Consider the following 71157-nt stretch of genomic DNA (forward strand, 5'->3'; position numbering starts at 1 on the left):
TAACACAGCAACCACCTGCAGGGTTGAGGGATGCCCTCAATAGAGGAGCACACTGAAGCAGCTTAGCATCAGACTCGCGCTGAGACTGGGGTGGGGCACAGCCAGCTGGGTTTGAAAAGCTGGACATACATGGGGAGACCCGCTGCCTATGGTAAACAAGCAGCAGGTCCCCTTCCCAGGCATCCACATACACCACGTAGAATCTCTGCATCCAGGCAAAGCCACAGATCAACCCGGCGGAGGACGTGGGATGAATGGTCCTATACTTGCTGCTTCCGGCACCTCCTGTCCTTCTGCTAACAACATGGAGGGCTGTCGGTCTGTAGGCAATTTTATACAAAGCTGATCATGCCTCCCCCACTCCCAAGGGCCCCTTCTAAGACCCAGTAACAGATTATAGGTCTAGTTTCAATAATTTTTTAAGTTTATTTGAGAGAGCACACACATAAGCAGGGGAGAGATAGAGAAGAGAGAATCCCAACTAGGCCCCACACTGATGCAGGGTTCGATCCTGTGAACTGTGAGATCATGACCTTAGCTAAAATCAAAAGTTGGGACACTTCATTGACTGAGCCACCCAGGCCAGTAGTTTCAATGATTTCCTAAAGAGACCCAGCAAATTGCATAAACTTCAGGTCCTGAAGCATCTCCACCTGCTGTGGTCTGGACAGGAGGGTGACATGACCTGAGCACAGGCATTTCAGTGGCTAAATAACCATGGCGGCGCTTCTCAAACTTTTCCATGCATCGAGCATCCCCAGGAGTGTCTATTCAAATCGAGTTCATTAAAACCCACCCTCGGTATTTGAGGCAGATCCAGATGGCACCCGAGGAGGTAGCTTTACAACAAGCTCTGTAAATGATGTTGATGCTGCTGGTCCAGGACCACAGTCTGAGACACCCACTCTAGGAGGGTTCTTCCTACGTCCACCGGCCCCAATGCCTCAGCTAGAGCTGCTCTGTCAGCCAGTAAATGCCCTTGATGTCTGCCTCCAAAGAGCTAAGGTCTAGCTTGTCCACCCGCTCCAGGAATCCCTCCCTGACCTCGAAGGCAACCATAATCTTTTCCTCATTTTCCAGCTATATCATAATGGTCGATTTCTTCAGAGCTGCCCCCACCAGATCCTGAAAAATTATCCTTTATTCAAGTTTTCCCATGCTTCTCCATGTTGGCAGACAAACAGGAAGCCCATTCTCTACCTCAGCCTAGGAGAAGATGGCTTCCTACCCAGTTTCTTTCCCGGGCCCCTGTCTTTCCCCCTACGGGGCTTCTACATGCTGGTGGAGACCCACTCCTTCCTCAGATTCCTTCCAGGCAGACGTCCCAGCAAGCCACCTTTCTGAAGACCTGCTGGAGAGGACACCCCACTTTCACAAGGTGAGCCAGAAGGGTACCTAGGTGCCACCAAAGCTGGGACACAGGTATCTGTTTCTCGAGGGTTGAGTTGTGATCTGGGAAGTGGTGGCTGCTCCTGACACAGCAGTTTCCAGACACAAGCCTCAGTCCTCTCTCTCCCAAAGCAGCCCACAGAATGTGGAGCTGGCAGTGTTGACTTCATCCAGCACCGCCGTCTCTGGGCCTTCCTTCCTCGCCTACCCATGTTGTCTATCCCTGCAGCCCTCACAGAGTCCGGGGCTCCTGCTCACTTTGCCCACTCCTCCAAACAGCCCAGCCCCCACCCAGCTTCTCTCAGCTAGCCCCCTCTGCTCCCCAAACTCCAGCAGCAAGGGAACTCCCCGGAGCTGGGGGAGCCTCAGAGACCTGGTGTGAGGCTGGGTCACCAGGGACAAGGCCACCCATGTGAGACCCACAGAAAAGAAAAGAAAAATGCCACTCACCTCTTTAGCTTCCAGAGATGTCCTCCTAGGCCTGCAGAAAATCTGGAAAGGGCCAACTGAGAAGGACCAGATAAGCTTGCCTTTCAGCTGGGTGGATTGATAGGACGCCCTTCGTGCAGACTCACAGCAAACCCCTGAGGCACCTGGTCGTATTCACCTAAGGCAGCCCCACCTGAGACCCACGAGTCACACGGGCATCTGCTTTTCACAAGCAACTTGTAGCAGGTGTTAAGTGTGTACACACAAGCATGAGCATGGAGGAAAGTTTGGGGACCACTGGTCCCAGGTCTGGGTCGCTAGGTGTGTATTTTCAAGACTGTTCATTATCACGGCCTCTGAGGGGCCTCAGTTATGAGAGGTCTGCTTCTTTCTGCAGGTTTTGTTTACTTGTGTTCATTTAATGAGCAAAGACAGTAACAGCCCTTAGCTCTCCCTGAGAGCCAGACAATTTATAGACAAGGAAGCAAAGCTTTATGATTACAAATCACCCCACTTAAAAATAGCAGTCTCAGAGCACCTGGATGGCATTGGTTAAGCTCAGGTCATGGTCTCGTGGTTTGTGAATTCAAGCCCTGCGTCAAGATCTGTGCTGACAGCTCAGAGCCTGGAGCCTGCTTCGGATTCTGTGTCTCCCTCTCTCTCTCTGCCCCTCCTTTGCTTGTGCTCTGTCTCTGTCTCTCTCTCTCTCAGAAATAAAATAAAACATTAAAAAAAAATTTTTTAATAACAGTCTTTCCCATTTATTCGAATCTTGCATGGCCGTTATAGGCCCACTATAAAGATTTTATATGTTATAAAAATAAAAGTGATAATCGCCTTGTAATCCCACCAAGTACAATACCAGCACTCAGTGATATTTTGATACATTTCCATCCAGTACTTTTTCTATACATATGTTTGACATAATTGGGAGCTTATCAAATACAGTTTTAAAAAAAAAAAGCAGCTCAATTAAGGGATAGTTAACATATAATAAGGTGCACATATTTAATGTGTATAATTTAATATGTTTTGACACATGCACACTTATGAAACATCACCACAGTCAAGAAAATGAATGTATCCATCACTCCCAAGTCAATATTTTAGGCGGAGTTTTTATTTTGGAATAGTTTTGTATTTATTGAAAAGTTGCAAAAGAGAGAGTTCTGGTATACCCCAGACCCAGTTTCTCCTAACACTAATATTTCACATTCCATGTATGTTTATTAAAACCAAGACCTTGACATTGGTAGATTACTATTAATTCAACTACAGACTTCATTTGGATCTCACACAGTGCCCTTTTATCTCTTCTAGGATCCAACTCAGGATATTGAACTGCATTTTGCCAAATGTAATTTTATAGCATATCTTCTGTTACTTAACATTATCCGTCTTCAAAAAAAAAAATACCAAACCTTCAAAAACATTGTCTTAAATGACTGCTTCATTTTCCTGATATCAATTTTTCATATTGCTTGACTTTGGTGATCTCTAAGTTTTGTTCTTATAAGTGATGTAGCCATGAAAATCTCTGCACCTAAATCTTTGTTCCATCTTGTATTGTTTCCTTGGGATTTTTTTCTTCCCCCTCTCCCCTGGGTTTATTAGATAGAATTAAAGCATAAGATTATTTTCCTTAAAATACAACTACTAAGTCAAAGTGCTTTGATATATACTTGCTTCTAGTCTTCTTAAGACGGCAGCACCATTTGGCAACCATCATAATACTTGTTTCAGGGAGAAGCCAAAATTAAAGTGTGAAGCCTTGGGGTGCCTAGGTGACTCAGTCAGTTAAACGTCCCAAGTCAGGTCATGATCTTGTGGTTCCTGGGTTCGAGCCCCGCGTCGGGCTCTGTGCACACAGCTGAGAGCCTGGAGCCTGCTTCAGATTCTGTGTCTCCCTCTCTCTCTGCCCTTCCCCTGCTTGTGCTTGGTCTCTCTCAAAAATAAATAAACATTTTTTAAAAAGTTAAAGGAAACATCAAATCTGTATATATGTGTGTGTTTGTGTGTATAGTCACTAATGGTGAAGAAATAATGAAAATAAAAATCCATGGAAGGAAGAGAAGTTAGTAAAATCTTTCCTAGAAAGATGTTAGAAGTCATTATTATTCCAAGAAAGGAATCCTCATCTATTTCTCTATCTCTCTATCAGTCTATTGACAGCCTTCCCTTGGCTGGGAGAGCAAGGCAGGAGAGCACACCTGTGGGGCTCAACATGTACAGAGTCTCCGGCATGGTGGCTCCGAGGAGCCTCTCGGCACCCTAGAGCAGTTAGTGAACTACGGCATGTGGGCCAAAATCTGGTGGCCACTTATTTTTTTTAAATAAAATTTTACCAAAACACAACCATGCCCCTTGATTTACATACCATCTGTGGCTGCTTTTGTGCTACACCCGCAGAGCTGAATCATTGTGACAGAGACTTTATGGCCTGCAGAGCCTAAAACCAGGGGCAACTTCAAGGCCATGCGACCCACAGGGCCCTGGGGCTTAGAAGACACCTTAGTGTACTGTTCTGCATCTACCATCTTATGATTCTTAATTAGTTTTAGCAAGGGGCCGCACATTTTTATTTTCCGCAGGGTCCTCCAAATTTTGTAGGTTGTCCTGCCTAGAACACTTGTTTTCTGGCCCCAAAGTTGGCCTACTTTTCCCTGTCCTTTTCTAGTCCTTCACTTTCACCCTCTGACTGAACAATTCCAGCCTTGGGAAGCTCACTCCTTTCTGAAGCAGTCTATCAGACTTCTGGTCAACTGAGGGTCAGCTCTTCCAAGTACCCTTACCAGTAATCTCATCAGTTATGATTATCAAAAGGCCTACAGGGAGCCAGGTACTGAGTTGAATGAAGCCAAGTCTGCCACTTACTCACCAGTCCTTGGGACCATTCAGAATAAATCTCATTCCTTAAACGTTCATGGATTTGAGTAAGGCTCTTCTGTTCTTCCCCTAAGTCTTCTCTCCTCCAAACTGACATGGTTCTCTTTCTCATTCAGATATGCTTCTACTTCTATGCCATCTTACTTACCCTATCTAGAGAGGATCTAGCTTCTCCAAAACGCACTTAGGGCATGGAGCCCAAGTGTACAATGCTTCAAGTGTAGTCTGATCAGTGCAGAGCTGAGTAGATCAGTCACCTCCATCATTCTGGGTGTATATCTTTATTAATGCATTCTGACATCACACTGCCCTTTTTGGAAAGCATTCCAAAAATCTCCAATATCTCTGGAAGAAAACAGAAACCAAAATCTGGGAAGAGGAGATGGAGTCCTTATCCTCATTATATAGATGAGTAAATTGAAGCTTGGAGGGGAGGGCCTGCTGATTGGCAGGGGACTTATTACTCCCAGTTCTGTTTCCAAATCCTCAGTTCTCCCCTCTGTCAGTCACCACCCTTTGGGCCCTCAGTTTCTTCATCTGTAGACTGCACAAACTGGGTCTCTTTCAGCTCACAAATGCTGTGATGTGTCTTCTAATTACAGATGCCAAAAGCCAAATAGTAAACAGAAAATAGATGCCCTCTGCCTAGATCTAAAACTCCTACAAAAACCAAAAATATTTCCCATTCCACTCATCCTAGGCTTACCTCTCTTGGAGACAGCTGCGCACATAATCAATCTTGCTGGCTAATGTGACCTTAAATCCAATAGTTAATTGAGTCTTCAGTCTAGAGTGCTAGGACTCTCCTGGTGAGTTGGTCTGTATCATCTTTCCTATTACTTCCCCTTTTCACATTTCACAGATTTATGTCCTCCTGCACATCCCGTTTTCAAAGATTTTTCTCCCCCTCTCTCCATTTGCAAGCCAAACAACAACAAAATCCCTTTAAAATAAGAACACAGAGTCCTCCATAAAACCCCGGGCACAAAAGGGGCTTCAGAAAGCCACTCTCTCTGCTTTACTGGGCTCTCCTGTCAGGAGCATCACCCCAGGGTTGGCTTGAAAGCGTCACCTTTCAGTATGTTCCCTGTAACATCTCCGTGGGTACACGGGCCCACTGCTGACCTGGGAGGTTTGTCGCTGTGAGTCTCGGTGTGAGGAACACAGCAGGCTTCACCGTCCGTGTTGGACAGGTGAGGACACTAGGCACAGAGAAGGTAAACAGCCCACCAGGGGTCACAAAACTGGTTAGTGATGGGCCAAGAAAAGACCTCACGACTGACAGTTCCTGAGTTAAACACTCCTTCCACTACATTGGCTTTGGAAACAGGATTGTCATAAATGAAACAAGAGACAGCTCTCTTTCTGCCTCTGGCATCTGGCTCTTCCCTTTCTGCTTCTTGAAATCCAATCATCTTTCTGGTCCCGCTGAAATGCCGCCGCCTTCAAAAATGCTCCCTGGTCACCTCAGACCACAGCATTTCCTTCCTCGGGCATCCAAAATGTGCATCAGCTGCCCCACTGCCTTGGTTCCTGAGCATCGATGGCCATCTCCAGGCAGGGCCCTTTCAATAGGACAAACAGGACACCTCTGTGACACAGAGGGTCCCTTTGCGTGGCACCAGCACATGGTGAGCCTCAACAAACAGCAGTTGCTGGTACTACTAGTATCTTCTCTGTTCTAGTTCCTGTGACTATGAAACATGCTACCCTTAAATTTAGTTCGTGGACTCCATGGTCTTGATATTGGGATAGGACAAGGGACAGGTTGTCTGTTCACGACATCTGGGCTTCAGCTGGAAGGCACCGAGGGAGGTCTAGGGCTGATGTGCACCCAGAACCTGGAGTCATCGGAGCCCCGTTCACTCTCCCGTCTGACAGGCTGATGCTGGCTGACAGCGGGGGGCCTTGGACCTTCGCATGTGGTCTCTCCTCGTGGGCGAGTCTGGGCCTCCTCACAGCGTGCAGCTGAGTTCCCAGGGCAGGAGTTCTGAGAGGAGAGAGCCAGGAAGCTGTATCGAGCTATGGGCCGGCCCCAAAGCCACACCGCATCAGTTCTGCTGTGCTCTAGGAGTCAGAACCATCTAACCCCCTGCCCGGATTAAAGAGGAAGGACACAGATCCACCAGAGTGGAAGGAGAGTGTTCCTACCGGAAGAGCACAGATGTGGCCATCTCTGAAAAGCACCGCTGTCCATGATCATTACCACCATCAGTTACCACTGCTTCTACTTTAGGATGAGCCTCTTTCTGACGGCTCCTCCATCCCAGACATCTGGTCCCACAGTGGACAAAACGCAAGCCCTGGCTCAGCTCCCCGCCACATGGCAACACTTTCTTTGTCCCAACTCTTCATAGAAGGTACATATTCCCACAAACTGGGGGCCCAGGCAGGGGGATGAAGGGGGGAAAAAACCCAAATAGGTAATTCCTAAGGGAGTTAGTAATGGAGTTTTCTAGTTGCCTGCCAGTTATCCCTAGTGACCCCTGTGGAGGCTAGCAATGTGCTGGGCCACAAATCTGCATTTCCCAGCCTCCTCTGCTGAGAGGGGTGACCGGTTGGAAACAAACAAAAGTTGTCAAGTGGGACTTCCGGGAAAGCTTTCTAGTGGAGCTGACTTAGCCGGCCGATGCCTTTTCCTGACGCACCTCCCCGAGTTTTCTTCTTCCATAGGCTGGCTGGACGAGTGGCAGCCACTTGTGCCCAGGAGGTGGCTGGAAGAACAGCAGAACAGAACGATGGAGGTCTGGGAGCCTGACGACATCTGGGGGCTACACAGTCGTTCTGTATTATGTGAGAGAGGCGGAGAAAAGCCCCTACCTTGCACCAGCCACTAATATTTCGCATTTTACTAGTAAGAGCTGAGCACAATTGCTTACAGAGCCTAGCTTTTATGCCGTGAACACCTTGACTGTCTTCCTGCCCCAGACTCACTCAGCTCTACTCACCGGCGATCTCCCTCACACATCATTCCGATAAAGACCCTCTCTGTGCTGGTCTTCAGTGGCTTCCCACTACCCCTATAAAAGCCATACTCTTTTTTTATGTTTATTTATTTATTTTGAGAGATAAAGAGAGTGCTTGCGAGCAGGGAGGGGGCAGAGAGAGAGAAAAAGAGAGAAAGAGAGAATCCCAAGCAGGCTCCATGCTATCAGCACCAAGCCTGATGAGGGGCTCCATCCCACAAACCATGAGATCATGACCTGTGCTGAAGTCAAGAGTTGGACGCTTAACCAAGTGAGCCACGCAGGTGCCCCAAATCCATACTCTTTAGTATGATATTTGGGTCCTTCCCACATAGGCCCAAGCTGAGCCTTATTGCCTGCCCTGCCCCCACCAGACAATCCAGCCCCGGCCACTGCACACTCTCAGAATCCTGTTCACACCTGTCCTCTGACACTTACAGGCTTTCCACCCAAGATGGTCTAGGTGGTGAACTCCTGCTTCAACACCTAACTCTAAAGGCACCTTCTCCAGGAAGCCTTCCCTGATTCCCTCAAAGTAAGCTATTGTCTCCTGTGGACCTCAAAGGCAAGTCTTTTGTAAAATATCTCTGATCCATAGCACTTGTCATGCTCTATTATAGTTACTTATTTTTTAATCAGTCTGTCCCCTTTGTCTGTAAGCTCCTCAAGGCAGGAATAGAGCCTGATTGCTCTGTTTATCCCCAGCTGTTGGCAAATCCTGAACGCCTGGGCAGTGGATGGATGAACAGATGCAGAGACCCTGGCACCTGAGAACTCAGACTCTTCACCCTGCATGCTGTGGGGCCTTGACTGAAGGTCAAGTTGGAGAAGGACTCAGGAAAACCAAGTAGGCACCTAAGAGAGGTAAATCCCACTGATGCCCGTGCAATGTCTGGGGCCCGTGGACATCCTGGAAGCTGTCACCAGAAGCAAGACAAAGGGCAGCATAAATGTGGACCTCACATCCCCTCCATGTGACATCCAGGGGATATGGGAGGGTGAGCTGCCCCATCAATGGTCTGCTTCCCTGGAGAATCCAGGAAGTGGGAGAAAAAGTTAGCCCTGCTCCAGGCCATGCAAACAGCATGCAGGGTCAAGAGTCTGCAAGGTCAGGTACTAACTACCCCAGTGAGAATCCCTACCAGACAGTATTTGGGTTCCCGAAGCCCCTTCCCACACAGGAGCTCATCTCCCCCTCTCTGCAAGGATAGGCAGACTGTTCTCACCACAACCCCATTCCACGGGTCAAAGCACGGTGGACCAGAGAGGAGAGGCATGCCCAAGCTCACAGCCGGCAAGAGGCAGGTCTGAGGACACCCCACCGCCCCTTCCAGAGGAGCCCGAATGCTCATGGCAGCGGGGCGAATTCCAGGAGCCGCTCCACTCGCCCTGCTGCCCCATGGCCCACAGATGCCAGCGCGCCTGCTCTCTCGGCGAGGCCCTGCGCCCGGGGCGGCCCCCGAAGGGAGTGCTGGGCCTTCCAGCAGAGCTCCAGTCTTAATTTTAGCTTGGAGGCCTGCCACAGAGGCTTTAGCAGAGGCGGGCTGAAGTTATGTGGGACAGCTGTCGGCTGGCATGCTGGGTGGGGCCTGTGGGGCCGGCTGGGGCTCAAGTCTGGGGACACCGAACTGTGTCCCTGCCCCAAGTCTTTTCAGCCCCGCCGGCCACACGGCTCAGATCTCCTTCTGCGGTCCCCCGGCTCCGCGATGATGGCCGAGGAGCACACGGATCTGGAGGCCCAGATCGTCAAGGACATCCACTTCAAGGAGATAGACCTGGTGAACCGAGACCCCAAGAACATTAACGAGGACATAGTGAAGGTAGGCTCGGCCGCCGGCCGGGGCGCCACCGCCAGGAGGGTGTTGGGTCTGCAGAATGCTTGGACGCAGGAGGTGGGGCGGGGAGGGCTCTGCTCTGCACACAGCCTGCCTCCCCAACAAGAGGCCCTGTTCCTCTGTCTTCTCCAAATCCTCCATCAAAAGTCAGCGTGTACACCCCACAAGAAACACTTAGCACAAACAGGAGCAAGAGGTCAGCCGCACAAACGTGACGCAGGTGTTGACCAGGTCGGGGAGGCAAGGCACAGAGGAGAGAGCCTCCTACTCCTCTGAGGTTCTTCCCATGAGCTCCTGGCCCTTGTCCCAGGAGGAAGACCAGCGGGTGGCCGACTTGGGCTCTTTCTCACGCCAGGGGTCACGTCTGCGGTCTCCATGGTGGGTGTGGGGTTAATTCCCAAAAGGTGGCTGCCAGCCCTGCTGGTAGGAGCACTCATCCCCCCAGGGCACTGCTGCGTGTCCACTGCCCAGGGTGTGGGGGCCGTGCCCAGTGCTCATGCCAGGCCCTATGCCCAGGCCAGGGCAGAGGCCTCTCAGAGGGACCCAGGCTCCTGAAAGGAGCACTCAGAGGGCGGTTACCCAGCCTCGGGGGAGTCTCCCCAACAGCCACTGCCTGGGTCAGCCTCCTTCCTCATCTGGATGCGGCCAAACCCTCACCTTCACTCCAACCTCCACTCGGGAGCCACGGCCTCTTTCTACAGCAGAATTCCTGGAAGCAGGGTGACCAACCACTAGCATGGGGATCACGGGAAGGGCTTTTAAAAGAGCAGGTGCCTGGGGCCTCCTGGGTCCTATTAAATGCATCAGAATCGCAGATCAGCCCCATCCAATAAAAATATTGGATCCCATCATATAATCTCCAGATGTCATTTTACATTTTCCTAGCGGCTGTGATTTTATTTTCAAAAAATAATTTTTTAAACATTTATTTGAGAGAGACAGACAGACTGATGGCAAATAGCTGTCAGCACAGAGCTGGATGGGGCTTGAACCCACAAACTGTGAGATCATGACTTGCGCTGAAGCCGGATGCTTAACTGACTGAGCCACCCAGGCGTCCCTAGTAGCTATGATTTTAAAGAGGAAAAACAAGCATGTGAAATTAATTTTCATGATATTTTTAAGTTAACCTTACATTTCCAAAATAGTCTCATTTTAACACGTAATTGATATAAAAACAGTTATCTAGGTACTATTACAGTCTCTGTTCACCTTGGAAATCCAGTGTGTATCTTACCCTTATGCTGCTTATCAGTTCAGATTCCAAATTTATCAGAAATTCTTGTCCTGTATTTAGAGCTCATAAACTGTGCAGCTGAAACCAATTCAACACACTCAAATTGTTTCAAACATTTTAAAGAAGTCTTCCAATTTCAGAATTAAAGATCACTTCTTACATTTGAACTAAAATTTAAAAAAGACTTAGAATTCTTCTGTTGCCTTGGTCACAGGTCAAGTGCTCAAAGCTTGTGACCGCTGCCTGAGACAGTGCAGCTCTGGGCTTGCTCTGAGGCACAGCCCCCACGCCGTCTTCCTGCCGTGAGACACCGCCCATGCTGGACAGTCTGATTTCTCCCCACAGCTTTCAAGCCCCAACTCAATCTGGCCACAATGATCTTTTTCCACCTTCCAGCCCTCACGCCAGGAGCTGGCCACACCAACCAGAACATGCTTCTGTGTCTGTACCAGGAGCACCCTCCCGCCCTCCTCCCTGTGGGAAAGCCCTGCTCAGCTTTGAAGCCTCAGCTCAAAAGTCACCTCCTCCAGGAAGACTTCCTCAGCTCCTCCAGGCAGTCAGTAGCTCCCTACTCCACGCCCCCACCTTCCCTCAGGGCACTACTCCCTAATAATTCATCTTATGCTATTATTGTATTCTACATCATTAGTGGCGGAAATCGGTAATGATAGGAAGAGCTACAAGGGGGAAATTACTATACAAATGTAAAATAGTATTTGTCACAGTGTGTGCATTGCGGTCTGGGGAACATGGTCCTGAAACTCGGCTTTAACAGACCTGGTTTCAAATTTACTCAATTTCTACCTCAAAGCAACGACGCTGGACAAGTCATCTAGGTTTTCAGAACCTGAATTTTCCTCTGTAAAATGAGTGTGATATCATTTACTCCATCAGGTTAAGGACTCTCAAAGGAGCACAGTGCAATAAAAGTATAATGTGCAGAGTAAAGAAAATGAAGGATTTGAAAGTGCCCAACAGTCACTGGCATGCAGCAAGGGTGTGACAAGTGCCAGCAGAGTTGGAGCCTGGGAGGGAGAGCTTATAGGACAGGACAACAAAGCCATGGGCCAGCTTTTACAACCAGGTTTCCTGCCTGGTGGTCCCTAGCCGGCTGCTGGGGGTGGAGAAGAGAACCCCAAGGGAGAACGTGGCTTCTAAAAGAGACCCACCACAGGTGACAGGCGTAGAGAGGCTCCAGGCCCTACAGAGCCCGGCGTGAGCAGGCTCCAGGCTCCAGGCCCCAGGCCCAGGTTAGAATCCGAGGGAGGGATGGGGGCAGCCCTCCAACTGCAGCTGTTTACACAACCCTCCCCTGGGGCTGAGACCTGTCTCTCCCGAACCCAGAAAACAGCCCTCAAATGCTAAGTTTTTAAAAGGCCCTGCAAATAATCTTGTTGAGAGGAGATATTTATTTGGTATATTTATTGGACGTTCCCTGACTTGCAGAGTTATTTGACTTTCTTTTGTTTTTAATAATTGAGAAATGAAAAAGTTTTGAAATTCAGGATGAGGATCATAAAACGGAGTCAGATAAAGAGCACAAACAGGTTGAAGTAGACTTCAGGTTTGTGTATGGTCTGCGAAAGAAGAAAGAAAAGGAAGAAGGGAAACAGGGGAGCTGGCCAGGAAGGGGGGGCTTGGGCAGTCGGTCTGAACAGGAGCCTGGGGCACCTCATGATCTTTGATCAACTAAAAGACAAGACGGAGGGAGGGGGGAGGAAAAGGAAGTGAGGAGATGAGAGAGACAGAGAGAAAGAGAAACAAGACAGAGGCCGAGATGAGGGCTCAGGAGGGGCCTGCCAGGATGGTCACCAGGGCTAACAGGCTCCTCATGACCTAGGATAGGAGACACAATAAGATCCTGGAATAAGACTGAGCTACCAAGATTCTGGTCCCAGGCCTGACACTAGCTCGTTGTGTGACTCCAGGGAAATCCTTTTCCCTCCCTGGCCTGAATAGGCGTGGACAGACGCTGGGTGGAGAAGAGGGAGACCCATCCTCTCTGCAAACAGCTTCTGAGGTTTCATACTAGATGCAGAGCAGGAAATAGACCCCTGGTGATGTGGATTTGACCCCCCAGCAGATGGGAGATGCTCCATTTTGACTTTATCCAGAGTCAAAACTTCCCCAAGTAAGGACTGGCATTGCCCTTGAACCCAGGCTGGAAAATGAGTGCCAAATGCAGACGAGAGCCTTGTCCAGCCTAACAGACTTGAACTGTGGTCCCTGGGTTCGGGGCTGGGTCTCAGACAAAGGGGTGGCTCATTGGGATTAGAGCCAAGGACCTGGGAAGAGCACACCAAGTTCCCTCTGCACCCCACCCCCACCCCAGAGTCACCTCCATTCACAGAGTACTGCTTCCACAAGCCGTTACAGAGTGCCTGCTGGGCACCAGGTGCTGTGCTCAGAGGAGATGGTGATGAGGTGCATAGACCCACAGCGCCTAAGCCCTCCATGCCAGGCCGTGGTGGGTGTGAACATACAGCAACAGCCACCAGGGTTCTCTACCACTCCCTTACACTCCCACTGTAAACCTCCAGCCATCTTTCAGTGCATTCCTGCAGGCCCACAGCCCCAGCGCAAAGGCCTCTGAATTATTTCTGAGAGGGCTCAGGGCCGTCTCCCTAACCCTCACTGAGGCACACAGATCCTAAGGCAGGAATGCTTGAGTCCAAAGTATCACACAGCCTCTTCAGCCTCAGCCTTCAACCGCTCTCCCCTCGGCCACTCAAGGTCAAACAGGGGGACAGACATGACCCCAGCCCATCCTATTTGTTCCCACCCCACCTCCAACCCACATCTGCTACTAAACACCCTCCTCCCTTAGAAAAACACACAAACCATGCCCTGTGCGAAACTGACCTGGTACTTCACGCCATAAATTAGTGCCCAATGAAGTGTCATGGGGTTTAGGGACAAAGACTTTCTCGTCTGGGAAAATCAGGAGCCACCTTTAGGGGAAGGCGGTAGCCCAGGTGAATATAAAAATGGGAAAAAAATTAAGATATGAAAAGGAAAGTAAGTCTTTTGAAGAAGAGGGAACAAAATAAGCGAAAGCCCCAACATCAACAAGGATGTTGGGTGGAATTGGCAAACGTAAGAGATAAGAATTGTCATTACACCTACCTATGTCCATGGCAGACATTACTAATGGATCACAGCACTTTTCTAGGAAGCCATGGACCATGGGTGAGGCATTGTTGGCACACAGATGAAACTTCTTGGCTACTCTGCCTGCAGAAGAAAGACAGGGGTTGAGCATATGTGAAAGGGAATCTGTGGGAGAGAAAGCAGAAGGGGCAGGTTGAGACCCAGTTATAGAAGGTCATCCAACCTGCCAGTCACTCTGTGTTGGCAATTTCTTCCTTTTGGAAATGTCTTTCCCTCTGTCAAGTACCTCTAAGAAGGGCTTCACTGGACTAACTCACTCTGAAGTATTTACAACTTAGTGTTATGGGGACTCCTGGTATTAGCTTATCTAGTTTTTCAAAATGTCATCTATTTTCTTGGGGAGCTGGTTAAAATGCAGATTTCTTGGCTCTGCCACCCAGAAATTTTTATTCAGTGGAGCTGGTGAATGTTTTGCACTTCCAAGTACGAATGGGTCTCCCTTGTCCTGTAGAAAATAAACCTGGAATCCCACTTTCCTAAAGACACACTGTAGAAGTTACCTATCGCTGCATAACAAATCATCCGAAAACTCACTGATTTAAAGCAACAACCATGTGATGGCCTCCCACAGTCCTGTGGGTTGACTAGACTCAGCGGGGCAGGTCCGCTGCCCTCACTGGTGGCATCTCATGCAGTGGCAGCCACTGAGGGCCTCTGCTGAGCTGGAACACCCAAGATGGCTCATTCCTGTGCTTGGTGCCTTGGTGGGGATGGAGGGAAGGCAGGACTCAGCTGTGCTGCCGGATGGCTGGGTCTCTCCCTCATGTGGCATCTCCTCAAGATTCTAGAGCAGGGTAAAGTGATGGACTTCTAACTCTGCCAGTCTCTGCATCAGGGCATAAAAGTGGACTTTTAATTTGGTGGCTCGAGGCTCCCCAAGGGAGAGACTTCTAGGCCTTTGTAAGGTTTAGTTCTGGACCTGGCACCTTGACCCTTCTACCGCATTCTGGTGATTAAAGCAAGTCACGGGGCAGGCCCAGACTCAGTGTGGGATGAGAAAAGACAAGGGCACAAACCCTCAGGGCCAAGACTAACTGCGGGCCATCTTTGGAGACTGGTTAAACATCCACCAAAGGTTGACAAAACACTGAACGCAAGATACATGGCCAGAAACCAACACCAAAAGGGCCAAACTGTGAGCAATGCATTGGTTACCCCAGACTGTACACAATTCTACTATTGTTATTACCACTTAGAACCCACGGAGCAAAGCTTTGCCATTTTTCAGCTGTTTGACAGACATCACCTCCTTTTAGCTTCCTACTATATACGCCGATGCTTCTCAATTTATCTGGGTGAACGGCCAGTTTTATTCTGATAATCTCAATCTGTCGCACACTAATACTTTTGTAAAATTCAACACAAATTAATGACCAGGGAAGCAAGATGAAAAATGGGCATCTACAGTGTAAGCCCCAATTTTTCTTCTTTTTAGACTTAATCAACCTAAAGTTACTGGCTCACAGTTCTGTGACTGTTTTTAAATGCTTACTCTCAACTTCTGTACATACCTTGTCGAGAAGAGGGCCCCTGGCCACGGGCTGCCCTTTAAACAGCAAGGTCATGGGCAGGAGAAGGAAGACCCAACAAAATCAAGCTTCCCCTGGGTGTTCTGAGTCACTACGAATCTTGGCCTAATCCTCTTGGTGTAGAGTTTTAAAAAACAACTCAAAAAGCTAAACACTGGAGGGCTGGAGAGCGGAAGTACCATGTCCAAAACCATTCAGTAACACAGCAGTCAAGTGGAGACTGGAACCAGATGTCTACCCCCCTGCCTAAAGCGATTCCCCCACCCACGGATACTCTATCTGAATTGTCCAGGGCCCCGGATGCCCAAGGACTGAGTCATACGGGAATCTGGGGAGGTATTTTTGACAGGGGTTGGCTGCTGGCCTTCCCCGAATCCTCAGGCAATGCCTGGACCTGCTGTCTTGCACCTTCCCCGCCCTCCTGGGAGACTGCGGGGGGCCTGGCTGGCTGGTTCCGATTAATCAACTGGTTCTCTCGCTGTTCCAAAAATAAATATGCCAGAGAAGGGGACATCAATTGAATGAGCAGCCGCACTCACCCTTCCCACCCTCTGCCCTTCCTCCAACTGCACACTCAGCCTTGAGACTCTTTTGATGGATCCAGCCCCCCACTAACCACCTTCCCAGAAAAAGCCATCTCCCCTCTGCTTTACGAAGGAATTAAGAAATGAAGTCACTGTGTGCTTCTGATAACACTGGCATGACTACCGAGCCCTGCCCGAGCCCGGTCTTATAAATATCTCCCCAAAGAAGGCGCTGTGGACCAAGCTGTCCCAGTGCTCAATCTGAGTCAGAGAAACAGCTGGGCCTGACAGCACAAGCCCATCCCTCTGAGAGCACATTTTCTGATTCCCAGAAAATGGAGCAGTCGCCCCACGCTCAATGCCCGAAGGCAGTCATGGGCAATAATTCAAATGTCAGCATCAATGTCTTCTGCAAAGTAATAATAATTAAAAGACACAACAGAGCAGTCCCTGGGAGGAAGATTATTACCATAAACAGCAAATGAGGGAAAAGAGAATTCCATCCATCTTATCAGTGCAGGCAGAGGTAGGTAGGCGTGCGCGCACGCACAAACACACACACACACACACACACACACACACAAAAACACACGCGCACATATTTATGACTAGGTAGGCTGGAGAGTTACTGTACTTAGGATCTGAGCTGAAACAGATTTTCTGAGATATATTTGCATAGGAACTTCAGAACAATTGAACAAATAATTACCTTCACTGAGCACCTACTACGTGCTAGGTATTGTGCTGAGCATTGTCCAAGAGGTGCTATGTCTAGCACATAGTGGGGGCTTGAATAAGGATGTGTTTGAATGGATGGACATGCATGCATGTCTGTGGATGGTTGGAGAGATCCAGGGGTCATGGATGGTTAGAGAAATCCATGGATTGATGGGTAGGAGATGGGTAGGTAAATAGATGGTGGGGAGCAAATGGATAGACAGATGATAAATTATTTCTATTCCTCATAACAAGGTTGTAAGAAATAGCAAATGCATTTTTGCACATGAAGGAGTGAAGTTCAAAGAGTTAAGGCATCTGCCTAAGTCCCTCATCAGCAGCACCTGCCGTGGGGTGCAAGGCCACCTTCGAGGCTTGAATGTCCTCCTGAAGCAAGTGCTCTGTAATAACCAACAACAGCCAACAGTTATTAACCAGGTATTCTGTGTCAGGCAGAGTACTGCGTATTTAGATGTCTTAACTTATTTAAACCTCCAACAAACTTATGAAATGAACACAGGAAACTGAGGCACAGAAAAGCTCAGTCACTTGCTGAAGGTGACAGAGCCAATAAGTAGCAGAGCTGGACTCCAGCCCCAGCAGTGACTTCAGACAGCCTTCTTTTCCACTCTGCTGCCTCTTAGAGGCCAGACACCAATAATCAAAGGTGTTGAAAGGTGGAAGATGCCGACTAGACCAACAAGGCAGGCTGGGCTGCAGAGGAGCAGGGTGGGTGGCAGGCTTTAAAGAAGGGGCCGGGAGCCCTGCTTTGGGCAGGTCTGTCTGGTCGACAAGGACCAGTCCTCAGACGCCACATAGTAAGAACCCACCTCGGGGTCTGACCCTGGCTGAGGCAGCGTGGAGAACTTAGATTAGAATCTGGATGCCTAGATTCAGCCTGGGTCCTGCTCCCATGTCTGGGCTGTGGGCCCTCCTGTGAGGTAAGGAGGCAGGCCTGGGAAATCTGTGAGTCAGGGATGCACCATCCCAAGGCACAGCCACAAGAAGGGGAAGGGAGGCCACGGGTGCTGAGTGGGAGAGGGAAATGAATGTCTCCGCCCTAATGTCTCCTTTTGCTGGCAAAGGTCCTGGGGCTGCACCGTGTTCCAGAAGCCAGTTGGGGTGCTAAGAGGCATCAGGCTGAGGCACGGCCATGATGGAGGAGGGGCAGTCTGCAGAGGTCAGAGCTTCTTACTCCAGGACCCAGGCCCCAGGGATGTAACTGCACCTCAGTAATTATTATGGGTGTACACAGGTCAGGGCTGGAATGACTCCCCCGGCCTATCCTCCCCAGCTTCTTAGATTTGACAGCTCCCCCCAAAACCAGCAACTCTGAATTTTTGCCCTGTATAAGCCAGATGTAGGGGATGGCAGCCCTTTTCATCCACTGTCTAAAGCCATGAGATGTTCCCCAACCAACTTGGGCCTTCTTTACCAAGTACCCAGCGCACTGGTTTTCCATCTCTCCCTCCAAACCCCACAGTCCACCAAAGGACAGTCACCACCTCCTGGAAGCCCTCCAGGAATAAATGCGATCTTTCTGAGGACATGAGGACCATATTTGTATTCCTCCCTCCAGTTCTGCCCTTTCAACCAGGGGGCCATAAAAGACATCCGCCGAACCCCCTAGTGCAGAAAGCTGGAGGCTGAGATTTACAGGAGTGGGGTCTGAAAGGCCCTACTGACTCCCTGAGTCAGCTTTCCGCATCACCTAGGGCCTCATCCTCTGATGTCTCCAGGGGGATCTGGGGTCTGAGGCGAGGCACAGGAGCTCAGAGTCTAGTCACGTGAGAAAAAAAGGACCCACCATTGTACATACACCATGGGTTATGTCCACCGCTCCCCCAAGAGTTACCCTGGAAAGGAAAGCACCAGAGCAATGGCATTGTTAGCACTAGGGAAATACAAGTTGAAGGTGCTTTTGTTTTCTTTCTGCTGCTGCCTGAATTTTCTGCGATGTGGCTGTGTAATTTTATCATGAAAAGTAATTTGACCCCCATGCCTAGATGAGAGGATCCGCTTCCCCCAGTAAAAGTGGGGAAGGGGCTGGCCCTGGAAGACTGACGGTTGAGCTCTGGCCCCACCAGCCTCCACAAGTGTCCCCTCCACCATTAGTCTGATTAGTCTGAGCATTCACTCCACCAACTTTTATTAAAATAGCCCAGGAACATGGAAGATGGCCATGCCCCCATTAAAGGACATCACATAAGAGAAAGCAGATATCATGGTCTTCAGTGCATCTCAGGGACACAAGAAAGGTTAAATGACTTGGCTTAAAATACAATCTTTTTTCCCCCAGGTTTGCTGATGATCCTTTCCCACTTCCCAAATGGGGCCTCAGTCACCATCTCAGTGGACTGTGTGAACCAGATTCTCTGAGGGCCCATGCTCCTCCCACTGCCAGGAGGGCTGGGTGGGCAGCAGGGGAGGAAAGTCTGAGGTTGCCATAGGACTAGAGTGGGGGAAACACCTGTCTCCTGCCCAAGGTGTTTCAGGCCGGCGTGGGCATGCCCGGGCTGCAGACACCTTTACTAGCGAGGATGACATGGCCCTCACTTTGCCACATGCCACATCCTAAAATGGCTCTCAGACGCGTGTGCCTCTTTCTAACCCCCCACTATCACCCCAAACCAGCCTGTCGTCAGGTCCCACCTGGAATATTGTGACTACCCCCTGCTGGACCCCACCTGCCTCCTCTCTCCCAAACACCACTGGCCCAACAAGCTGCTCAAAATTCAGGTCAGAGAATGGAGAGCAGACTGGGGGTTGCCAAAGGCGGAGGTAGGGGGTGAGTGAAGGGGTCCAGAGCAACAAATCTCCACTTATGAAATAAACAAGGCACGGGGAAGTATGGTGACCATACCCCACAATACGGTAGTGCATATACGAGAGATGCTAACAACAGTAGATCTTAAAAGTTCTCATCACACACACAGATTTGTACCCATGTGTGGTGACGGATGTTAAGTGGTGATCATTTCCCAATAGACATAAGTACTGAATCATTATGTTGAAACTAATACAATATTATGTATCAACTATACCTCAATTTAAAAAAAAATCAACTCTGATCTGGCCAAGCCAGCCCCTGTGCAAAAAAGCTCATCACAGAGTGACTGTCCTCCCAGCCACTCTGGGCTTGCCCTCGGCCTTCCGGAATCATCCGCATCACCCTGAGGCTCACACTGTCAATCCCATTAGGTCCTAGCAGCACTCACTACACTGTTCCAGCCCACGCCCCCTACCTCCACCTGGCTCCCTTCAGGTATTAACCTGACTGGATGTGTCTTCCGTACCCCCAGAATGCCTGGGACTGTCCAACTCTCTGGGATCAGAAAACAACAGAATTTGAGAACCACCCTTCTAGGTCTATGTCTACCTTACTGTTGGCTTTAAGCAAGTCACTCAACTCCCCAGGGCCTGCGTATCCACCTATGAGATGAGGGGGCTGGACCAGCCCCTGTGTCTCCTGCTCTAGGGAAGCATCAGAAGCACTGGAGACTTGCTAGAAATGCAGTCTCAGGCTCCGCCCTGGCTGTGCCGGTCCGAACCCCCAGTGGTGGGGCCGAGCCATCAGGTGTGACAAGCCCTCCAGAGGGTCCGACACTGGCACACAAAAGCTTGAGAAGTGGGTGGACGCTGTGACCTGAGGATTGCCCTCCCGTCCCTGCAGGTGGATTTTGAAGACGTGATCGCAGAGCCCGTGGGCACCTACAGCTTCGACGGAGTGTGGAAGGTGAGCTACACCACCTTCACCGTCTCCAAGTACTGGTGCTACCGCCTGCTGTCCACGCTGCTGGGAGTCCCGCTGGCCCTGCTCTGGGGCTTCCTGTTTGCCTGCATCTCCTTCTGCCACATCTGGGCGGTGGTGCCGTGCATCAAGAGCTACCTGATCGAGATCCAGTGCATCAGCCACATCTATTCCCTGTGCATCCGTACCTTCTGCAACCCGCTCTTTGCCGCCCTGGGCCAGATCTGCAGCAACATCAAGGTGATGTTGCGGAAGGAAGTGTAAAGCCAGGTGGGGCGGCAGGGGTGCTCGGGCAGGGGGGAGTCAGGGGAGGCTGGCCCCACCGTACTGCTCCAGGGGCCTGTGGCCAGCTCTTTCTCTTTAGGGACTGCTATTCCCTGCCCCCTTCCACCCTGAGATGGGAGCACGCAGGTTAGGGAAGCCAGAAAGAAAAGACAGTCCTGCCACAGAAACACAGTGGCCCTTCACTCTGCCCCCCATCCCGCCCCACCTTGATGCCCCTGTGACCGGGCACGAGGAAAGGTAATTTGCTAAGAGGCAGCTACTGCAAGTCTTTGCATTCACTTGTACTGTAACAGCATAAACCGGCACTCCGTTCCCATCCGGAGTCAACCCGTTGATGCATGCCGCCCAGGGAAGCTACCGGTGACTCTTGGCATTAGGAGGGTGGCTCCAATAAAGGGTTTCGGCTGCATCTCGGGAATGCTGTGTTTTTGTGTGTTCATAAGGTAGGTGTGTGTCCTGATGAGCTCCAAAAATACAGTTTGCTGCCCTCAGGAACAAGTGGGGCAAGGTGGCTGGCCCTTCTTGCTAAATTGAAGAGCCAGCACAGAATTTGGTTTCTCTTGGGTCCTTCGTGTTGGCTGGGCATCTGCTCCTCCATGCTCTTTAGAAGGTTATATTCCCACAGAGACCCTGGGCCAGTCAGCGGTCACCAACAGAAGAAAATGGCCCTTCGGCTGGAGGGGCAGGAGACCCTCCGGGGGCACCACTGAGGGCAGGGCTTGGGTTCACAATGCTCTGAACCTCTCCTTTGGCTCCCCAGACACCGGGCCCCTGGCACTGTGGCTTGGCACATGTATACCTTCAGCCCTCAGAGAAGTGATGTGGGCATGAGGTCCAGTTTGCGCATGTGCAGACCCCGATGGACATAAAAAACAACAGCAGAGGCATGTCACAGCTCCTTCTCACCTAACCCTGCTGGGGGGAAAAATAGCAATCTCATTCTTTAGAGATGCCTTTCCCAAGAGTGCTTTTCAGATCTTAGTCCTAAAAAAAAAAAAGTGGGTCTTTTCGTGATTAAATTTGTCTAGAAAATGCTCTATATTTCTCTCAGAGCTTTTCAAAAGACATTAATACATTAAAGGCTCTGACAAGTCCTGCAGTAAAGAAACTTGTTTAGGCCAGTGTGTCCCAATCCCACTTTTTATTTCCCTACAACACCCATTTAAGGCTCATAAAATTATGGTTCCACAACAGGGTTTCAGCGGTATCACCTCTGGTGCCTGGCCATGAACCCAAGCAGGGTGGTAGAGCAGATTGAAAGACAGGGAACAGGCAGCCTCAGCTCCAGTCCTTTCTCTCCTCCTAGTTGCCTTTTCTGGCCTCCATTTTATCATCCATAAAATGATCTCTAATGTCCATATTCGCCCTAAAAGTTTGCCTGGTTTTGTTTTTTCTAGTATCTTATCATGAGATTTTCAAACACAGGAAAGTTGAAAGGGTTTGCCATGAACACCTATGTGCACACGATCAGGCTCAGCAATGAACATTTTACTGCTGCTGCTTTGTCATAGCTCTAACACCCACCCACCTCAGTTTTCTTTATACATTTTTATAATTTTTTAATGTTTATTTGAGAGAGACGGTGAGACCAAGTGCGCACAAGCGGAGAAGGGGCAGAAAGAGGAGGAGAGAGAGAATCCCAAGCAGGCTCTGGGCTGTCAGTGCAGAGCCCGACATGGAGTTCTAACTCACAAACCGTGAAACCATGACCTGAGCCGAAACTAAGAATTAGACATATAACCAACTGACGCATCCAAGCGCCCCTCTTCGTGCATTTTTAAATAAGCTGCGGATATCAGTATTTTTACTTCTGAGCAATTTAGTAGCCATCCCTTGGTTGTTTCCAAGTGGGGAAGTTATAGCCCAGAGAAGTCAGACTTGCCAAACATTGAGACAAGCATTTGAGGGGCGCCTGGGTGGCTCAGTCGGTTAAGCATCCGGCTTCCGACTTCGGCTCAGGTCATGATCTCACAGTTCGCAGGTTTGAAGCCCCGCGTCGGGCTCTGTGCTGACAGCGAGCTCAGAGCCTGGAGCCTGTCTTCAGATCCTGTGACTCCTTCTCTCTCTGACCCTCCCCTGCTCATGCTGTCTCTCTCTCTCAAAAATAAATAAAAACATTAAAAAAAAATAGACAAGCATTTGAGCACACCAGCTCCATCCCACTGCTCTTTGCTCTGTCCTGGCCTCTTCCCATCCTCAGGTGGACTCAACCAGCCCAGGCTTCTCCTGCTGAAAAGGTTTAAAGTCAGTATTACTTACATCCTCCTCAAAGGAGCTGCCCTTTTAGACATCAGCCCATCAGTGTCAGACTTGGAATCTTGGGTTATGCAGGGATTTTCCACCATCCTGGCATTTTCTATAACCTGATTTGACTACAAATCCAACTTTTCGAGTTTGCTCCCTTTCTCCAGGGAAGACGATAGCATGAGCCCAATTACCTGTGAAGTTCCCAGAGCTGGCGGGAGGACGCCCGTCTAAGAAGCATGTATGTCCGAGGAGTTCTGCTCCTTCCAGAATCTCCTGGAGGAGCAGCGGGAAGAGCAGCACACGGGGGGGGGGGGGGGGGGGGGGGGGGGGGGGGGGGGGGGGGGGGGGGGGGGGGGGGGGGGGGGGCAGGGGGGGGACAGGCCAGAGGAGGGACGGGGAGTCCCTCTCTCTCTCATACGCCAACATTCAGCTCATCAGGGGGTCCTGCTAAAACGCAGGTTTAGGGTCCCAGCTCCAGAGTGTGAGTCAGGGGGCCCCGGAATGCGCACCAACCCATCTGTGGTTCTGCAAGTGGCCCCCCTACCACCCTGGAAGAAATATGTGTTAGGGGCCCTTTGAGGTGACAATCCAGAGTCTTCTTACTCCAGAGTTAGCCCCAAGAAGTGTGGCTAAGTCGTACTGGAGGTCCATGCCTGGGTTTTAGAGCGTCTTCTGATAGAACTCTGACAAATCATGACTGGACTGAAGACAATGGGACCAGGTCCCGTACCCCTGTCCCAGCCTCAACCCAGGTGCACCGCCGTCATCATCAGGCAGGAACTCTGCACTCCTCCCCCCACCCGGTGCCCCGCAAGGGATTCCAAATCTGCAAGCCACCAGACGTGGTCACTGTTTTGAGGAGGGAGAAAAAGGGCAAAGCAATGCATGGGGGGTGGAAATGTTTATTCATTGCACCTTTTGTAAAGCAGTTAAGGAAGCAGACATCATGTTGGCAGCCATGTCCTCGAGTGACCGGCACAGTCCACAGAAACGTCACCAGAGAACAAAGTCAAGGAATTCACATTTTGTATTCAGTGGTGTTTCTTCGCAACTAAACACAACAGATGAAGCTCAGTGAAGCCAGGATTTTGTAAAAGGCAGCCTCCTGCAGGTGTAACCCACAGATCCATCCTGAAAGGAGAGCAAACTGTGTGGCACTTCTTTCCCCCAGGGCCTAAAGAAATAAGGCTTGGAGTCTTCAAGTGTTCACATGTCACTTCTGGCCATCAGAACGAATCATTCCGGGAGAAAATGCATATGGTCCTGTTTGTTGGCACCTGCAGCCACGCATTAGGTTTGTAAAAGGGAAAAGATGAGTCACAGATCTCAGGCACAGGGTCTGGGGAAGGAGGACAGAAACAACGGAGCTTCAGACAGCATCCTGGACCCCGGACTTATGCTTCTGGGCTTTGATTGGGGAAAAACGGAGACAGTGGAAATTTCCTCCAGCATGAGATTGGGAGGGGTGGGGTGTAGACCCACGGGTGCTGCTGAAATCAAACCCCACTGATTTGCTATAAAACAGACTCTGGCACCATTAAAAGACCCAAGGAACCATCAGAGCTGTCAAGGGAAGAGAATAAGGGAAGCATCCCAGTGGCTCTGGTGCCCAAGAATCTTCAACTCCAGGGATCCCAGGGAGGTTGTGCCCTGAGTCAGGAAAATCTGTGAGTTGCTGCCCCCTCGAACCCCAGTGACCTCTGTTGGCTGCTAGGGTGACAACTTTCTTGGAAGAGCAGAGACTGGAGCATCTCTGGCTCATGAGCAGAAAGGCTCAAATGCCAACAGACCCCACCATGGATGCTTTTCTCCCAGAGTGCTCCGTGGTCCTCTATGTGGCCAAAAGACCCCCAAATCGGCATCCTGTCCACTTTCCAAAAAGCAAGGACTGGTTGGTGTTGATGCTATCAGACCCAAACCAAGAATCATACTCCTAGACTAATGCTGTGTTGATGCTATCAGGACATATCACAGCAACACTGTCTCTGGGTCCAAAGATGATGTAGTCTTCAGTCCCCAGTCAGTACTGAAGATCCTGTACTAAATGGTGAGAGTCTGAATACTGGCATTTCAGTGCATGCCTGTCTTCTCCCCGGACATTAAGTCCATGCTAGCGTCTTCGACCGTGTGCATACAGGCGTGCGTGCATCTGTGTGTGTATAACACAGGGTGGAGGGGGACAAGGACAGTGCGTGTTAGAGGGCGGAGCTGTGACTTTTGGGAAGTCCTCTTGCTTGTATCACAGTGAGTCCAAAAAATATGTGTAGAAATTAAAAAAAAAAAAGTGTTCCAGAGTGTCAGTGAGCTGGCCAGTCCCAGTCAGAAAACCTCTGATCCAGAACATCCTGTATTTAATAGCCAAAGGTATTTCTCGGGCATGGTCATGTCCTCCCTCAAGGCTGAGAGGGCCCTTGAGGACACATTTCCCAGGAAACCAAAACCTTTGAGACCGCTGGTGGATTGCTCTTCTAAATAAAACACAACAGTTTGCAGCCACAAGATACCGCCTGTGGCTTTACAAGAGCGGGAGCAGGAGGAGGGGGTGGGGTAATCACTGCTGGTACCTCTGGCCAAGTGGGAAACACCATCTCTTGCAGAAAAACTGAGTAAGAAAACCATTCCTCCTAAATGGTGAGTCACAGAGAGAAACAATCAAAAAGCTCAGGGGGATTTTAAGAGATTCATCCTTCCAGTTGGCCACCTCTGAATTCAGCTGATAAACATTTTGTTGTTGTTGTTGTTAACTTTTTTGAAAGCGCTCAACTGGGTGGCTTTAGCCCTATTCTAAAAATCACATGCCATCATCACTAATTCCTGAAAACCGTCATTCCCCACTCCCACCCCTGAAAACTCTGTATCTATTAGCATTCACGGGTTCTAGCCCCTGGCAATCACAATTCTTTAGACTTCTTTACATCTGCTCACTCTAGACATTTCACAAAAATGGAACCATACTGCAGGTGGCTTTCTGCAATGGCTTCTTTCATTCCCCATACTGTTTTCAAGCTTCACCCCTGTTGTGGCATGGATCACTATCTCATTTATTTTTATAGCCCCATAATATGCCGTTGTAGGGACAGACCGTGTTCATCCATTCATCTGTTGATACACATCTGGGCTATTTCCATTTTGAGCTATTACAAGTTATGATGCCATGAGCACTTATGTACAAGTCTTTGCATATGAGTATGCTCTCATTTCTCTTGAGTAAATACTTAGGAGTAGCATGTCTGGCTCATATGGTAATTCTATGTTTAACTTTTTGAGAAACAGCCAAAGTATGTTCTAAGTGGCTGGACCATTTTCCATGCCCACCAGCAATGTATCAGAGTTCCAATCGCTCTACATCCTTGCCAGCACCTGTTATTGCCCATCTTTTTGATCACAGCCATCTTAGCAGGTGTGAAGGGCCTTTCACTGTGGTTTGCATTTGCATTTTCCTAATGAATAATAATATTGAGCATCTTTTTGTGGGCTCATTGGACATTTTTATGTCTTCCTTGGAGAGGATAGGAAAATATGTCTATTTTTTTGTTTATTCAAATATTTTGTGCCCCCCTTTTATTTATTTATTTTAAATAGTTTATTGTCAAATTGATTTCCATACAACACCCAGTGCTCTTCCCCACAAGTGCCCTCCTCCATCACCACCACCTCTTTTCCCCCTCCCCCTAACCCTTCAACCCTCAGTTCATTTCCAGCATTTAATAGTCTCTCAAGTTTTGTATCCCTCTGTCTCCCCAACTCTCTTTCCCTCTTCCCCTCCCCCTGGTCCTCCATTAGGTTTCTCCTGTTTTCCTGTTAGACCTATGAGTGCAAACATATGGTATCTGTCCTTCTCTGCCTGATTTATTTCGCTTAGCATGACACCCTCGAGGTCCATCCACTTTGCTACAAATGGCCAGATTTCATTCTTTCTCATTGCCATGTAGTACTCCATTGTGTATATATACCACATCTTCTTGATCCACTCATCAGGTGATGGACATTTAGGCTCCTTCCATGTTTTGGCTATTGTTGACATTGCTGCTATGAACATTGGGGTACATGTGCTCCTATGCATCAGCATTTCTGTATCCCTTGGGTAAATTCCTAGCAGTTGTGCCCCCTTTTCTTAAAGATTTTATTTTCAAGTAATCAGATTCACCACTCTGATATCAATAGTCACACAGTCCACTGACTGAGACAGCCAGGCACCCCAATTTTTCCCCTTTTAAAACTTGGCTTGTCTTTTCATTGTTTAGTTTTAAGAGTGCTCGATGTATTCTAGAAAGGAGTATCTGATTTGCAAACATTTTCTTCAATTCCGTGAGATATCTTTTCAGTTTCTTGACTGTGTCCTTCAAAGCACAAAAGTTCTATACCCCATTTTGATGAGGTTCAAGTTACCTACTTTTCCTTTGCATTTGCTTTTCGGGTATCATGGCTAAGAAGTCACTGCTTAGTCCAAGGTCACAAAGATTTATGTCTATGTTTTCCTCTAAGAATTTTACAGTTTTAACTCTTACATTTAGGGCTTGAAGCATTTTGAATTAATTTTTACATATAGTGTGAGGTAGGAGTCCAGCTTCATTCTTGTGTTTATTGAAGTATAGCTAACATGCAAGGTGATACTGGTTTCAGGTGTACAACATCAAAGTCCAACAATCCCACCCATTACTCAAGGCTCACACCACAAGTGTGGTCACTGCACAGACAGATTACGACATCCCTGGCCATACTCCCTGTGCTGTACTTTTCATCCCTGTGACTTATTTATTTCCGATTGGAAGTTTGTACCGCTGAGTCCCATTCACCAGCTTCATTCTTTTGCATGTGAATATCCAGTTTTCCTAGAGCCATTTGTTGAACAGAGTGTCTTCCCTATCGAATTCTCTTGATACACTTGTCGAAAATCAACTGGCCATAAATGTGAGGGTTTATATCTGCACTCTCCATTCTACTGCATTGGTCTAGATGTCTACCGTTATGCCTGTACCACACTCTTTTAAGTTTTGAAACCAGGAAGTGTGAATCCCACTTTGTTCTTTTTCAAGGATTATTTGGCTATTCTGGGTCCCTTGCATTTCTGTAGGAATTTTGGAATCAGTTTATCAATTTGTGCAAAGAAGCCAACTAAGATTCTGATAGGGATTGCACTGAATCTGAAGTTTGGACAGTATTATCATCTTAACAATATTTAAGTCTCTGATCCATGATCATGGGATATCTTTCTATGTATTTAAGTCTTCTTCAATTTCTTTCAATGATATTTTGTAGTTGTCAGGGTATCAGTCTTGTACTTCTTTTGTTAAATTTATTCCTACTTTATTCTTTAAGTTATTATACATGGAATTATTTCTTAATTTCATTTTCATATGGTTAGTTAATAGTGTCAAGAAATACCACTGGTGGGGAGCCAGGGTGGCTCAGTCAGTTGAGCGTTTGACTTTGCCTCAGGTCATGATCTCACGGTTTGTGAGTTCAAGCCCCACATCGGGCTCACTGCTATCAGCGTGCAGAGCCTGCTTCAGATCCTCTGTCCCTGTCTCCCTTTGCCCCTCCCCCCCTCACACTCTCTCTCTCAAAAATAAATATTAAAAAAAAGAAATACCACTGGTTTGTGTATATTGATCTTATACCCTACAACCCTGATGAACTCATGTATTCATTCTAATCAGTTTGTACAGGTGCACGAATTCCTTAGAATTGCCTACATACAAAATCATGTCATTTTCCAAAGAGTTTTACTTTTTCTTTTCTAATTTGGATGCCTTTTATTTCTTTTTCTTTCTTAATTGCTTCATATAAATATTAGTTTCTTAAACATTTGTAAAGCAGATTTTAATCAGCTGCCTTTTCCAAATGGTTTCATAAGGGCCTGTTCCGAGGGCTACCTTCTGACATGCTCGTGCCCCAGGATGCTGGGGTGGGTCCATGCAAAGGCAGAAACACTCTCTGAAGTCAGGAGGATATTAGCACCACCCTCCACAGCTGAGCTCACTCCTTATTCTGAACTCAGAACACTAGGCTTCCACACCCAGGGAGTTGCCAATCCTATACTTACTGTCTCAAGATCCCAGCATAAAGGAGTTAAAAGATACTGGAGTGAAATGACAGGTCCAGGATGAGAAAACCAACCCATCCACCAGCCAGCAGCAGCAGTGGGGTCAGGGCACATAAACACCTGTGGGAACCCAGGGGCGATCCAGGGATTGTCTGAAGGCTGAGTCACCCCGTCATCTTCCACCATGAAAACTACTTCCCCAACCTCATGTCAGAATTCCCCACTCAAGCCACCCCAAGGTGTGGAAGGGTGCAAACTGAAAAGTACCTCACATACATGCACACACATGCCACAGAGGGGCGGACTGTCCATGTCGGCACAAGCTGAGCCGCGGGAGGCAGTCCTGGCCCAGGCCGGTCACACCGCGGATGGCTGCGAGGAGCTCCTCTGGCTGGAGCTGTGGCGGCTCAGGACAAAGGTGGATGAGTTGCTCTTTTTGCTGACGCTGGTCTCTCCGGGCCGGCTGCCCTTCAGGTATCTGGAGGAGCAGCAGAGGAAGCGCTGTACAAGTTCGTGGAAGAGGTGGCCGGTGAAGAGCATGTAGATCCAAGGGTTGCAGCAGCTGTTGAGGCTGGCCAGGAGCATGGCTATGATGAAAGCCGAGGCTGATGGAGGGCAGGGGGTGGGGGGAGAGAACAGCCCATCACTACGGGAGGTGTCCCCAGTCCTTTACAGAGAACAGCCTTTCCCAGGTCCCAGGTGCTAGGTCACAAAGTCTGTTTTCCTTCATCCTCCCGGCCCCTAATACCTCCCAGGCTCCACCCAGCCCTAGAACGCTCTCTGTTCTTTCTCTCATCAAAAGCATACCTGCTGCATGCTTCCGTCAGCAGGAGCTGCACTCGTCACGGCCACCTGTTCATTCATAACTCACCCAGCGAGTATCTGGTGCCTTCGACTCGGTGTGCCCGAGAGCACAGGGTCTGGAAGCTGCCAGACCTAGTTTGTGTTCTAACTCCGCCAGCAACACATTACTTTAATTCTGTAAGAGACTGCTGTTTGCTAAGCTTTCAGGGGCGCTCACAAGAGTATCCAAACCTCACGGGAATCCTGCAAGGATTCAAAAACGTCTGGTATACAGCAAGCGCCTAATTCGTGGTGGCTGCTATCATGACCGTGTGCCACACACTAGGCTACACAATGCGGACACAAAAATACCATGAGTAGCACCAAAGGGTGGCACCATGCAGGTCAGGTTGGGCACACCGCGGAGGGTGCAACTCAGCGAATCATGGCCACAGAAACCGGCATTCTAGCTGATATCCAAAGGATGCTTACAAGTCTTCCAGGCAGAGAAGGGAGAAAGGGTGCTCCAGGCAGAAGGAATGGCACAGGCAAAGGCATGATGGCAGGAAAGCGTATGCTATTTTCACAGGTGAGAGCATGGAAGGTTCTGTGAAAATACCCCCAGGAGCACTGCTTCAGCATGGCAAACAGGACTTACACAGAAAAAATGCTACACCGAAATTATTTGAGGCACTGTGCAGAAGTTGTCATGCTGCGGATTTATGGAGTTCCAGCAAAATCAACGAGCAGCTTCAAGACTGCTTGTCATGAATTCAAGCTTGATGGGGAAAGACAAACTCCTAATCCTGGCTGGCTCAGTCAGTAGAGTATGGGGTTCACTGATCTCGGCATCATGAGTTCAAGCCCCACATGTAGAGCTTACTTTACAAAAAAAAAAAAAAAAAAAGAAAGGAAGAAAAAGATGGGGCACTTGGGTGGCTCAGTTGGTTAAGCATCTGACTTCGGCTCAGGCCATGATCTCCCAGTTCATGCGTTTGAGCCCTGTGTTGGGCTCTGTGCTGACAGCTCAGAACCTGGAGCCTGCTTCAAATTCTTTGTCTCCCCCCTCTCTCTACCCCTTCCCTACTTGTATTCAGTCTCTCTCTCTCTCTCTCTCTCTCTTTCTCTCTCTCTCTCAAAAGTAGAAACACATTTTAAAAAATGAAAGAAAAGAAAAAAAAAGAAAAATTCCTAATCCTATATACTTCCAAGCAGAATGGGGTGGGGGGAAATCTAGAGTTTCTTGCACTGGACTTCAATCTGAGAAATTGTAGACCTCTCTCCCAATTGAGCAGAGATCTGCAAGAAAAACAATGTATCTGAGAACGCTGCGTCCAGCCACATATTTATGAATGAAGGCAAGTGCAGGAAGGGGAAATCTGCTGGTCATTGGTCTTTTCTGAAAAAAGTTTTCAAAAAATAACTCCACAATTCAAGAGCTAAATCCAGAAAAAATTTCTCGCAGAAACAGAGGAGCCACAAGGTCTCGATGTCACCACAGATGCAGAGCATGGAGACATTTGTCAGCAAAGTGGCCAAGCACCAAAATGAGAAGGGTGTTTGTCTGCAAAATGAATGCAGTGGTTCTCAAAGTGGGATCTCCGGATCACCTGGGAACTTGTTAGAAATGCAAATTCTCAGACTCCACAGGACATCTACTGGGTTAGACTCCTAGGGGTGAGGTTCACCAGAGTGTTGTAGACAGCCCTCCAGGGGGTTCTCTCTCGTGTCTCTCTCTGTCTCTCTCTGTCTCTCTCTCTCTCTCTCACACACACACACACACACACACATTTGAGAACCGCTGGTTTAATTACTTGATGCACTTGTTGGCACAAAAGCAAACTACAACAGATAAAAGCAAAAAATTTTGCAACAGAGAATGTTTGGAAAACAAAGGAGGAGCAGCTAGCTAACCCTTAAACTAAAATAGGAACAAACAGAAAAGTGGAAAAGTGAAGGGGGGGAAAGAGCCAGGACTACTGAATCCCTCATTTTCTATAAAAGAGAATGAAAAAAAAAAAAAAATATCTGATTTGGATGGCAAAGTAGATCATTTAAGTTTAGAAATTCTGGTGAAAAATCACCAAGACTCAAAATCATAATTAAACATATAAAATAAAGGAGGTAAGATTGACACATAAAAAGTTGAAATAAAAAAAGGGCGCTGAGAAGTAAACTGTCATGCACAGAGGCAAGAAGGTAGGTGTGTAAGGACATAAACAAGGTAGAAGTTTGTAGCAGGAGTAAAGCTCACACTTGGACAGGAAGGCACCACATTTGCCTAACTGTATATAGTTACAATATAAGTGTATCTTTTTTTTCTTAAGTGACTAGCCTGACTCTTTACATTGGAATCATTTAACTTATTTCTCCTATTAAAAAAAGAGCATATAGAAACATCAACAGCAAAAAAGTGAGCCGTTAATGAATTCCCAAGCAACCATAGGAAGACTTTCTACCTCTACTTGGCCAGCCTGGGTGGGAGGAGTTGAGACCAGAGCCAGGACCTGCTGCCCCCACCTGGTGGCCACAGACATAAATGACAGGCCTGGCCCGGCTCCTTGGGGGATGGATGACCCTCTATAAACTGAACCTGCCTTGTGTCGGGTTGCCAAATGCTAAGGGCACATGTGGACTTTTAAAATTTGCCGCTATCCTAACTATCCAGAGACATGAGTCCCCAGTGGTGGAAATGCAAGCCATTAGCAGGGAGGAGAGCTATTTGGGAATAAAAATAGTCTGTGGAAGACATTTCAAAGGAAGGAAGCAATAGGAAAGAAGGCACATAAGCAAGAATGTTCAAGAACATTCAGGGACTGTCAGAGTTGGAGTAGGGGAGTTTCAGAGAAAAAGAAACTGGAAAGAGCAAGGCTGAGGAGGATTTTGAAACCAGGCTGTCTGAGCTTTAATCAATAGACAATGGGGAACCATTGATGATTTCAGAGCAGGTCAGTGACTGACTGATTGCACCTCACCGGCTCTCTGCTCTTATTGTACCTTGTTTGGGCCACACTGCTGCAACCTTCATAGGGTTGCAGAAGAACAGGAACAGAACAAAGCATGAAAAATAGTGTCCTCATAATTCACAATGTTGTTTCCAAGGGAGCACATGGCATTAGCAATGCTGACCACTGGAATCGCGGCTCAAGTTTGCGCAGGACCGTATGGTTTTCAAAGCAGACTCACCCCCATTTTATATGTGAGGAAAGTGAAGCCCAGAGAAAGGACATGACTTCCCCAAGGACACACAACAAGTCGCCCTGTGTTCCAACCTGAAATCAACAACTAGGTCAGCATTCACACATGTCAGGTTGGTACTAGTTGGTGAATCCTCTCAGTCCCTAAGCAAAGACACACGCTGGCCAGGCAATCACCCTCCTGGTATGATCTGAGGGACAGAGAGACAGCAACTACCTTTTTCCCACAGAGATATAATTGCCCCTGGAGGCTAGGTACTGCCTGTTCCCAGTGATAGTCTTTTAATATCTAAGTATAACCGGGACAGGAAACACATCGCCTCCTATCAGATCACCATTGCTCCTGGGAGATATGTCTCTTGGTTGAGACTAGGGACCAGCAAACTATATAGCCTGTGAGCCAAATCCTGCCTGATGCCGATTCTTCTAAATAAAGTTTTATCAGAACAGAGCCACGCCCACTCATTCATTTACCGTCTATGGCAGCTTTTGCATTACCAGGACAAAGTTGAGTACCTGTTACAGAGACCTTACACCCACAAGCCTAAAATAGTTACTACCTGGCCCTTTACAAAAAAGGTTAGCCAATCCTTGATGCCTGCAGGAAGGGCAGATGTTAAAAAGCAGTGGGAAGGGCTCAAAAGGGCAGAGGAAGCCCCACTTGGCAGGCTCAGCGCACCTCTTCCCATACTACCAGGAGAGCCAAGTGATGGCTTTGCTTTCAAGTCACCTAGACATGGCCACGTCCTGGCTCTGCCACTTTGCACCTGTGCGTAACCTCTCTTCACCTCAGTTTCTCCATCTGTGACATGGGAGTAACAAAAAGAACTTCTTTACAGAATCATTGCCAAGGTTTGCTAGACAAGAGATGCCAAGTACCCACCAGGGTTCCTGGCGCTCAATAAGAATAAATAAATAAAAAGTAAAATCTTAGTAAACTTCACTCGTGTCATCATCACTACCACGATGCCCGATAATTGCTACTTTTTGTAACAGTAAGAGTTAACACCAGCATGGGTGAAACAATGGGGAGAGGCCGCTCCCGGGGCTGGGCTCTGTCTGGGAATCTGAGACAGCTCAGGGTGGGGCACAGGACACAGGACGCAGGAGCTTCTGGAAGCTATACTGTCATGTGGCAAAGTATGTTCAGTGTGCCTCTCGGGCCAGACTGCATGGCCAAGAATGTCAGCTTATGCGTAGATTTGTCCCCTGGCCCTAAATGCCTGTGCCACCAGTGGAATCAGGGGACCTTATCTACCCTTCTTAGCTAGCTGGCAATTTCCTGATGGGTTTAAACAGACTGCAACAGTGGGCCACCTTCAGGGAGTGCTTTGGGGGTGCATGGGCTCTACAAAGTCAGAGGTGTGCTGAAACAAAGATCTAGCATTCGAGGAGAATGTTCTCTCCTTATTCCCTATTACTTGGGGTCCTGGGAATGTCTGATCTTGTCCAGCAAATGTCAGGGCGAAGATCTGTTTTAATCCACACACCTGGCACAGCTGGGAGGAGCAGCGGTCTCTCCTTTCTGCTGGGTGCATTGAAGCTCAAGGTTCTAGGACATGCCACCCTCCGGGTATCCTATACTGAAATATTGTTTGATGGTCTTCTTTCAAAATATAGTTATCCTCTGGGTAGCTGCTGCTGCTGGTGGCGCACTGATTGAAAAGGGGACTCAGAGAGAGGCTGCCTCAGGCTGAGCCTAGCAGGTGTGCAGTGGATGCCATGGTGCCCCAGGGCCTGGGTCCGCCCTAGGGGGCTCATTCCACCTCCTCACCCCCCAGGGCCAGGGAGTGGGGCCAGTTGGCTCACAGCTGAGTTCCTTTCGGGGCACTGCCTTTGGCCAGAGTGGAACACCCTGTCCCAGGGGCAGCCCACAAGAAATGACCAGCCTATGCAAATGTTTAAAGGCCCACCCTTTTGCCTTAATTCAGGCTTCTCTGAAGGGCGGTCCCTGCTCCCAAGCTCCAAGCCTAGTCCTCACCACACTTTCCACAAAGCAGAGAAATGACAAGTGAAAGCAGAGAAAAGGAGGAGCTGGAAGTCAGACTTGTTAGAGTGGTCAGTAGCTGGAACCTCCTATGGGGCCAGGAGGGTGGGGGCACAGTCACAGAAGGGCCCAGGGGACCATTGGGCCATAGGCCTGAGGGAGGATCCAGGGACACAGGATTCAGATGCAAACCCCTGGGGTCTGAACTCTCCTCAAGCCTAATCCTTCTCTGAGCCACATCTACTGTATGAGCCTTAACATCCTGATCTGTAAATTGGAGATGACACTCACAAGGACTTTAAGAAAACTGGAGGGGGAGTGTAAAAGGGTTTTTGTGAATGGCAGTGGTAAATTAAGTGATTAGTATTATTATTAACAGATAGGAGATATGACCAACTCAATCATTTTTTAAAGCCCAAAGTTTGGGGGCTCCTGATCCCAGGTCGATTAAAGAAATTGTCCTTTGTCCTTTTTTCCATGACTTCAAAAATTAAAAAAAAAAAAAAAATCAAAACCCAGAGCCCTAGGATTGGATTATCTGACACTAAAGGAACACCAGACAGTTCATCAGGAAAAACCTACTCGGCCAGTGACTTGAGACCCCAAAAGGGAAGGTGGCTTCAAGCCCACGGCCAGATTTCAGAGTCTCTGCTAGAATTCTGTCCCTTCCACATGCCCCCCGTAAAAATAACATCTTTCCGCAGGACGGAGCCCTGAGTGGTGCAAACTGCTCTCTCTGGTCCTTGCCAGAATGGGAGGGCCTGTGGGAGGTACCGGGCCAGCGGCTCTCACACCTGCCTGGCCACGAGCTGAGGGCATTTCCCTGAGGAACACGGTGTTCTTGCATCCTTTCATGCCCTGTGCCCTCTGCTGCAGCACCAGCCCTGGGGACCTGCACAAAAGGGAAAGAAAGACGTATACGACACACGGGCTGTTAAACAAGGAGGTACAGCACTGGGGCGGGTGGGCAGGTGGGTCCAAACCTGGGAACTAAGGATGATCTTCCAGTGGGAGCTCCTATGTGCCAAGCAGGAGAGGTGAGCAGAAATGGCCACCCGCCGAAAGCCAACCTACCCTGCTGGGCCACTGTATTCCCAGGAGGCAGAAACAGCTCTGTATTTCCATTCAGCTCTGTGACTCATGGAGGGGTGGGCGGCAGAGGGCCACTTGAGGACGTGGACGGTATGCCCCGGAGCGTTCCACCCGCCTACCAGCCTGGCTTTACTCAAGCCCCAAGAACTCCCATGTTCGGATTTCCCGGTACCCCCTCCGCCCTGCCACTGAAGGCCCAAATTAGCCCAGAACAGCTGACGGGCAGCTGGCCATGGCCTCTCCGGGCTGTGTGCGCCTGAGGTGACCAATGCATTTCGCGTAGACTTCAAAGACTTATGGCCTATCTAATGTCTCTTATCTGGATCAAATGGAGCTTATCAACTTTGACAAGAGGCCCTCACTCCAGAAACCAATCTCTCAAGGCCTCCTGGCCAGCGGATTGGAAATTTGGGTGTGAGTTCCTTATTCCTAAAGAGGAATTTGAGAGTTGTGGTCCAATGAAGGCTTTTTTCTTTTTTTTAATGCGTTTTGAATGTACACTTACATAAAGACTGAATACTAATATGTATTACAGAGTGCCTTCTTTGAAAAGACCATGATTTTACAACATTGGAATTGCTTTAAAAGTCACCTCCGCGTGATCTCCCCATGTATCATAAAGTCAGGAGTGAGAGCCAAAGTCCTGGGCTACGGAGCTTTAAATGGGCTTCTGTTGTGCCACGGCTCAAATCTGGGAAACAGGTTGAGGTCATGGGCTGAACTCCTAGAAGCACAGGAGCTGGGGCCTTCCTGTAGACGACCAGCCCTTCTCTACCCTGCAGGGAATGACAGGCCCTGCGGCCAGTTTCAGCCCTCTGTGCAAAGGCAAACTGCACATTTTGCTAACAGAGGTAAGATATGAAAGACTTACTGCTCACTACGCAGCCAGTGGGCCAGCTGCATAGGCACTGCGCAGATGTCACCTGGATGTTTGGTTAAAAGGCAGACTCCTGGGCTCCCTCCTGGACCTCCTTCTTTGGGATCTGCATTTTCACAAGATCCCCCACGTGATTTGTGTGCTGGCAGAAGTTTGAGAAGTACCCCTCCAGTAGGGAGACAGATAGTATTAAAGTTAACTGCTCAGTCATCATAATGCATCATGTGCTGCTTTGCATTGCCAGCTCCTACGGGCTCCCACAGGTCCCTTTTCAAATGTTGCTCCCTCTCGGAAGCCCTCCAGGTTTTTTCCTCCAGGAAGTCAGAATCAACTGATGCCTCCTGGGGCACTCACCCGGGGGTGATAAATAAATATTTATCGATGACTAGAGATCTGTCTTACTGCCACATCCCTTCATGTGGTCATTACTTCTGTTTACCGACTGGTGACTGGGGACGGGGTGCCATTTGTGGCTCTGTCCCTGACTGCTAGCAGAGACTGGAAAATAGGAAGCGTTCTGCAAGGGGCGAGAATGAACTGAAGCATGAAATTAGCAGACGGGAAATCCTGATAGATATCCAACGCCACCGCCCCTGGCACACTGGGAAGGAAAAAGGCAATTTCCCTGCTTGACAACACGAGGTGGCTCTAATACGATGAGTGGATTCTAATGCTGTTCCTTCTGGAAAAATTAGGCTCACACTCAGATCCAGCTCGGGTGGAGAGAAAGAAATGGAAGCTAGAAGGGTCACCACGGTGTGAGGTGGGGGGCCATGGAGGGCAGAGGTGACAGGTACTGGAGGACCTGACAAGAGGCAGGAGGTACCAGCTCCCTGCGGAGCATCATGGAGACTCTGACAGAGGCTGCCCCTTGGTGGCCAGGAATCAGGATCACAGGGATGGCGGGGCTGAGACAGGACCGCCTGGCTTCACCCCCTCCCTGGCCACCCTTTATGCAAGTGTCCTCTGGGGCTTCTAAAATCCAGAGCAAGAGCCTCCCCACCTGGCTTCCTGCTGCCTCCTCCAGGTGAGGCTTTGTTTCTCTTCATCTCCTCACCTCCGAGCAGCCATGGGCTTGCCTCCTCACCGGAAACTGCAGCCCCTCTACTAAAATACACCTGAGCTCACAACGATTCCCACCCTCAACTGCGGTGACTCAGCTCTGGACCTGACATGTCTTAGAATTGCTCTCCTTTCTTTGTATAGGAAACTAAGCACTTACTATATGCCAGGCACTGTGCCACCAGCACAGCCCACCGTCCCCACAACCTAAATTCTATTCTTAACTCCACAAAGCCAGGCTCCAGGCAGGTTTAGTTAACAGCCCAGGGTTACTGCTGCCGCCTCATTGTGCTACACCTCAGGACCTAAGAGCCTGACACAAGCCCCGTGGAAAATGGGAGTGTTGCCCCCAGAGTTCTGTATCTCACCTAGGCCTGACTGTCCCATGTTCATGCAATGCCAGCCGTTGGCTATAGGAGGGCCTAGGGACTGGCTCTGCAAACTCTCCTCACCGGAGGACTGAGGTACCAAAGCACAGGTAGGACCCTCCGGAGGCACTAATGATTGCAGAATGAATGCACTGGCCTTCAGACAAGGAAGGAGACCTCTGGCTGGGGGAAGCAGGGAAGGTTTCATGGGAGCACTGGATGAGGCTGGCATGTCCAGCTGTTCCTGTTGTGCCCTGCACAGCTCCTGGGAGCATCATTCTCACAGGCCATGAGGCTAATGGTACCTGCTGGAATTGTGCCACAGAGCAGCCCACACTTGGCCTTTGAAGGATGATGGGTCTCCACAGAAGAGACCTGCGGTGGGCATTCCTGTGGTGGGCACAGAATCAGTGTGGGTGCAAAGCCAAAGGATCTCCTGGGGACTGGTGAGTCATCTGGCCTGGCTGGGGGTACACGGGCAGACTGGCCAGAGCTCGAGGCAGAGGTGATGACGGTGCCCTCATTCATTAGATATTAGTTCAGTCCACCTACCTAGAGGACCTACACCAATGCTTCCCAACCAGGGGTCATTCTGCTCCGTAGGGGACATTCAGCAATGTCTGGAAACACTTTTGGTGGTCACAACCGAGGGAACAGTGCCAGTGACATCTCGTGGGTAGAGGCCGGGGAGGCTGTGAACCACCCACTGTGTCCTGGGATGGCCACCCTCCCAACAGAGATGATCTGGCCCAGAATGCAGTAGTGCCAGAGTCAAGACACTCTGCTCTCAACCAAAAAGCCAGAGATGGAAAGGAAAGAGTCGTGATGAGAGGTGCAGTACGTCTAAGATAGAGGGGTCAGTGGGGAGCAGGGGGAGCTGAGAAGCACAGACTTTGAACCCAGAATACCAAGGGGCTGGTGCTATGCGTGGACGTGCAGCCGGGTGGGTGCCTATAGGAATATTGGGGGCACACACAGGGTGCAGGGCGCTGGGGCAGGGTTGGGAATCAGCTTTGTAATGAGTGCGGTGGACCACCTTGAAAACACTGGCCTGGGGAGGAGGGGCAGTGCAGCCTGGCAGTCTCTGGTGTGAGAGGACTTGAGTTCAAACCCCAGCTCCACCCCTTACTCAACAGCGTCCTCAAGCAGGTCATGCCTCTTTAAGCCTTGGTTTCCCCTGCTGTAAAATGGGGATACAGCCCCCTCACCTTGCCGTGTTTAGGTGAGGATGAGAGGTGGGGCTGGGTATTCACCCAGTGGTGGCTACTGTCACCAACTCCTCATGTCACTGAAACAAATGCCCAGAGAGGGTGTCCTGTTCTATCCCCACTGTTCGGATGGGAGTGACAGAGGCCCAGCGATCACAAAGAGATGTGCCTCCAAATCATAGAGACAACAAGACCAGGTCTCTGAAGGGGGCTCTCACCACTGCTCAGTGCTGTCTCCCAGGACTGATGCAAGGGGGTCAGGCGGAGCACAGGTCAGCTCCACCCAGCCTCTGCCCGTGGCCTGAGCCCTGGGGCACAAAGCGGTAGGGTCATCAGGTGGACCAACCCCTCGGGCAGCTGACCGGCCAGCCCAGCCTTTCCAGAGACGCCCTGCAGCCAGGTACAGGCCTCTCCAGCTGACTTCCTGACCCACAGCCCCCCACAGTCTCCCCAACACCACCCCAAACATCCATCCAATGGGAAAAAGTAGACGGCAAAGCCTCACCCAACAGATCTTTCTTTTTCTTTCTCTCTGTCTTTCTTTCTCTCCTTCCTTCTTTCTTTCTCCCTCTCTTTCTCTTTCTTTTTCCTTTTTTTTTTTTTTTTGCTATTATTAATCAAACCTTTGGGAGGGGAATGGGTGAAGTCACCTGGGGCAGAAACTCAAAAGGAAAGCATTAGCATTAGCCAAGAACATAACTCACAATTGCTTAATGCCAAGAGTGTGATCATTAACTGTCCATCTAATTGCAATTTATACCCAGAAGGGCCAAGCTCTAGAGCTCTTCAGGGCAAAGAATGATCTGTCCTCCCCTCCCTCCCCCACTGCTCTCCATACCAGTGGGTCACCTGAAGGGCAGACCCCCCTCCCCAAGGTGCCTGGTCCCCTCCAAATCTGGGTACAATATCCTCGGACAGCTGAGGTGGGCAGGGCCACACCGGAGGGACCCCAGTTCCATAGAGAAGGGGAGGAGCTGGGCAGCTCATTTTCAGACAGGTCCCTGGGCATTTCCACCTTCCTCCTATGACACCACTCCTGACAGGTGTTTGGTTGCCTCCAAGTGACCACTCACTTCTTCCCCAGGTAGCCAGTTCTATTGCTAGAGAGCTACTTAGAAAACCCTTATTTCTGGGGAGCCTGGGTGACCCAGTCAGTAGAGCGTCTGATTCTTGGTTTCAGCTCAGGTCATGATCTCACCATTTGTGAATTCAATCCCCGAATCGTGCAGGGCCCTGACAGCACAGAATCCCTACTTGGGATTCTCTCTCTCTCTCTCTCTCTCTCTCTCTCTCTCCCCCTCCGCCCCTCCCCTCCCCTGCTCATGCTTGCTCGCCCACGTTCTCCCTCTCTCAAAATAAACAAATAAACTTAAAAAGAATTTAAAAACAAAATCAAATAAGGAAACCGTATGTCTCCCAAGTCCAAGTCCACACCCCATCCCGGCTGGTCTCCAGCACCTTCCTCATCTCATATCCTTCATGTTTGTTCAACAAGGACTGGCTCAACTCTTGATGGACGCCCAGCTCCATGCTCCACGGGGACACACAAGGTGTCCCTGTTGTGACAAGGCTCCTAGTCCAGCCCTAACAAGTTTCCCCTCCACATATCAACCTCCCTATTGCCCAGCAAGCTCAGCTCCACGCCCACCCCCTGCCGCCTGGGCTCTCAAGAGAAAATTACCCATTGCCTCCCTCAGAAATACAGTCTCAAGAATGGAAACAAAACTTTCAGCAAGGAGGATGGGGGTAGAGGAGAAGAGTGACAGTGATCACATGACCTCCAGGTCATGGGTCATATCAGGTCATTCTCCCAGCAACCCCATAAGTAGGCTCTGCTTCCTTGATTATACACAGGACGAAGTTGAGGCTCAGAGAGGGACAACCACTTGCTCAAAGGACACACAGGAGAAAAACAGCAGAACCAACTCTAAGCACAGGCCACTGTGTGGTTCTTTTTCTGTGCGTGCAATGTGGGATTCCACAATGCCTGTCCACTGTCCTGGCTCACCAGATGGATCTCGTGGTCCTTCTGCAATCCCCATGTACTGGAGGTCCCCACCCTGTTCTCCAGCCATTTTCCTGCTCCCACAGAAACCGGCCATTTTGAGAGAAAAGGGGGACTGTTCTGAACGACAACAGTGGCTCATCTATGAACCGCGAGTGAGATTTTTTTTTTTAATTCAAAAGCTTCTCTTCTCGCTTCCAGGCATCTTCTGCTGAACAGATAGGAGCGACTAATAGTGTCTGATATGTACAGAGAGCACAGCTGTTCTCAGAACCACCCCAGGGGCTGAGCCCTTGGGGCCAGCAGCAAAGCAAACCCCACTGAGTTCAGAGGGGAAAGACTGGCCAAATCTCTGACAGTGGGATTTGTGAAGGATGCATCTGGGGCTCATCCAAACCTGCCCTGGGTGTCTGATCTCACTCCTCCCCGCTCTGCGGTCTCACTGGCCTCACCAAATCAGGGCTCCAAGAGCAGGTGGCTGTTTTGTAGGGAGAAGCTCAACCATTACCATGATTCTCCTTTTCCTTTCTTCTTGTCTGCTTCTTCTTCTCAACAATGGAAATTGAGAGTTTCCTTCTTTGCTTTGACTCTTACGAAAAGAAAGCCCTGTGTACGGCTCACCTCCACCCACAGAGCCTTTATTATTATCATTATTATTACTATCATGTTATAATCTTCCTATGCCTTTTCCCCTTTCATCCAAACTTCCTTGTATCCACTTTATCTTGTCGTGGTGCCTGAATCTTTGTGTCCAACCCTGTGGAACAAGAAGAGCCCTAAATACATAAAGGCAGTGCTTGGTGTGAATATGGGGTACGAGGGAAAGAAGCCCCTCAAGGGAGAGCAATGGGTTTGGAGAGAAGGCCAGAGCACACAAACCCTACAGGAGGCAGGGACTCTGAGGCCCCTGAAGAACCGCAAGGCCGGCTGCCAAGCCTAGCATGGTTTGTCCAGCCACCCAGCCCATGATCTGTAGCCAGTGGGTAAGGAGTCTCTCATTCTCTCAGAGGTGCTCATCATGAAGCTATTGGCAGGAACAGACCCCACACTTGCCCCATGCCCTCCACCTCCATCTGTAGCTGTCTGCCTCTGGGCTTCCCTGAAGAAATGTCACGCTGCTCCCCATGGGCTTCCTGAACTTGCAGCCTCTGCTCCCCAGAAGATGAGCAGAGCAAGGGATCCTGATCTAGATATTGTGCATCTCTTGAATTCCCTTCCTCTTGGAAACTGGGGGCTATGCATTCATGCCATGGTGCTGATCAAAATCTCTTGGGTAGCTCAAGTGTATCTTTCTTTGATCCCTTAACACTTGCTGAGAGCCTCTGGACAGAGTCATGACTCCAAAGTGACTGTGAACACCATCCTTTCTGATGGCCCAACCTGCTACTTGCAGGATCTCAATGAATGCCAAGTTGGCACAGAGCTTGTGGTCTAGCTGAGCCCATGTCCACTCAGGCCCCCGCTGCAGTCCTGAGGCCAAGGCACGAGTTGGCTAGGCTGGTGACCAGAGCCCAAGTCCGCGGTGCTTGATGGGCCTGGCACGTGGGGACTAGGTGCTGGCTCCCAGCAGCGGCGGCATCAGAAATCCCCTGTTGTCTGTATTTGTTCTCTTCTGAGAGTACCCACGACAGAGTGCCGAGGAAGACCAGGGGGACCTGGGCTCTCTGTGCAACACTCACCCTTTCCTCTGAACTGGGAAAGAAGCACAGGAACGAAGGGAAGGTGGGAGGTTCCTAGAGTATGTTTCTTCCTTGCTCCTGGAGCCTGGGGACAGGGGTCTGGCTCTACGGAAGGTCTTGCCCGGGGAATTGTCAGAAAGCCACATGTACCCAAAAGGCCTCTGGCCCCCACTTTAGCTGAGGGTTCCCTCTCACTCTCTCTGTGTTTTAAGACAGAGAAATGGACTGTCTGATGTACTTTTAAAGTGTAGAATTAGAGCACTTGGGTGGTTCAGTGGGTTAAGGATCTGACTTCGGTTCAGGTCATGATTTCACAGTTTGTGAGTTCGAGCACCCCATCGGGCTCTGTGCTGACAGCTGAAAGCCCAGAGCCTGCTTCAGATTCTGTGACTCCCTCCCTGTCTGCTTTTCCCCACCTCATGCTCTCTCTCTCTCTCAAAAATAAATACACACTTAAAATAAAATAAAATAAAATAAAATAAAATAAAGGGGAGAAGGGGACCCTTCACCGGAAACCCCACACTAGTAAGGACTGGAAGGAGGACTCCCCAACATATCTCCCCACGGTGTGCTCAGTATTGGTCTCACTTCCTCAAAGGCTAGTGTCTGAGCCCACAAGACTCAGGTCTGTGTCTTCAGCATCTGCCCAGGAAACAGGTGTACCCTGATGCCCTGATTAGAAACACCCACTGCTGGCTCTTGCCCAGCCTAGCTCCCTAGTCATGTGTCCTTCATAAGAAGCCTGGCACAGGATGAAATAGCTCTACTCTGCCTCTGATTTGCTGTATGACCTGGAGTAAGTACCTTCCCCTCTCTGGACCCCTGAACCCTTTCTTTAAGGCATGACTATGGGCTGCACCTTGGAGCCGGGCTGTCTCTGCTGTCTTCACAGCAATCCTCACCCCACACTGCCCCAGCTTGCCATCCCACAGGTGCTCAGTAAATGTAGGATAATAAGGCAAACACTGGGTTAATGGGGAGGGCTGGATAAAGCCAGGAGTCTGTGGCTTCTGGAAGAGAGCAAAGCAAAGTTATCCAGCTGAATGAGGGGAGACTTCTGCATCCATGAGAAGGTTGTATTTTAGACTGTTGGGAACAGGAGTGATTATATTTAAAAATGGGGCATTTTTGCAGAATGGGTGAAAGCAAACCCCTCCATGTGTCCTTATAAGCATGTGATGCACCTGCATCCCAGTGCAGTGTTAGGTGCTTACCCTCAAACAAAAAGGTGTAAGTCATTTACCACCACGGATCATCCCTCCTGCTAGAAATGGGTGCCTGGAGCCTACAGTAGCCCAGCGCTGGCCACAAGCCTCAGGGCCCAAGGCGCTCTCTGCTCTCCCAAGCTCCCTCCCCACAGACCACCCCAGTCTATGCTCCCCTCCTGGCCTTCCTAAGGATTTCCAGCTCAGACAATAGCCTCTGGCCAGCCTCAGCCCCTGCTGCCTCAGTCCTCCAATCTGGAGAGGGCATTCCCTCCTACAGAAACCAGCCAGCCCCCCAGGTCAAATCAGAAAGTTTGCATCTGGGCTCCCTTCCTTTTCCCACCCTACCCCGCCCCCTAGCACAAGGACAAACAGTCTCCAGTCCTGGTCATCCCGGAGCCCCAGTGCACCGCCTCCTGTGACACTCACCACTCTACCTTGAGGCTCACAACCTTCACCAGGCCAAGGTGGTATGTGTGTGTGGGCGGGGGGGTGTTCAGGGACTTTATTTCACATCCCCACAACGCCACCCCAATACATATTGTGTGTTTAGGCTGACTTGAATTTAAAGTCAAGTTCAACGTCAATTTAAAGCGGTGGGAGCTTTGGACCTGAGTTCTTTTCTTTTTCTTTTCTTTTATAAAGTGTTTATTTTTTAGAGAGAGTGCGTGACGGGCAAGGGGCAGAAAAAGAATGAGAAGATCTGAAGCAGGCTCTGGGCTGACAGGAGCAAGCCGGATTCGGGGCTCACAAACTCACAAACTGAGATCATAATCAAAGCCAAGTCTGGTGCTCAACCGGCTGAGCCATCCAGCAGCTCCAGACCTGAGTTTTTAAGTTAATGCTGCCATTTGCTAACCATGTGGGAAAGTCACCTGAACCTCAGTTTGCTCATCCATAATAATGAACTATATGCCCCATATGTATTTCAAGGACTGTGCTAAGGACTTGGCGTGCATTTTCTCATTTCATTTCCTTACTGCCTGATGAGAGCCTGCAGTTTCATCATGGCCATTTTACAGAAGAGTAAATCAAGGCTTAGGGAAGTTCAGCCCCAAATCCCTTGATAATGAAACCCGGACCCAGCTCTGTAGGATTCCAAAGCCCACTTCTCCCGCCTGAGACCCCTAGAACCCTGGGAGTGCAGAGGCAGCAAGGCAAGGAAGCCACCCTGCTGCGCTCCCTCCTTCAATTGCCCACCAACGCTACCTTCCTTGGGCGCATCGGCGTCCCAGACGCTCCACATCTGCACAAAGAAGAATGGTGTCCAGCACACGATGAAGGCCAGCACGATAATGAAGGTCATTTTGACGGTGCGGATCTTGGCCTTGGAAATGAGCTTGACGCTGCTGACACGTGCCAGAGCCGCGCGCCCAGCGCCACCCGGGGCCACCGCACCCTCCTGCCCCTCCGCAGCCGCCGCCGCCGTCTTGAGCCGCAAGTTCTGCCAGATCTTGAAGCTGATGAGGCCATAGCAGACAGCGAGCACGATGACCGGCACGATATAGACCGCGAGCGTGATCCACGTGATGTAGGCCTTGGGCCCCCAGGGCTGGATGAAGACAGCCCAGCAGTCGAAGACGCCGTCGGCCACCTCGCGCAGCGAGAAGATGTGCACTTGCGGCGCGCTGGCCACCAGGCACCCTAGCCACGTGGCGAGCACCGCCAGGCGGTCCGCACGGCGACGCAGCGCCCTCAGAGGCTGGCAGATGGCCAGGCAGCGGTCGAGAGACATGAGCAGCAGCAAGTAGGTGGAGGCGAACATGCCCACCACCTGCAGGTACTTGACCAGGCGGCACAGCAGGTCGGGCCCGTAGAAGCGGAAGGTGATGTCCCACAGCAGTTGCGGCAGCACCTGGAACACCGCCACCACCAGGTCGGCTATACTCAGGTGCTTCATGAAAAAGAAAAGGCGCGAGTGCTTGTGGCGCGTGGTGCGCAGCGCCAGTAGCACGCACGCGTTGCCGCTCAGCGCTAGGAAGAGGATGAGGCACAGCACCGCCACCTCCACGCGCGCCAGGGCCTCGTTGCGCTGCGGGGGCCCGGCGGTGCGGTTGCCCTCGGCCCCTGGCTGCGCCTGGCTGCCGTTGACCGCCTCCGCGCTCCAGTTGGCCACAAGCGCGCCCTCCATGCCCGTGGCTGCCGGGCGCCCCTGGCCTTAGAGCCCTTTGAGGAGTGGCGCGGCGGGGTGGGGCCCGACACGCAGTCCGGCGTGCCTGGGGGCGCTCCTCGGGTTCCACTGAGACCCCTCGGACCGATCTGCTGGGTCGGAGCCTGAAACAAACCCAGAGGGCGGTGAGAAGACCGCGCACTCCTCTCCCGACGCACGTGCGGTTCACTTGTCCCCTTCCCGGGAAACCCAAAAATACTTGGGACTAGGAGCACGACCGCCGGCCCGGGGGTTGTTCAGCCGCCACCCCAGAAATCCCCTCTTGAGGTACCTCCTCTGAGCCACTGGAAATGAGCGGGAATCTACCAGACTGCCAGTTCCTTGAAAAGGGAGGGTCGGAATCAGCTACTTTCCTCCGGGACTGGGCCTCCCAAACAGGCTACCTCTCCCAGAGATTCCCAAACTAGCTACCCGCCACGCCCCTCCCCAGCACATCCATCTTCGGCGAGACGCCCCAACGAGCCATCTCTCCTAGTAAACCTTACTGCAGTTATTTCCTCCGGAGATCCCCCTAACAACTACTTGCTTGGGAAACCCTAGCTCAGGACCATCCCCTTCCAATCTCCTATTTCTAAGATCCCTCCTCACTATGAACTTCCATAATAAGTGCTTCCGTGGAACCCCAATCCAGCGCCCCCTCCCGTAAAAACTCCTGTCTCAATCCTACCCCCAGGAGTCCCAACTGCTATTCCCACTACCCCACCCATGAGGATTCTTCCGCGCCCAGCAGCGTCAGGAAGCCAAGCGCTTCTCAGCCCTCGACAGTTAAGGGATGTGCATCTTGATCCTGAGCAGTCTCTTTCCAGGCTCTCGGAGCACTGGGCGTGCCTCCAGGTGCCAGGGGCACGGGGCACCCTACCACCTCCACTTGGGTTCCAATGGCTCCACCAGCCCCAGCCAACCCGTCCACCCGTGCGCAAGACCCAACTACCTGCACCCAGTCCTCGAGCTGGCCTAAAGTTGGCTCCCCGGGGAAGCTGCACTGCCGCGGACAGGTCCAAAGACGCGTGCGCTCCCAGCCCAGACTGGGGTGGCTGCTGGCGGCACCCAGTCCGATACTTTGGTGAGATCTGAGATTCTGAAGCCCCAGCTGGAATCCCCTCGCTCGCACCTAACTCGTTGCTGGGTAGGGACAGAAGGCGAGCGAGGAGCGCGGCGGAGGCTGTGCGCGCTGACAGCGTCAGGATGCTGCGCTGTCTGCTGGTGGCCGGCTTTTCTGCAGCCTGGGACTCGGGCTGCACCACCACAGGAGTCCGCTGGGAGGCGCGGAGGGCCGCCCCGGAGACCCCCGCAGAGCCGAGTTAACCTCGCCCAGCGATTGCCCCAGAGCGGTAACAGGCTTATTTCACAGTAGCTTAAAACAGCAAGAGGGAAGGAGCTCATAAATAACCCGCTTGGTTTCTTCCTTTCTTGGTTTACAAGCTCTTGACTCTCAGGCAAATGGGAGGTTTGCATAGTGGTGTTTTCCCTTGGGTGGATGGTGATGAAGTTACAAAAGCATTTAACTGATATTTCCCAAACATCGGGTTAATTTCAGCGCTATTATTTTTCCCCTCCCAGGAGCCTGATATACTGTATTTAGCAGTGAATTCAAGTAAATCCTTGCTTTGCAATACTTTTGTTCCTATTCCCATTCCTGAGGAATGAGAAATGCCTTCTATTCTAACCCACGCTGGGAAAGGACTTCATTCTTTAGGTAGCTTTAAGGAAAGAGCTCAAGAAAAGAGTCTATCTTCATTGTAAAGTGATTCTCTCAGTCTGGGTCCAGAAGCCATTTCTGCCTCTTTGCCACACTTCAGAATTAAAACCCAACATGATGCCAAAAGGGCGAAATGTTAAGGACAGCTTCTTCTCACTCCAAACTCTTTTTTAATTCTAAAACCAGGTTGGTTTTCTTTTTTTCTTTTAACTGATTTTACAGACGCCAAGTAGTAAGGGAATAACAGGTGAGGATTCAAAAATGAACAAGGCTCTTTAAAATTTAAACGCATACTTTCTCCTGACATTTCATTTCTCTCTCTTTTAATTACGTGGAGAGAATTGAGTTAGCCAAGGACTGGGTTTGCTGAATCCACAATTACAGCCCTGTGCCAAGACATCCTAGGGACAGACCATTCCTCTGTGCTGGTCCCAAGGTCCTTAGAGTTGTGGGAGCATTCCAGGATGGGCCTGGGAAGTCCAGCAGCGTTGGAAAAGGGTGAAAGCTGTCTTTCTTGCCCTTTGGGAGAGGCATCGTAATGTCATTACAAAACAAAATTCAACGGAATAAATTTTAAAGATCTGACTGGCTTTATCCAAAAACTCGTAAATCAGACAGCCTCCCATCTAGCAGATGAAAAGGAGCTCCAAGGAGCTTTACAAAACGAAAGACGTTTATATGCAGAAGGGAGCCTCGGAACAGAGAATACGGAAGCTATACAGGCTACAGAGTGACTGGTTATTACAAGGTTACTTTCCCTATGGGGCACGGCAGGGGTCTATCAGACAGATTGTTCATTAGTGCCTGTCAGGTAGTTTGAAACTCCATCTCTGGTAGAGCTGAAACTGAATCTCAGTTTGGTGATGTGGGGTGTAGCATACGCAACTCCATTTTGGATCCTTGTCTTGTTTTTTTTTTTAATGTTTATTTATTTTGAGAGAGGGAGAGAGAGAACATGGGGGAGGGCTGAGAGAGGGAAAGAGAGAATCCCAAGCAAGCACTGCAGTTTCAGTGCAAAGCCTGACATGGGGCTGGATCTCATGAACTGTGAGATCATAACCTGAGCAGAAATCCAGAGTTGGTCGTTTACTGACTGAGCCATCCAGGTGCTCCATGGGTCTGTCTTCTTTTTTTTTTTTTGTAATGTTTTATTTATTTTTGATAGAGAGAGAGAGAGACAGAGCATGAGAGGGGGAGGGGCAGAGAGAGATGGAGACACAGAACTGGAAGCAGGCTCCAGGCTCTGAGCTAGCTGTCAACACAGAGCCTGATGTGGGGCTTGAACTCACGAATGTGAGATCTGACCTGAGCCAAAGTCGTAGGCTTAACCGACTGAGCCACCCAGGTGCCCCTGTCTTCTTGTTTTTAACAACATTAATGACTAGTCTTTGTCATACAAATTACAGATTAAAGTTACAAACTTGTCTGGCGAGTATTAAGTGATCTTGAGTTTCTCCCTAGGCCTCAGTTGCCCTATATGTAAAATGAGAGGGCTGGTCAAAATAGCCCATCTCTGAGATTGCACCCTTCTGGTTTTCTGGAATTTGATGATGTATGCCATCTGAGAACCTAATTCTAGAAGGTAAAACACATCTGCCCTGCCCCATGGTGGGATGAGGAAGGGTTTTCCCTAAGCACCCCTGAAGGGTTGTATTATATTTACCTGTCACCTTTCCTATTGTACATACCTATCTATAAAATGTGTTGAGAAAATGATTAATGGATTCCCCAAGAACATCCCTCAGCAAATTAATCACTAGAGTCAGACCCTTGCTTCTCAATAATATTTGTGTAAATCTGGCTGAAAGAGGGCTCTTTGTGTGAGAAAGTGTGTCATTCATACACGTGGCCCATTATTCCTGAGAGAAAGCAATGACAGAGATAAAGCATGATACTTCCAATTCCACAAACATGACAATTGACAATGGATGTGACAACACACCACCTATTAAGGAGCTGGCATAAATAAATGTATCCTCTGTTCGTAGCTGTTGTTGCCCTAAGTGACAATACAACAGACATAACTAGAGAGAAAAAGCATTTTGGGGAATAACTGAGCTTGAAATAAAAGCAGGCTGTTCTTTTGCAAAAGGTTTACTGAGAATCAGGATCTCTGGAATCTGTGACTTCTTCTGGAGAAGTAGGGCCCTGAGGAGTGGAGAGTCATTTCAAAGTGGTTGCTAGGCTCCAAACAGGCCAATCCCAAATAACTGGGACTCTCATGTTGTCTTACAGATGAGGAAACTGAGGTTCAGAGAGGGTGAGGGGCTTGCTGCAGGCACACTGCTGGTTCAAGGCCAGCATGGCTGCCGTGAAGCATGAGGCAAACCCAGAGAGGTCTGCCAGCGCCAGACCATCCAGCCTGGCAGCCTTGTTAAGGGACTTTGAGCTCTCTCTCTGAGTGCTGGGACACTGGGGCTGGGGAGAGGCAGGCAGTTTCCTGGTTACCGGATGGAGAGACTTGATAAGAGATAATGCGTTTGCATCAGCTGGAGGAAGGACTGGAAGGGGGCAAGTGGCAGGAGGCAAATGGGGTGTGAGCCCACTGAGAAAGGGGCTTGCCTGAGCAGCAAACTGTCTGGGTTGACATGGCAAGGACAAGTGACGTGCCCAAGGTCGCACTATCATCAGAAATGAAGTCAGACTGTGGCGCCTGGGTAGCTCAGACAGCTGATCATCCGACTTCGACTCAGGTCATGATCTCATGGTTTGTGAGTTCAAGCCCCACAGTGAGCTGTCTGCTGTCAGCACAGAACCTGCTTCAGGCCCTCTGTCCCCCTCTCTCTGCCCCTCCACTTCTTGTGCTCTCTCAAAAATAAATAAAGCATTTAAAAAATAAGAAAAGAAAAAGAAATGAAGCCAGACCAAAACTCTAGTCTTTGAGCAGCACTGAAAGGTTCTGGAGGTAAAAGCTGGAAGGACCTTTGGGGGAAGTAGAGGGCAAAGGGGCACTGTCTGAGGAAAGGGGACAAGAGAGGGGACTTGAAACAGTCCCTCGGGACACCCTAAGACAGCCAAGCTTTCTTTTCCCGTCTGCCACCCCTGCCTGGGTCTATCAGTCCATCTCTGGTCGGAAGAAGGAACCTAAGAGAAATTCCAGTGACTGGACAGCTCCAAACACAAACACCATCCCAGCCCCGGCAGCCCCATGTCTCCCCCTCCTCCACCAATTCCAACAGCCCACTCAATTCCTCTTTTATTATTAAAAAAAAAAAAAAAAAAGGCATTTCTTTCCAGAGGGGCACCCAACAAAACATCCTTTCTTCTTGGAATCTTGAGCACATTTCAACAAAATGTACTATTTCCTGAACTATGTTATGCACATTCATTCAGTAAATATTTTCTAAGCATCTACTGGGTACCCAGTGGGGTGACCCTGAATCACAGCACCCAGAGGCAGTGATGAGTTTGGAATTGAACTTGACCCCCCAGGGCTCCTGAGGAGAGTGAGAAAATCAGCACATGCAGAAGGATGGGAATCCCTGAGTTCAGGGTTCCGATTCCACCAGAAACATGCTGCCTTGTATGACCAGGGGCAAGCATCACCTCCCTGGCCGGTTTCCTCTCCTTAGAATGAGGGTACTGGACAATCTCTAAGGTCTCTTACCATCCTGTCGTTTTCTCTCTCTCTCTCTCTTTTTTTTTTTTTTTTGAAATCGAGATAGAGAATGAGACAGAGAGAGAAAGAGAGTCCTAAGCAGGCTCCAAGCTGTCAGCACAGAGCTAGACATGGGGCTCGAACACACAAACCACAAGATCATGAACTGAGCCCAAACCAAGAGTCAGACGCTTAACCAACTGAGCCCTCGAGATGTGCCCTGTCTGTCATTTTCTACATCCAGGCAGAAACCACACACAGCCTAGCCGTGGGCACAGACAGTGTGGTGAGGCATGCTCAGGGCCCAGGGCTGACTACGTGCACACGGTCTGGTACTCAAGGAAGAGAGAGTATGGTCTGTGCTGGAAAGGTTAGAGCGCTGTGCCAGGACATTGAGTCTTCAACAACTGAAATACCATTTTTCACCTATCAGACTGGTGAGAATGAACAAGCAAAATATCCCGGGGAGGGGGCGGTGCTGATGCTCTCACACACTGCTGACGGGAATGCATTTCAGAAAAGCCTCCTTAGAAGGCAATAGGGCAATCTGTAGAAGAGCCTTGAAACTTGGATACTCTTTGACACAGCAATTAATCCTTCTAGTGACAGAACTTAAAGGACACAATTGGGTAAGAAGGCAAAGAAATGTGTATACAGATGTTAATCAAGCATTACTGATAACAGCAAAATAGGAGGAATAGAACAAGATTTGTTATATGCCTCCAGTGAAAAGTGATAGAAAAGTTAAAAATGATGGGGGTGGGGGGAATCTGTGTTAACTGACATGGAATGGGAGGGGGCGCATGTGAGTCTGAGAAAGGAAGAAGATGGTAGAGGAGGAGGATGACAGGGAGGGGGAGAAGGAGGAGGGAGAGAGGGGAGGGGGAGGAAGGAGGAGGAGAATTCTCTCTAAAGGATGTTACAAACACATCAACAGCGGTTAGCTCTGGCTGAGAGGGTTATGGATGGCTGCAGTACTTTGATGATCTGTACCTTCTGGTAGTCATGGCACAAATGTATTAGTTTTGCAATATGAAAAGAAAGAATTCTATTTCCAAAAAGCCTTATCCCAGACTGAGGCGAGTAACCCTAGCCTCCCCTTTCTGCTTTACCTTTGCTGTGCACGGCGTTCTTCCTACCGTCCTGGAGAAGTCAGGGCATTCCACGCAAGCCTCCAGAGGGCTGGGCAGCCAGCTGGTGTCCTGGTCCTGCAGCGGGAACCCCATGGAAGGGCGCAGAGGGAACAGAACAGCTGCTTTCTTCCCGCCCCATCCCTAGCTCTTCCCATAGCTGTCAGGCATGCAGCACTTTCTCTCCACCTGTAAGGTGCCTGTGACACTTTGACAGTGGCCTGAAGGGCCAGGCTCCAGCAACACGTCCTCACAAGAAAGATGCGCCATCCAGCACGGGACAGCCAGGGTCCCTCAGCCTGTGCTCTTGGAGGCAGCCCAGGTACAGGAGCTTTTCCCTAAGAGCAGAATCCCAGAGCTGAGCCAGGGGACCCAACCTGAGCAGGACCCCAGGATTCCAGGACACTAGGACAAGGAGGAACAGATACACATCTACGATCATTTCCCACAGGACAGGTCTGAGGTGTGGAAAGGAGGAAGGGCTTATCTGATGTCACCCAGTGAAATAGAGGCTGAGCTGTGACGCAGGCTCAGGGTGCTGAGTAAGCTCCCCACTGACCAGACTGTCTCTCCAACATGGCACAGACACCACACGATTCCAGTCCCCAGCACACTTTTAATTCCACCCCACAGCCCCTTGTAAGCCCCTGGCCCACCCATCTGCCTCCTCTGCCTCCTGCAGTAGGCAGGCTCCATGCACAGGACCCCCAACACTCCCTGCCCTCCAGCAGCCTGTCCCCTCCCAGGAGTGCCGTTCCTGCTAACCCCCTTGTCAAATCGCACACCTTGCCCACTTTACAGATGGAGAAGCCGAGACTCGTGACAAGAAGTGCCTGCCCAAGACTGCCCTGTTAACTGGTGTCACAACAAATCTCTGCCCCTTCCTCCTCTGTTGCTCCTTTTCTGAGAACTGAGTTCTGGAACTCTGGACACGGGTGCCAGCGAGTGGATGGCCACTTCCTTTGCTCCCTCTAGAAGGGATGATGCTAAAGCCCGAGCAATCCTGACGTCTCCTTATCTCTGCCTTCAGGTTCCCTTAGAGTTTCAGGCTGGCAGAGAGCTCAATGATCTGGCTCACGCAGGCTCACTTTGGGTGGCCGGACGGCCCCTAGAACCAGCGGTACATGGAGGGATGAGGCAGGCCTGCATTCAAGTCTTCATGCTGCCACGTACCCACAGTGTTACCCTCGGCAACATCCCCAGCCTCTCTGGGCCTCACTTAACTCCACTAACAAGCGATGATGGAGAGAACAGCCATGTGCTCCAGTTACTAAGGCTACATAACAAGTTGTCCCAAAAGGTAGTGCTTCAAAACAACACTTATTTTGCTCATGAAACGATGGTTTGGGCAGCGCTTGGCCAGGATAGCCCATCTCTGCTTCCTTCAGCATCAGCTGGAACAGCTCAAAGGCCGGGGCTGGAATCATGTCTGGCTCATAAAGGCTAGGTCCATGGCGACAGTAGTTGGTCCTGGCAGGCCGTGGTGGGGGCTGCAGTCAGAGCGCCTGCGGGTGGGCTCCTCGGCTCCTAGGCTGCGGGTGGGTTCCAAAGGCAAGCATCACGCAAGAGAGAGATGGGCAAAGGGAGCAGGAAGGATCCGGAAAGCCGCATCACCAGAAGTCACACTGCACACCTCCACCGCATTCTTTTCCCATCCAAGTACTAACCAGGCCCTACCCTGCTTAGCTTCCGAGATCAGACAAGATCGGGCGCGTTCAGGGTGGTATGGCCGTAGACACTGCATTCTTTTCAATGAGGCAGAAATGAAGTCCCACCGAGGTTCAGGAGGAGGAGAACTGGGCTCTGCCTCTTTCAGGGAGAGGCGCTGGGGGCAAATAAGACCAAGAGTAATGCTGCGCCATTTTTGCAAAAACACACGATCACACCAGGTCACTGAGTTGTTCAAGAAGATCCAATGAAACAAGAGCTGGAACGGGGCCTGGTCTGGGGTGGGCACCCGCAGGGTCAGAGGGTGCAGCCCACACGGATGCCCAGAAGTCCGGAGACTGCAGCTGAGGAACCAGTGGCCATGCCCAGAAGATCAAGCTGAAATCTGTCCTCTGTACCCCAAGCCCAAAATCCCAAGGCTCACTTCACAGTCACCTTCGTGTGAGTGGGCCAGGGCCTGCTTAGGACAGGAGCACCAGGAAACCCGGTTACTGAGAGTTTCTTCCATGTGCTCCTACCCCACATACCCATCACACCCCAAAATTTTTGCTGAAGGCCCCAGATTAGTAGCCAAGGGTGTTGGTCCTAAAGAAATCACACAGTCCCAAACAAGACACAGCAGTGAGGCGAGCCGGTTAGAAGAAATGAGAACAGAAACTTCTGCAAGCTGCAGGCCTCTGGAAACACAAGGCCACCTCCGCAGAGAGAGGCACACATGCGTTTTAGGCCAGCAAAAACAGTCCCTAGCACTGGCACTCCTGGCCCACCAAACTGTGATTGTGGGGGCGCGGGGGCGGGGGGGAAGGGGAGTCTGTCCTCTCTTAATGAGTCTTCCCATGGAGAGATCACAGGACTCAAATTCTGGCTGAAAAGAGCCGTGACTATCACTGATCCCAGAGCACTTTTATTTTGACTTCACAGTGCCTTTCTAATGGGGAGAAGTCAGGCAAGTGACAGAGCAGACAAGCAAGGGTGCCGCCACCTTACCCCTCTCAGCTGCATGTACACGGCCCAGAAGTCCCGAGCCCCTCACTCAGCACACTCAGCATGGAGAGGTCACCAGGAACCAGAACAAAGAGCATGCTGGGGCCAGAAAGGACTCTAGAAAGCGCATCCTGCATCCCCTTTGATTCTCAGAGAATAAAAGTGAGATCCAGAATGGGATAAAAAAATGGCCCTGGCTTCTGCTGACTCCTTGCAGGGCCAGGGAGCTGAGGACTGAAGCTGTGATTCATGAGCCCTGTGGAGCCTGGGCCTGGGCACCTACTCCAGATGAGCTGGTTCAGAGACTGCCTAGAACTGGCAGGGGATGGGAGGTGGGGGGAAGGTCCTGAGATCCCTGGGTCCTGCCCCAGGAGGCAGGCCCAGCTACCTAAGTTGCAGGACCCAGCACCAAGGGAAAATGCAGAGCCCCTTGGTCAAACGCTGTTAAGTATTTCAAGACAGTGACAGAAGGGCGTTAAAGCAGGCGCAGGGCCCTCTGAGGACGGGCTCTGGGCTGATGCACAGAACGCAGCCGTGAAACCAGCCTTCCCGGAGGCAGACACACTCCCTGGAGGCAGCTGCCCCTCCTACCTGCTCTCCATACAGCAGCCAGAGTTGTTTTTTATTGCTAATTTTTATTATGTTTTTTTAAATTTACTTTTGAGAGAGAGCACACCATCAGGGGAAGGGCAGAGAGAGAGAGGGACAGAGGATCCCAAGCAGGCTCTGTGCTGACAGCAATGAGCCAATGCGGGGCTCAAACTCATGAACCGTGAGATCATGACCAGAGCCAAAGGTGAGCGCTCAACTGACTGAGCCACTCAGGTGCCCCCAGAGTTGCTTTTTAAAATGTCACATGTGATTGATGGGGTTTGGGGGTGATAGCAGAGAGTTCAGAGTTGATGACCAAGAAGAAATTCTTGACGATGTCTTTGGTGCAAAAAGGTGATTTTTATTAAAGCACAGGGACAGGACCCCTGGCGGAAAGAGCTGCACTCGGGTTGTGATGGGTAACTGATTATATAACCTCAGGTTGGGAGGCCGTTAGGGACAGTGGAAGTCTGTAAGGAATTTTGGAAGCAAGGCCTCCAGGACCTTGAGGGACTAGGTCTTGTTAGGAAAACACCATTTATTACATTTAGTAAAACCTCAGTCATGAGACCCTTCAGATGTACATCAGGGGGCCATAAGCTTGGACTATGATTGCCAGCCTATATATTGGAGGAACTGAGATAAAGTTTCCAAAGGAATTTTTATATGTTAAAGTGGACTTACAGGGTCCTGGGGAGTCAATATAATGTTGAGCCAAGACTCCCTTTGGTCCCCAGCAAAGTGTCATCCTCATGGAGGCAGCTGAGCTCCTGGAGGGAGGCCGTTCTGCCTGTTTCGAGGACTTGTCAGTGGGCTGTAGGCAGTAAGGGAATTTAATTTTTCATTTGCTTTTGTTTCCCACATCATGATGGCAAACTCTTAAACCTTCTTACATCTTGACGAGGGTGATATTAGGGCTCTAGGAAACAGAATATAGGTTTCTGGAGATTAGGCTATGGATAAAGTTGTGTTTTTCTTGCAGTTTACTAACTTATCTGTAAACTGAAGGAGACTCCTGTCCTGCATGACCGTGACCTCTGTCAGTCAGCCATCTGGTTTCTTTCCTTCCCCTGTTCTTGGGCAGCCGGGAGTGTCTGAAGAATGTCACATACAGCCCAGCTGGGCAGGGGGCGTCCTAGCTTGTGCTTTGCCCCCAGCTTGGCACAGGCCCCTCCTCACGGTGACAGCATCCTCGGCTGGTACCAGCCCGGTGTCTTCCTCCTGCCCTGGGGTAAAGATCCAGTGCTTTGCCACAGCCCATGGCACCTGAGTGGCCCAGCCCCTGCCACCAGGCCGCCTGGGGCAGGGGCACATCTCTCTCACATCCTTTCTCCCGGATGTCTGGGATTTGAGGAAGAAGCTCTTGGAATCCCGTATCTTTATTGCCAAGTCAAAGAGTCAATGCCATTTTCCTTCTTGAAGAATATACGCATTTAAAGAGGGACTTCTGGTAAATGAACTTGAGTTGCAAAAGTCCCCTTGGTCAGGCATAGTATGTGGGTGGGGGAAAGGAAGTTCAAATCCAGGGGGAGCTAGTTCCAAACCCAGGTTACATGCTACATCAAATTGCCTCTTGGGCCTGAATTAAGTTAATTTTAGCCTCCATTAGGTTTAGCCTACACCCTACCTCAAATCTAACTTAACCTAACTTCCGGTATGGAGTGGAGCAGGGTGGACACCCGACCCTACCCATGTGCACAGAAACGCCCCGGGCCTCATCCGGCTTTCCTGCTCCTCAAGAGCTTTCTGAAGCCCAGACTCAGTGAAAAGATTATTAAGTGGCCTGGTCAATTCAAACAGAACGGGAGCAGTCGCTCCCCGCCAGGCCACCCACCAGGGAAAAGACGAGCAAGAGAGCTGCCTTACCTTTGCTCTGCCCTCCCAGGCGGGGTGTGTGGTGCCCTGGGGTCCCATCTGGCTTGGAAACAGCTGGGCATTGTGTGGTCCCCTCCAACAGCTGCCCATGGTGTCCGGAGATGGAACAGCTGCCACTTGCATCCAAATGAGGCTCTGGGCAGGGGGAGCTGAGCCCCAGCGGCAAAGCCTGGCTCCTCCAGAGGCACAATTCAGAGTCTGCAGGGAGCTAAATATCCTTTATAAAGAAGGCCAGATCAGAACAGCCTTCCACTTTTGTCCTGCTTTTGTTCTTCCTCAGAGCACATTCCGGTCTATTAGCTTGTTAGAGCTCTAAAAACAGCTCCAGGAGGTCCTTATGCAGGAATTCCCACTCCTCAGAAGAGGAAATTGAGACTAGGGAATCATTACCCTCCACGGCAGCATTGCGGTCATTAGTGAGTGCTTACTGAGAACTCTGCATGCACTATCTCAATTAAATTCTGGAAAGTATATTCTATTATTATCCTCATTCTACAGATAAGACGTGGGGGCTGAGGGGCACCTGGGTGGCCCAGTTGGTTAAGCATCTGACTTCAGCTCAGGTCATGATCTCATGGTTTCTGGGTTCGAGCCCTGGGTCGGGCTCTGTGCTGACAGCTCAGAGCCTGGAGCCTGCTTCCGATTTTGTGTCTCCCTCTCTCTCTCTCTGCCCCTCCCCTGATTACACTGTCTCTCTCTGTCTTTCAAAAATAAACAAATGTTAAAAAAAAAAAAAGACCTGGGGCCTGGGAGAAAGCTAGTAAGTTCCAGTTTACAGAGCCTGAGTTTGAACCCAGGTTTGCCTGACGGCAAAGGCTAGACAGGGGGTGAGTATGCCAGATGTTCCCAGAAATGGCCCATTTTAGAGGTTCCCACAACAAGTCCAAAGCACGGAGACTCCTTTCATTTCTGGGGCCCCACCCACTGCCAAGCCTTGTCCTAATCCCTCTCTCAGACCCAACACTGAGCCTCAAGTCTGAACCCATGGCTTTCAAAGAAGTAGGGCCCAAAGCATGATGTCCAACCCACCTTTCCTGGAAAACGCTGTTGCCACGGTCATTAAGTTCCCCTTCCAAAAATCCTCTAAATACACAGAGGTGTTTAATAAAACACAACCTTGGCTTTGAGGAATTTATAGCCTCGAAACCCCCAGTTACGTACGTTCCCAGAACATATCTATGCACTGAAGCTCTCACTGTGCTCCAGGCACTGTTTCAGCCGTGAATAAGGTAGGCAAAGTTCCTGCCCTTGTGAAGCTACATTCCAGAGGGAGAGACAGATCATAAACAAGCACACACAGAGAACAGTAACATAACAGCCGGAGGGAATAAGTACTCTGAGGAAGAAAAACATCAAGGGAAAGGAATAGAGGGAGATGTGGCTGCTATTTTAGATGAGGAGGTCAAGGAGGGACGATATTAAGAGCTAACACTGGGAAAGACTTGATGAACAGGGACTGCGCTATGGGAAGATGCAGATGAGCATTCTAGGCAGAGATAAATGTAAGTGCAAAGGCCCTGCGGCAGCAATGATCTGATGTAGCATGAAGGACAGTGTGGCCAGAGTAGTGACCTGAGGGTACGATAGTAAGAAATGAGGTCATGGAGGTCAACAAAGGCCAAATCATGTAGGACCTCATGGGCTAGCAGAAGGGTTTGGACTTCTTTCTAAATGTCTAAATGTAATAGAAACTGGAAGGTTTGAGAAGGGTAATGATTTAATGCTACAGACTTTTTATTTTTTATTTTTTGCTTGAACAACACAAATTTATTCTCTCATCCTTCTGGGCACTATACATTCAAGTTTAAGGTGTAGGCAGGTTTCTTTTTTTTTTTTTTCTTTCTTTCAGTTTTATTGAGATGTAACTGACATACAGTTTAAGATACACAGCATAATGACTTGTATGTGTGAGATGATTACCATGATAGGTTTAGTTAAAATCCATCAGATCATATAGATATCAAAAAGAAAGAAAATGGTTTTTCTCTTGTCATGAGTAATTTTAGGATTTACTCTCTTTGCAACTTTCAGATTACACATATAGCAGTGTTAACTACAGTCCTTATATTGGATATCATATCCCCAGGACTTATTTATTTTGTAACTGGGGTTTTATACCTTTGGCCAGCTCCATCCAATCCCCATGGCTACCATTGGTAATCACAAACCTAATATCTTTCAATGAGTGTTTTTTGTTTTATTTTTAGATTCCACATATAAGTGAGATCATACAATATTTGCCTTTCTGTCTTATTTTGCTTAGCATAATACATCCAAGGTCCATCCATGTTGTTGTAAAAGGAAGGATTTCCTTCTTTGTTTATGGGTGAACAGTACGTTATGTATATAAATACACATCCCACATTTTCCTTATCTGTTCATCTGTTGATGGAATGATGGATATTTTCAAAGATCACTATGCTAAGTGGACAAATGACCACCACAGAGTATACCGGTTAGTGACTGCTGCCTAACAAACAGCCACAAAACCTCAGTGACATACAATAATATAGCTCTTCTCAAAATTTGTAGTTTAAGGACACCTTTCTACTCTTAAAAATTACGAAGGATCCCAAAGAGCTTTTGTTTATATAAGTTATTTTATCCAAAATTAGAATATTAAATTCTTAGCTGTGGGAAAATTTTAAAATATTTATTAATTTTTTAAAATAACAATAGGGTTGCCTGGGTGGCTTAGTCAGTTAAGCGTCCGACTTCGGCTCAGGTCATGATCTCACAGTTTGTGAGTTCGAGCGTTTGGCTTTGTACTGACAGCTCCGAGCCTGGAACCTGCCTTGGATTCTGTGTGTGTGTGTCTCTCTCTCAAAAATAAATAAACAAAATAATAATAATAAACTACTTATATGTTAACATACAAACCTTTTTTAATATTTTATTTTTCTAAGTAATCAAAACTTGTTAATTAAAACCATACATTTTGTTAAAACCACTCCATCAAAACAAAAAATGTATAGCACTGTTTATAATTTTGCAAATCTCTTAAAACTCTGGCTTAATAGAAGGCAATTTATTTATGATATGTTTCTACCTTCAGTCAGTTGCAATATAAAGTTTTAGTTGAAGAACAGGATGGAAAACAAGACTTACTTGGATATGTAGTTAGAAAAAGGAAGAGTATTTTTACAGTAATTGTGGATTTTTTTTGATACTACACTAAAATTCAACAAGCCATAGTTTCAAAAACGATTAGCAGGATTGTGGAAACTGAAACCATATCAATGAACTTTTTACACACTCATACATCAAAACCCATTGGTTGATCTTGCCTGTTAAATGGATATTTTACCCATGCATGATTTCATAACATGTACTAGTTGGTCATTTGAAAAATATTAGTTCATGAATTATGCAGGTGTTCCAAATGTTGGTAAATTTCATCAAACAATATTTTAAAACTCACATTCAATCATGTCACCAATGATCTCACTGGGAGTGTCTTTAGGTATTAGGAAGCCATCAAGCTCAATGAGGAATTTACAAGTTTTTGGAAGGTACAGTGTTCCCTTAAAAGCTCTAATTTAATCACTGTCAACAGATACTGTAAACTCTTTTCTTTGAAGTGACACGTCCAGTTCATTCATTTTTGAGAAAGGGTCTGGCAGACACCCACATATGAATGCTCATAGTTTGTGCTCACTGGTTCTTTCCAGGTAAAAACTGTGTTCCATGAAAACAGCAGCTAGGCTGGGGCACCTGGGTGGCTTGCTCAGTCAAGCGTCTGACTTCAGCTATACGATGTTGAGTAGAAATGGTGAGAGTTAACATCCTTGACCTGTTCTTGCTCTTAGGGGAAAGCATTCAGTCTTGTACTATTAAGTATGAGGCTACCTGTGGGCTTTTTATGTTTGGTGGAAGTTCCTTCTATTCCTAGTTGGTGAATATTTTTATCACGAAGCGGTATTAAATCTATCAAATGTTTTTTCTGTCTCCATTGAGATGACTACATTTTCCTTTATTTCCCTTGATTCTATTGATATGGTCTATTACATTATCTGTGGTTTTCTTCTCCTGTGACATCTTACCTGTTCTTGACATCAGAGTAATGCTGGTACCATAGAATGAGCTGGGAAATGTTCTCTCTTCTTCAATTCTTGGAAAAGTTTGTTAAAAAAAAAATGGCATTAATTATTCTTTACATGTTTGGTAGAATTCATAAATTAAGCCTTCTGGGTCTGGTCTCTTTATGGGTGGTTTTGTTTATTTCTAATCATTAATTCAATCTCTCGCTATATGGGTCTATTCAGATATTCTGGTTTTCTTCAGTCAGTTTCAGTAAATTTTGTCTTTCTAAGAATCTCTTCATCTGTGTTATCTCATTTGTTGTCATACAGTTGTTTACTGTATTCTCTTATAATCCTTTTAATTCCTGTAAGATCAAAAGGTCTGTAAGATCTTACAGTCCTGATTCTAGTAATATCAATCTTCTGAAATTACTCTTTTTTACTTGGTCACTTTAGCTAAAAGCTTATCAGCTTTATTAACTTTTTCATATAACTAACTTTTGCCTCTGTTGATTTTATTATTTTTCGATATGTCATTGAGTCCTCTAATCTTCTTTTTTACTTCATTCTGCTTGCTTTAATTTGCTCTTCTTTTTCCAGAATTTTGAGGTAGAAGATGTTGATTTGAAAGCATTCTTTTTAACATAGTCACTTACAACTATAAATAGCCCCCTAAGCCATGTTTTTAGCTGTAGCCCCTAAATTTTGGTATGTTGTATCTTCATTTTCATTCATTTCAAGGCATTTTCTGTTTGTCCTTATGATTTCTTCTTCAACCCATTGGTTATTTGAGAGTGTGCTGTATAATTTACACACATTCATGACTTTTCCAAGTTTCCTTCTGTTGCTGATTTCTAATCTCAGTCTATTGTGGCCAGAGAATTTACTATATTATTTCCATCTTTCAAACTCATTAAAATGTGTTTTATGGCCTAACATTTGGTCAATCCTGGAGAATGTTCCATGTGCACTTGAGAAGGATGTGGATTCTACTTTTGCTGGGTATATCTATAGAATGTTCTATAGATATCTGCTGTATCTAGTTCATTTATAATGCTCTTCAAGTCTCTTATTTCCTTATTGATCTTCTGCCTACTTTTATATTTATGATTGAAACTAAGATATTGAAATCACCAACTATTTCTACCTTTAGTTCCATCAGTTTTTGCTTAATGTATTTTGGGGCTCTGTAATTAGGCTTATATATGTTTATAATTGTCATATTTTCCTGATGGATTTACTCTTTCATCATTATAGAATGTCCCTCTTTATTTTTAGTAATTTTTCTTGTTTTAAAATCTGATATTAGTACAACCATTCCAGATTTCTTATGGTTGCTGTTTGCGTGATATATTTTCTACATCATTTTACTTTCAATCTAGTTTACCCGTAAATCCAAACTGTGTCTCCTGTAAATAGCATATAATTGGGTCTTGTTTTTGTATCCAGTCCACTAGATGGAACATCAGTGCAGATGTCAACACTATACAAAAGATATATAATGTCCTCATATTATTATAAAAATAATTTTGACCGTATATATCCCCTGAAGGGCATCTTCAGTCCACTCTTTGAAAAAGCCTCAGTAATAAGCATTTATTGAGCTTATGCCTGTGTGAGTTAGCAGGGCGTAGGCTGATCTAGGTTGAGCCCGGCTGGCTACCTCTCCTGGGACAGGCAGACTATGCTAGGTATACCATTCTTTTGGGGACATCAGAAGTTCAAGATGTCAGGTTGAACAGATCTTTGAGGATCTTCCTTATTACATTAGTCAAAGCAAGTTGCATGACCAAACCCAAAGTCAAGAGGCCAGAAAATATTCCACACCTTTAATAAGAAGAATTGCAAAATCCATGCAAAGGGAAAGACTACAAGAATAATGAGGCCAATGATGCAATCCACACATGGGCCAAGAGTGGGAGCAGAGAGGCCAATGAAGAGCTAGGACAGAAGCCTGTGAGAGAGGATGTTGCCTTGCACTCAGGTAATAGTGGAGAGAGAGGTCAAAAGCAGGTGCGTCTGAGTACAATCTTGGACAAATCTGTTCTTCCACGCCTTATTTCTTCCACAGTGAAATGGTGTTATTGTGACAATTAAATGAGATAACGCACACAAAATTTGGCCCCTAAGAGGTATTGGCTATAGGAAGTTTCTTACTATTATCTCTAGTGGGGAGTGGGGATGACTGAAGACCCTCACAGCCTTCTAGTCAGGAGCAAAGCATCAGGAACAAAGGCGGGCACAGAAAATAGACTCTGGGTGTTCATTACTTCTATTCTGTCAGCTTTCTAAAGAGATTTGAGATTTACAATAAAAGACCCCATTCTATCAGTGCTATTCAAAGTAGGGTGAGGAAATAAGAAAAAGGACTTGTCTCTTTGACTTAGGCTTTAAACTGATGAAACCACTTAAAGAAAAGAATTTTAGCCAATTTAACTCAATATGGAAAGTGTTCTGGTATTTCTGATGGAGTTAACCACACTTCCCAGGGGCACCTGGGTGGCTCAGTCGGTTAAGCCTCTGACTTCGGCTCAGGTCAGATCTCATGGTTCGTGAGTTCAAGCCCCGTGTCAGGCTCTGTGCCAACAGCTAGCTCAGAGCCTGGAGCCTGCTTCCGGTTCTGTGTCTCCTTCTCTCTCTGCCCCTCTCCCTCTCATGCTTTGTCTCTCTCTTTTCAAAAATAAATAAAACATTAAAAATTTTTTTAAATAAATAAATTTTTTTTAAAAACCACACTTCCCTGAGATCTATTTCATTGGGTTTGAAGATTGGAGGTGGATGGAGTTGGTGGCAGGTGCTTTTAGACTAACTCAATTTCCATGCTATTTCATAGGGATTTCCTTTGTTTGATATTCCCATCAGTATTCATCTGCAGGGAGACATTTCTTCCTGTATAAGTTAGCTAGATGATCTCAGGTAACCTCTTTCTAGTTGAGTTTCTTCATCTGTAAAATGGGGATGTTCTTAATAAGACTTTCTCTGAAGACTAAATGAGTTAATATACATGATATGTACTCCCAGCAGGAACTGACACAGACAGTGCTACTAATTATTTCATAGTGTTACTATCCTTATTTAATACAAACTCGGATGTTATTGCCCAGAAAAGTTGGGTACGATTTCACAAAGTCAGTTTGAGACTTCATCTTATTGCTCAGGAAAATCAAGGTCTAAAATGTCTTCAGGAGAGCAGTGCTCTGCTCCTACTTTTAGAGCAAGAATCTACACTTCCTCTCTGATTGCTCCTCTCAGATCTGAAGACTGGAATAATCAAGGAGAAAGCCAAGTCCTGCAATGCGCTCAGACCCACACTGGGCATCGTCCTGCCCTCCCCCAGAGCATCCAGCCCGGCGGTGTTCATGGTGCTCCCAGAGCTGTCACTAGAAGGTAATGGAGAATAGACATAAAGTTAAGTCTACAATGCTCAGACAAGGGCTGGCCTTCACAATCACATCCGAAAGTGCTTTCTTTTAAAGCTGAGGAAAATGGCTAAGAGAAGAGCAAATTGTCCAAGATCACACTGTCAGTGGCAGCACTTTCTTCCTGGCCCCAGTACCTATGGACTTTACTACAATACCTTTATAGACTCTGCAGTGTTAGCTCCTGATTCAGCTTAAAGCAAGGGTTGGTCCCCTGCCCAGCTGCCAACCTTTAGCTCCTACCTCTGAATGTTGCCTCCCTACCCACTGCCGTCATGCCCCATTCCCATGGATCACTCAGGAAGAGCATCCCTCCCTCTCCACCTTCCACTTGCCAGTGATCACCCCCTCCTGTCTCAGAAATGGTCTGACATATACATTCCCAGGGAGATGTTATCAATTTATTATCTCTACAAATTTAAATGGGAAAGACCCACAGAAAATGGCTTACCCTACAGAAGGGAGTAGTGAGGAGGGATCTGGGGCCACAGGCTATGGATCGGGGAGGAGGGGCGCGATTCCTAGTGTGGGCATCAGAACGTCTGCATAAGGCTGCCCCATGGGAGAATCCCCACCATTCTCCAGGAAATCCTGCTCTGGATCTAGAGCCCAGAAGAGCCTCAGCCCCACAGCACTGGGCCGGGAAGAAACAGCTCCCATTGTCGACATGTCTGCATCCTGTGCCTCCGCAAAAAGCAGCCTCCTTTCTGGCCCAGCTGACCTCTCAGCTTCCCATTCAAGCCCTGAGACATGGCCCGAGCTCGGCAGAAGAATCTCTTCCCCCAGAGACATTGTCTGATCACACATCCCATGAAATAGCTTTGGCCTGCAGCACGGTGGGCTGGGGTAGGCAGGAGTGGGGGGTGGGGGGAGCCTGGGGAAGTAGGGTATCCCCCTTCAGTCTTGGCTCCACCACCCTCCAGCTGTGGGATCCTGGGTAAGACACTTGCCTCTCTTGGCAGACTCTTCCTGAGTCACTGTTGAGAGGAGCAGGGGACATAACAGATGGGCAACTGCCCAACACAGTCTTGGGCAGTGAACGCTCGGAAAGGTGTGTGGGGACACTGAGCCCTAGCACATGCCCTAACAAAGACTGTCTTCTCCATGCCTCCCTTCCCAAGCCCCTGTTGCTAAGGCCTTGTAGGGGCTGGCCATCCTGCAGTTCTAATGAGCATGAATGAACGCTAAGGCTAGAGGCAGAAACACAAGCACAACTGAATGCAGTCAAAGCCTCAGGGCCCAACCAAGGAAGCAAAGGAAGGAACAACGCCCCAGACCCACCTGACATCACTCCTTTTGCCTCAGGAAAGAGACAGGCGAATGCGGGCACAAGAGGCAGAGGCCAGACAGCAAAGCTGCTTGAGGAAACTTGATGGACGCAGTTGGACCCTGAATCACCAGGAACTGGTGATTCAAAGTCTCAGAGACATTAGCTAATTGCTAACGTGATTATAAGCAATCGGGGATTAGAGTCTCCCACGCCAGGCCAACACGGCGCTCAGGACATCTTCAGATGTCCCTTCCTTGTGCCACAGCAAGCCAGCGGCTAGGGGACACAGCGGGTAATTGAATTCTGAGAAGCAGCCTGAGCCATTAAAGAGAGGGATGCAACCCACTTGAAAAACAAGAGAAGCAAAAAACAGCCCTGAGTGTGATAGTTACCGACTACAAATACCTAGAAAGATGGTTGAAGATGGTTGAATGAAGTGTGAGGATTCGGAGTGTTCGTTTTCCCCTCCTGCCAACAAATATGTTTGTATGATCAGGACGTGCGGCAGCAGGAGGAAAGGTCTAAACTCCTTGCCGTGCAAAGTGTGTCCTGGGAGCTCGGGAGCACTACAGTCTGGAATCCTGTAACTGTGGAATCCTGGAATTAACCAGACCATCAGGTGAGGGGCGCCTGGGCGGCTCAGTTGGTTAAACGTCTGACTCTGGATTTTGGCTCAGGTCACAATCTCACAGTTTAGGAGATGGAGCCCCACATCGAGCTCTGCTCTGACAGGAAGGAACCTGCTTGGGATTCTCTCTCCTCTCTCTCTGCCTCACCCTGCTTGTGTTCCCTCTCTCTCTTTCAAAATAAATAAATAGACTTAAAAAAAGAGAGAGAGAGAGAGAGAGAGACCATCGGGTGATGTGTAGGCACACTGAAGTTTAAGCAGCACTGGCCTTAATACACATAGTCATTTGCCTATGATCAGATATTGAAGTTGTTTACAATGAACACCCATCCACCACACATTTACTAACGGCCTATGATAGGTCAGCTGGTCAAGCCCCATGGATGCCGCTGTCAATGAAAAGGACACAATCTCTCACAGAACTCATGTTGTCCTGAGCAGAGACAGATAATAAACAGATGCTGTGAATAAGATAGTTCTAGACTGTGGTGAGTGCAAAGAAGAAAATAGGGTAATGTTTCAGAGTGATGAAGGTGGTCAGAGAAAGCCATCCCAAAGCAACAGCATCTGAGACGGGTGTTGAGGGACAGACAGAATTCAGCTGTGCCAACGGCCACAAGAAAGTCTGGGGGAACAGCAAGTGCAAAGCCCCTGAGGCAGGCATCCCTGTGGGATGTCTGTGAAACAAAGAGGAGATGTGTGGCCACAGCATGGTGCCCAAGGGGAAAGTGGCAGGCAGGGAATGGATGTCAAAGGCGTATACACCAAGGAATTTAGATTTTATTCTAAGTATAACCGGAGGTCACTCATGAGGAATGATTAGAGGAGTATCAGAAGCTTAAGACAGCAACTGTTTTGTTGCTCATGATTCTGTGGGTCAGGGAACCAGGCAGGTCTCAGTGGGACAGCTCATCTCTGCTCCCTGGACAGGGGGTGAGGACCGAGCGGGACTCACTCGCACATCTGGAATTCCAGTATCAGCTGTAACGAGGCCTCGTGGTGTGGCAACAGGGGGGTGGTCTGGAACTGAGCAGAGAGGTGACACCTAGAGCCCAGCGAGGCGGGCACAGTGGCCGCCAGCAAGGAGAGTGTGACAGCAAGACGGTAAGGGAGGGGAGCATTCTCTGAGAGGATGGAGGGAGCAATCTTGTTGAGGCTCCTTCCCAAGATGGAAGGTTCTAGAGCATCCTTGGAAATTCCTGGGAGGCTCCAGCCTATAAGGGTGATGGCAGGTGTGCAGGCCATGAGAAGGAAGAGGACAGGACCCAGAATTGGGGTGAGGGCTGGCTTCTGAAGGAGCAGGGACTGTGTTCCAGAGGGTCAGGTGGGCGGGCGAATAACATGGGCATGGAGCAAGTGGGTGTGAAGGGGAGATGGGGCGTTTTCTGTCTGGCTGCCTCCGTTTCTCAGCGAAGCACAGCATGAGGTCACCTGCTGGCCAGCAGTCAGGTGGAGGGGTTGTGCTCTGGAGGTCTGAGGTGAGAACCACAGCAGGAAAGCAACACGAAGCAGCTCTGGGTGAGTGGAAAAGAGAATCTACTGGCTCATCTCAGTTTCACAAATGCCAACAAGTAGGTTTCTGAGTTGTGTCCTATCAACCCCTTATTTATTCCCATTAACAACTTTGGGCGAGGCGAAGTCGGGACAATGTACAAGCCTGAAGAGGCAGATGATTTGCTGGAGGCCATGCAGGATGCAGGAGACAAACAGGCAGGACTGGACCTGGGTCGCCTGAGGCGTGCTGGACTCGCTGGTCTCCTCCGGGCCAGGAGATCATGCCAGGTCTAAAGCCTTCCTCAACACCTGGGATCAGCACCAGGTCTGTGTCCCGAGGGCCTTGTCCGTGCCTAGTCCTGCCAAGCTGACCATCTTCACCCCGTATCCTTCCCTTCCCAGCAAGGTTGACTTAATGTGGCCACAGGTGTGTTTCTCCCCGATCCCTGTCCCTCCCTCAGCTCAGTGGTGACCAAGTGAGCTGGCCATCTCGGACCATGGTTAAAGGCACCTAGTTTTAGAGGTGGCCACTACAACTCAAGTTCTGCCTTTGCTGCGATCCTGAGAAAGTCATTTACCCTCTTTGATTCCCATTCTCCTCATCTTTATTTAACTTTTTAAAATGTTTTTTATTTATTTTTGAGAGACAGAGCGAGACAGCGCTAGCAGGGGAGGGTAGAGAGAGAGGGAGACACAGAATCTGAAGCAGGCTCCAGGCTCTGAACTAGCTGTCAGCACAGAGCCTGACGTGGGGCTCAAACCCACAAACCGTGAGATCATGACCTGAGCCGAAGTCGGACATTTAACCAACTGAGCCACCCAGGCGCCCCTCTCTTCATCTTTAAAACAGGAACAGTGATAGCAGTCAGAAGAGTCGCTCATAGGATTTGTAGGACAGTGAAATAAAACAATGCCTGACCCACAGAAAATACTCACTAAACAATAGCTAGAATTAACATTAGATTGTAGAGAAAAATCAATCTGCATTGAGATTTGCACTGTGACTTAATTTTCGAGCACTGAGATCCCACAGGAGAATAATATCAGATGCTTCCATATGACATGCCATTAATGCACCAAGAGTGTGTAGTTACTCAGTAGTTCAGAGTCACCTGTGGGGGCTGGTTAAACATAAAAGGCACTTCGGCCCCACCGCACACCTGAGGGTTCAGACCCTCTGAGGGGAGGGTGTGGGCACCTAGAGAAAACACACATGTGTGTGTGCACAGGTGCGTGCACATATGTGTACACATGTACACGAGGGTTCACAGGCACTCCAACACTCAGCTGGAATGTGGAGATCATGGTAGCCATGAAGTGAAGATGATAATGCATTCAGAAAGCCTCAATTAAGAAACTGTATCATATATTGTATAAGAAAGCAGAACCACTAAATATAAGAAATGCAGATTCCCTGACATTTAATTCACAAAGGAAAATGCAATTAAAAAGCAAACCCAGGGGTGCCTCGGTGACTCAGTCAGTTAAGCGCCCGACTCTTAATTTCAGCTCAGGTCATGATCTTATGGCTTGTGGGATCAAGGCCTGAGTCAGACTCTGAGCTGACAGCGTTCTTTGAATTCTCTCTCCTTCTCTCTCTTCTCCTCCCCCGTTAGTACCTATGTTCTCTTTCTCAAAATAAACAAATTTAAAAAAAAAAAGCAAACCCAGGCAGGGAAATCATTCAACCTCTAATAATAAAAGAAATGCAAAATTAAAACTAGTAGAATCCAGGCAAAAGAGGCCATATCGAATCAGAGAGTCTATAATGGGGCTGGTGGGACGGGAGTGTTCACTTGAAAAGCAAAAGCAATTTTACACTAAGGTAAGTGCCTTTTGCGTCAGCAATCTCGTCCTTGTGTATTTATGGTAAGGCAATCAATTAAAAGAGAAAAAGGATGAAGGGAAGTATTTATTGCAGTAATATTTAAAATTAGAAACAAGTTGAAAATCTAAAAATAAGGAAGTAATTCTATCAATCATGGTACACTATGTTGACATATTACGCAGCCATAAAAAATTATCATGAAGCATACATAACATCACAGAAAAAGAAAGGTTTATGATACGTCAAGTTAAAACAAACTTCAAAATGAGATCTGCACTAAACACAACTACAGGTAAGTGCATGGGG

General features: G+C 48.8%; 2 protein-coding genes across 2 annotated transcripts; one reads left to right on the forward strand and one right to left on the reverse strand.

Moving 5' to 3' along the window:
* Positions 1-9250: 9250 nt before the first annotated feature.
* CAV3 (caveolin 3) lies at positions 9251-21128 on the forward strand. The gene is made up of 2 exons (XM_029918060.1): positions 9251-9490; positions 20357-21128. The coding sequence occupies exons 1-2, from the start codon at positions 9377-9379 to the stop codon at positions 20696-20698; spliced, it is 456 nt and encodes a 151-aa protein (XP_029773920.1). The 5' UTR covers positions 9251-9376; the 3' UTR covers positions 20699-21128.
* Positions 21129-29340: 8212 nt separating this feature from the next.
* OXTR (oxytocin receptor) lies at positions 29341-46606 on the reverse strand. Its single transcript, XM_029918672.1, has 2 exons — positions 45685-46606; positions 29341-29617 (listed from the first exon to the last, which is right to left on the reverse strand). The coding sequence occupies exons 1-2, from the start codon at positions 46604-46606 to the stop codon at positions 29370-29372; spliced, it is 1170 nt and encodes a 389-aa protein (XP_029774532.1). The 3' UTR covers positions 29341-29369.
* Positions 46607-71157: the final 24551 nt, after the last annotated feature.

Source organism: Suricata suricatta, chromosome 12, assembly GCF_006229205.1.
Source record: "Suricata suricatta isolate VVHF042 chromosome 12, meerkat_22Aug2017_6uvM2_HiC, whole genome shotgun sequence".
Classification (NCBI taxonomy): Eukaryota; Metazoa; Chordata; class Mammalia; order Carnivora; family Herpestidae; genus Suricata; species Suricata suricatta.

Bases quoted from the DNA above. Each gene is read 5' to 3' on its own strand.
- CAV3 (XM_029918060.1), top strand. From the start codon at position 9,377: ATGATGGCCGAGGAGCACACGGATCTGGAGGCCCAGATCGTCAAGGAC. The intron at 9,491-20,356 runs GTAGGCTCGGCC...CCGTCCCTGCAG, and splicing joins TTAACGAGGACATAGTGAAG to GTGGATTTTGAAGACGTGAT.
- OXTR (XM_029918672.1), bottom strand. From the start codon at position 46,606: ATGGAGGGCGCGCTTGTGGCCAACTGGAGCGCGGAGGCGGTCAACGGC. The intron at 29,618-45,684 runs GTAGCGTTGGTG...GCCCTCCATCAG, and splicing joins CGCCGATGCGCCCAAGGAAG to CCTCGGCTTTCATCATAGCC.